This window comes from Nerophis ophidion, linkage group LG02 (assembly GCF_033978795.1).
Source record: "Nerophis ophidion isolate RoL-2023_Sa linkage group LG02, RoL_Noph_v1.0, whole genome shotgun sequence".
Classification (NCBI taxonomy): Eukaryota; Metazoa; Chordata; class Actinopteri; order Syngnathiformes; family Syngnathidae; genus Nerophis; species Nerophis ophidion.
Window position 1 is genome coordinate 74540875 of NC_084612.1, and position 72089 is coordinate 74612963.

Here is a 72089-nt window from a genome sequence, read left to right on the forward strand (position 1 = left end):
GTTTATTATATATCATCCAGATTTATCATCCCTCAACAAGCGCAGTGAAATCGTTTCAACATGCCGCCACAAACGGAAACACCTCCTAGGTAACACATGAGCCAATCACCACGCCCCTACGCCTGCTTGTACCCACCCACTCTGTGCTCTATATAAACCATTGTATGTGAATGCTTCCATTAAAATCTCCTGATGATTGAGGGAACCCCTCATGAAACAGATCTGTAGAGATGAAGTAGTCTTGTGATTTTTTTCCCACACCTACATATTGCGCTCTACCACGGTATCGAGCACTATTCTCTGGATAATCCAATCAAGACATATATATATATAAGTATATATATATATATATATATATATATATATATATATATATATATATGTATGTATATATATATATATTCATTTATTAAAGGTAAATTGAGCAAATTGGCTATTTATGGCCACGGGGAAGACCCAGGACACGTTGGGAACGCCTCGGGATCCCCCGGGAAGAGCTAGACAAGTGGCTGGGGAGAGGGAAGTCTGGGCTTCCCTGCTTAGGCTGCTGCCCCCTCGACCTGACCTCGGATAAGCGGAAGATGATGGATGGATGGGCTATTTCTGGCAATGTATTTAAGTGTGTATCAAACTGGTAGCCCTTCGCATTAATCAGTACCCAAGAAGTAGCTCTTGGTTTCAAAAAGGTTGGTGACCCCTGCGTTACAGCAATAAAACGTCTGTGTCATGGAGCAGCCACTAAGTGGCAGTAACATCCATAGGTAACACCCATGCTGCACCAAAGAAGAAGAAACCCCCGGAAATAGGCGCATCAAACGTTCCACTATTAGTTTACTCGACGCATGTGCGCTCCTTTAATTTTTTATAACTTTTGGTTTTATTTGAGAAATAAAGATGAATATAAAACCAGCTGCCTTCTAGCAAGCCGAAGGTGGGTCTTTATTTCCATATATGTGCGTGTAAACAGCATCGTAGTTTTAGCATTGTAAGTCAGTGTAGCTTAAATCTCTACAAACAATGTTTCCATATGAGTTGGGAAATTGTGTTAGATGTAAATATAAACAGAATACAATGATTTGCATATCCTTTTCAACCCATATTCAGTTGAATGCGCTACAAAGACAACATATTTGATGTTCAAACTCATAAACTTTTTTTTTTTGTGTGAATAATTACCGTAACTTACAATTTCATGGCTGCAACACGTGCCAAAGTAGTTGGGAAAGGGCATGTTCACCACTGTGTTACATCATTTTTTCTTTTAACAACACTCAATAAATGTTTGGGAACTGAGGAAACTAATAGTCGAAGCTTTGAAAGTGGAATTCTTTCCCATTCTTGTTTTATGTAGAGCTTCAGTCGTTCGACAGTCCGGGGTTGTATTTTACGCTTCATAATGCGCCACACATTTTCAATGGGAGACAGGTCTGGACTGCAGGCGTGCCAGGAAAGTACCCGTACTCTTTTACTACGAAGCCACGCTGTTGTAACACGTGGTTTGGCATTGTCTTGCTGAAATAAGAATAGAATAGAATAGAATGTACTTTATTGTCATTATATTTGCATATAACGAGATTAAAGACTCCAATTTAAGGTGCGGTAGTGGGAACAAATATGGGGTGAAATAAATGACATAAGAGGTAAAAAGGAAAAACTAACAATTGAAATAGACTACTATCCAAAAAAAATAAGCAATTCTGTACAATATACAAAACACTATAGAAGTACAAAATACAAATACTGTACAATATACAGAGCAAGACAGGAGTACTGAAGTAATAAATAACAATCAGTGACGGACGTATTGCACTCGAAGGGTAGTATTGCACAGTAGGGTATTAGGGCATTATATTGTATAGGGATAAGCAGGGGTGTCCATGATAACGTTGGATGACAACACATGTTGCTCCAAAACCTGTATGGACCATTCAGCATTAATGGTGCCTTCACAAATGTGTAAGTTACCCAAGCCTTGAGCACTAATGCACCCCCATACCATCACAGATGCTGGCTTTTGAACTTTGCGCCTATAACAATCCGAATGGTTATTTTCCTCTTTGTTCTGGAGGACACCACGTCCACAGATTCCAATTATAATCTGAAATGTGGACTCGTCAGACCACAGAACACTTTTCCACTTTGCATCAGTCCATTTTAGATGATCTCGGGCCCAGCGAAGCCGGCGGCGTTTCAGGGTGTTGTTGATAAATGGGGTTTGGCTTTGCATAGTAGAGTTTTAACTTGCACTTACAGATGTAGCGACCAACTGTGGTTACTGACAGTGGTTTTATGAAGTGTTCCTGAGCCCATGTGGTGATATCCTTTACACACAGATGTCGGGTTTTGATGCAGTACCGCCTGAGGGATCAAAGGTCCGTAATATCATCGCTTACGTGCAGTGATTTCTCCAGATTCTCTGAACCTTTTGATGATTTTACGGACCGTAGATGGTAAAATCCCTAAATTCCTTGCTATAGCTCGTTGAGAAATGTTCTAAAACTGTTCGACAATTTGCTTACAAAGTGGTGACCCTCGCCCCATCCTTGTTTGTGAATGACTTAGCATTTCACGGAAGCTGTTTTTATACCCAATCATGGCACCCACCTGTTCCCAATTAGCCTGCACACCTGTGGGATGTTCCCAATAAGTGTTTGATGAGCATTCCTCAACTTTATCAGTATTTATTGCCACCTTTCCCAACTTCTTTGTCACGTGTTACTGGCATCAAATTCTAAAGTTAATGATTGTTTGCCCAAAAAAATAAATGTTTATCAGTTTGAACATCAAATATGTTGTCTTTGTAGCATATTCAACTGAATATGGGTTGAAAATAATTTGCAAATCATTGTATTCTGTTTATATTTACATTTAACACAATTTCCCAACTCATATGGAAACAGGGTTTGTACTTTAAGTGAAGTTAGTCACGTGCTACAGTCGCTTTAACAGCTTCTATTGACTTTTTTGAGGTGATATGTGAGTGTGTTTGGAAGCAGTTGTGTGTTTAAAGGTTGTCCATCATGGCCCAGATAGATAACATTTCACAGTTGAGTATGTTTTTATTGCACAGTGTTGAAGATGCTGAGTGACTCCGAGGCTGCAGAGCTGCTCTCCTTCCTGGCCCCTGGCACACGGCCTGATGTCAAAGGTCACGCCAGCAGCTACCTGCTGGGACTGTCAGGAAACAGGTACCGGGAGGCGGGCCACGTCGCTGACACCAGTGCTCCCACTTGACCGCGTCTTGTGTTTATTTTCAGGGATGGCTGCCGTTTCCTGCGCTCTAAACCGGAACTCGTCGCTGCCGTTTTTGGTCTGACCTCCGACCCCTCGATCGCCATAGTGAAAGATTGCTACTACATCCTGATCAACCTGTCAGCGGATGAGACTCTGCACCAGGTGAAACCTTGTTGATTGAGCTGCTGTACGGCACCACTGCCATGCTCTTTTCAGTGATTTTCATAATGGCCAACCCACCGGAATTTTCCGGGAGACCCACGAATTTCAGTGCCTCTCCCGAAAATCTTCTGGGACAACCGTTCACCCGAATTTCTCCCGGTTTCCGGCCGGACAACAAGGCACGCCCCTTCCAGGTCCATGCGGACTGCTTTTTCTCCATATAAACAACGTGGCGGCCCATTCACGTTATAACATCTGCGGTTTTTGGGGAGTACACTACTGCACACACAACAAGAAGGAGATTATTATATATGTCTCCGTTATCCATAGGTTTATCTACAAACCCCGTTTCCATATGAGTTGGGAAATTGTGTTAGATGTAAATATAAATGGAATACATCCATCCATCCATCCATTTCTACCCGCTTATTCCCTTTCGGGGTCGCGGGGGGCGCTGGCGCCTATCTCAGCTACAATCGGGCGGAAGGCAGGGTACACCCTGGACAAGTCGCCACCTCATCGCAGGGCCAACACAGATAGACAGACAACATTCACACACTAGGGCCAATTTTAGTGTTGCCAATCAACCTATCCCCAGGTGCATGTCTTTGGAAGTGGGAGGAAGCCGGAGTACCCGGAGGGAACCCACGCATTCACGGGGAGAACATGCAAACTCCACACAGAAAGATCCCGAGCCTGGATTTGAACCCAGGACTGCAGGAACTTCGCATTGTGAGGCAGACGCACTAACCCCTCTGCCACCGTGAAGAATACAATGATTTGCAAATCCTTTTCATCCCATATTAAATTAAATGCACTACAAATACAAGATATTTGATGTTCAAACTCATAAACTTTATTTTTTTCGCAAAATAATTAACTTAGAATTTCATGGCTGCAACACGTGCCAAAGTAGTTGGGAAAGGGCATGTTCACCACTGTGTTACATCACCTTTTCTTTTAACAGCACTCAATAAACGTTTGGGAAGTGAGGAAACTAATTGTTGAAGCTTTGAAAGTGGAATTCTTTCCCATTCTTGTTTTATGTAGAGCTTCAGTCGTTCAACAGTCCGGAGTCTCCGCTGTTGTATTTTACGCTTCATAATGCGCCACACATTTTCCATGGCAGATTGGTCTGGACTGCAGGCGGGCTAGGAAAAACCCGCACTATTTTACTACGAAACCACGCTGTTGTAACACTTGGCTTGGCATTGTCTTGCTGAAATAAGCAGAGGCCTCCATGATAACGTTGCTTGGATGACAACATATGTTGCTCCAAAACCTGTATGGACCATTCAGCATTAATGGTGCCTTCACAGATGTGTAAGTTGCCCATGCCTTGGGCACTAATACACCCCCATACCATCACAGATGCTGGCTTATTTTCCTCTTTGTTCCGGATGACACCACATCCACAGTTTCCAAATATAAATTGAAATGTGGACTTGTCAGACCACAGAACACCTTTCCACTTTGCATCAGTCCATCTTAGATGAGCTCGGGCCCAGCGAAGCCAGCGGCGTTCCATTGTGTTGTTGATAAATGGGTTTTGCTTTGAATAGCAGAATTTTAACTTGCATTTACAGATGTAGCGACCAGCTGTAGTTACTGACAGTCGTTTTATGAAGTGTTCCTGAGCCCATGTGGTGATATCCTTTACACACTGATATCTGTTTTTGATGCAGTACAGCCTGAGGGATCAACAGTCCTTAATATCATCGCTTACGTGCAGTGATTTCTCCAGATTCCCTATTCCCTTTGATGATTTTACGGACCGTAGATGGTAAAATCCCTAAATTCCTTGCAATAGCTCGTTGAGAAATGTTGTTCTAAAACTGTTCGACAATTTGCTTACAAAGTGGTGACCCTCGCACCATCCTTGTTTGTGAATTACTTAGCATTTCATGGAAGCTGTTTTTATACCCAATCATGGCACCCACCTGTTCCCAATTAGCCTGCACACCTGTGGAATGTTCCAAATAAGTGTTTAATGAGCATTCCTCAACTTTATCAGTATTTATTGCCACCTTTCCCAACTTCTTTGTCACGTGTTGCTGGCATCAAATTCTAAAGTTAATGATTATTTGCAAAAAAAAAATGTTTATCAGTTTGAACATCAAATATGTTGTCTTTGTAGCATATTCAACTGAATATGGGTTGAAAAGGATTTGCAAATCATTGTATTCTGTTTATATTTACATCTAACACAATTTCCCAACTCATATGGAAACGGGGTTTGTACATCCCATAAAGTAGGCAGGCACGGAGCTATTTCTCAGCGTGTGTTTATTCCAGCCGGCACAATAATACACTGACACGCAACATCCGGATTCCCATCATGCATTGCTGTACATCCTGGATGAAATCCAATGCTTCCCATCCAACCTGATGGATCTTAGGAGGTGCTGCAAAGAGGAACGGGCAAAAGTGCCTAAAGATAGCTTGTGGCGTCGTAATCAAAAAGACTTGAGGCTGTAATTGCTGCCAAAGGTGCATCAACAAAATATCGAGCAAATGCTGTGAATACTTATGTACATGTCATGTTTTATCTGCAAAATTAAGAAAGGGAACCAGGTATTGCTCATCACCAGGCCAGCACCATCCCTACAGTGAAGCATGGTGGTGGCAGCATCATGCTGTGGGGATGCTTTTCAACAGCAGGAACTGGGAGACTAGTCAGGATAGAGGGAAATATAAATGCAGAAATGTACAGAGACTAGATGCCAAAGCTTGTGGCATCATATTCACTTGAAACTGTAATTTCTGCCAAATGTGCCTCAACAAAATACTGAGCAAAGGTCTCTGTGAATACTTATGTACATCCATCCATCCATCCATTTCTACCGCTTATTCCCTTTTGGGGTCGCGGGGGGCGCTGGCGCCTATCTCAGCTACATGTGATATTGATTTTTGATTTGCAAAATCTTTTCAAAAAAACCTTTCACATTGTAATGATGGGGTATAGCCTGTAGAATTTTGAGGACAAAAATGAATAGATAGATAGATAGTTAGATAGATAGATAGTACTTTATTGATTCCTTCAGGAGAGTTCCTTCAGGAAAATTAAAATTCCAGCAGCAGTGTACAGAGTTGAGATCAATTTAAATAAAAGTATAAAGTAAATAACGGGGGTTTAAATGGAAACAAAATAGAGAAATATTACAATAAGAATAAAAACTAAAAAGCAACGCAATGGAATGTATTCCATTTTGGATCAAAGCTGTTACATGACAAAATGAGGGAAAAGTGAAGCGCTGGGAACACTTTCCAGATACACAAAACATTTGGACATTGTAGATAAATGGTAAAATGAAAAAACAAAACGTAATTCTGGGAAATTTTTACGGAATTTGGAGAATAATTTAACGGATTTAATGGGGGCTAATTTTGCGCCAACCAAATCCTCCTAAACCAGGAGTCGGCAACCTAAAATGTTGAAAGAGCCATATTGGACCAAAAGTACAAAAACAAATCTGTCTGGAGCCGCAAAAAATTAAAAGCCATATTACATACAGATAGTGTGTCATGAGATATACATTTAATTAAGAGGACTTAAAGGAAACTAAATGAGCTCAAATATAGCTACAAATGAGGCATAATGATGCAATATGTACATACAGCTAGCCTAAATAGCATGTTAGCTTATAAGTAAAGCTAAGACCATAATAAAGTTTTTTTTTATTAAATGTGCTTTTCATGATGGTATCCTTACATCACACTCAAATTTATAAGCGCAGGCGTAAAGCTTTCCGCATGCCTTTGGTAAGCGCCAGAGTGAGAAGAGGTCTTAAATTAATTAGCGCCCCGGCGGCAATTCAAGGAAATACGGTATACATTTAAACAAACTACGGGGAGTTCAAGAACCCTCAAAATTAGTAGGACAAAACGGCGCTCGCCAAATACTTGAATCAGTGAAGCATGTTTAATACTAACAGTGTGCTTTATAACAATTAGGGAGGTTTGTGTCATGTTTGTCTTCCTACAGAAACTATAATAAAACAAAAAACATGATTTTTATATTTTTTTTCCCTCATCTTTTTTCATTTTTCATACATTTTTGAAAAAGCTCCAGAGAGCCACTAGGGTGGATCTAAAGAGCCGTGTGCAGCTTTAGAGCCGCGGGTTGCCGACCCCCGCCGTAAACCAAACCTATGCTGCTGAAGTGATATTGTATGGTAGGGGTGTAACGGTACACAAAAATTTTAGTTCGGTACGTACCTCGGTTTAGAGGTCACGGTTCGGTTCATTTTCGGTACAGTAAGAAATCAACAAAATATAAATTTTTTGGTTATTTATTTTCCCAATTTGTAAACAATGGCTTTATCCTTTGAACATTGGGAACACTATAATAATTCTGCCCACGTTAATCCACATTAAACTGCCTCAAGTTGTTGCTTTGATTAAATAAAATTAAAAAACCTTTATTCTACATATAAAAAGTTTAACATTAAACAGTTTCCATTGAAACTGTTTGTCAACTCATCATGCTTAATTTATTACAGCATTTGGGAAGCCTGTAGTTGACTTTTATTATGTAAATGTTGTATTTTTATCAACATGTAATAGCAGGGACCCTGCTATTCAAAACTAGGCTGCTACATTACTAATGATTCATGTAACTGTAGCTGAAAAATAGTGCAATTGCAATAGGAGAGACTATTCATCCCTAAACACAATGGAGTTCAATGAAATAACAGACAGACAGGGCTTTGCTGGCCCTAAAACACGCGCACGCACGCTCACACACACACACACACAGAAAAATGAGCTAACTTTACGCTAAAAGCTAATTAGCCTTCATCTCAAGCCTATACTGTGAGCGAGCTAAGCTGCAGTTTAATTTTCTAGAAGGTCAACTCATAGTGATGTTTGTAATAGTTGTGACTGGGAAGTGTTTAGTATAATTTGGGTAGAGTCCGCTCCTCCCCTGCTAGACGAATATCTCTGCTTGATTGACGCTGAAGCATTGACTACATCGTTCTGAAGTCTGAATACGCACTGCTGATTGGCTTTTTATGTAACCAATCAGATGGTTGTGTGGGCGGGACAATGAGGCAGAGACAGAGGCAGAAAGCAGAGCAGCTTGTGAAGACTTCTGCTTCCGAACTTGTTCGGTACGTCCGCGTGCCGAACCGAAACCCCCGTACCGAAACGGTTCGATACAAATACACGTACCTTTACACCCCTATTGTATGGTATTTTAATCCTATTTTTGTAATTCATTGTAACTGTGGTGACTCCCATTGTAAGACATTTTAAAATAGTTTTTACTGTTACCGCATCCAAGCATATTTTATCTCCACGTCTTATTTGTGTTTAATCATATTGAATTATAGCTCCTCTAAATTGGATCAAATCATGCTGCTACTTTATCGGAGTGAATCCCTCCTGTTTGAGTCCACAATGTCTTCTCTGCCCGTTCAGGTGCTCATGAAGGACGTCCGTGTTATCCCCGTGCTGCTGAAGAACTTCATGGATCCAGATTTCCCCTTTTCTGATCAGATCTGCACCTTCCTGTCCAACCTGACCCGCCACGATAAGACGTGCAAGACAGTGTTCAAGGTAGAGCCGAGCTGGAGGAGTCGGGAGAGTGGCCGTGCCAGCAACCCGAGGGTTCCTGGTTCGATCCCCACCTTCTACCAACTTCTTCACATCCGTTGTGTCCTTGAGCAAGACACTTCACCCTTGCTCCTGATGGGTGGTGGTTAGTGCCTCGCATGGCAGCTCCCTCCATCAGTGTGTGAATGGGTGTGTGAATGTGGAAGTAATGTCAAAGCGCTTTGAGTTCCTTGAAGGTAGAAAAGTGCTATACAAGTATAACCCATTTACCATTTCTAACAGTGAACACTATTCTTACACAATTGTTTAATGCATTTTATTTGATTTTTTTTAAACTAAAATGTAAAAAATATATAAGTTGCAATATTTTTACATCAAAATGTAGTCTAGTGCTGTTTTTATGGTTTAAAAAAGGCTGTTCAGTTGCCGGAATTTTACGGTAAAATTGACATTTATTTTTTTACTGTAAATTAAAAAAAATGCATTTTGACAGTAAAAGTTTGGCAGATGAGAAGGCAATTTTTTTTTGTTTTTATTTTTTTACCGCAAATCAACAACTGTAGATTAGTCGGTGTACTACTGTTAAAGCCAAAATGGCACCACAGTTTATTGTAGTAAAAAAAGAAAATTTTTTTTTTTCATTTAGAGAAAAATGCTTTAAAAACAACAGTAAAATTCTAAATCTAAACATGAAATCTATTACCGTATTTTTGGTGGAAGATTTAGCAAATTTGGTAAATAGATAACCCAAAAAATTATATTTTGTTGTTTTCTTACTGTACCGAAAATGAACCGAACCGTGACCTCTGAACCGAGGTACGTACCGAACCGAAATTGTGTACCGTTACACCCCTAATAAATACACAACGACGCTAACTAACCAAATTCATTATCCCGCACCTCCAGTTTTTTATGAAAGGTTGCCTGGTGTGTTCCAGCTGCTCCAGGAGGATGTTGGACTTGCTAAGCTGGTGGATGTCCTCTGCACTGAAGGCTACAACAAAAAGGCCAAGTTCCACTACTTGGCTGCTCTGCTGTCCAACCTCACCCAGCTGCCCGAGGCCAGACACTTCCTGATGGACAAAGACAGGTGATTGACAACATCAAGTCTTTGGGAGGTCTCGGATCGCTGCGGTTAGAGATCGACCGATAAGGTTTTTTCAGAGCAGATAACGATTATTAGATCGTATTATTTACAGTCTACACTGTAGATTGTCACATCAAAACTATGAATGAACACATGAGGAGTTTTGTACTTAACGGTTTCTTCAAAATAGCCACCCTTTGCTCTGATTACTGCTTTGCACACTCTTGGCATTCTCTCCATGAGCTTCAAGCACACCTGTGGCGTGCAAACCATTTCAGGTGACTACCTCTCAAAGCTCATGGAGAGAATGCCAAGAGTGTGCGAAAAAGTAATCAGAGCAAAGGGTGGCTATTTTGAAGAAACTAGAATATAAAACATGTTTTCAGTTAATTCACCCTATTGTGAAGTACATAACTCCTCATGTGTTCATTCATAGTTTTGATGCCTTTAGTGACAATCTACAATGTAAATAGTCATGGAAATAAAGAAAACATGTGTCTAAACCAGGGATCGGGAACCTTTTTGGCTGAGAGAGCCAAAAAGCCAAATATTTAAAAATGTATTTCCGTAAGAGCCATTAATAATAATATTTTTTTTACTCTGAACACAACTAATCACGTGCATTTTTTAAGTAAAACTAACATTTCTAGGGTATAATAAGTCTGTTATTCTTTGTAATAACATTGTTATTCTGAAGTTAACTGTGGAGGGGGTGTGGCCTGCGGGCCTGCAGCGAAGCGGGTGTGCGAGGACCGGCCTCGAAATCAGCGACAGGTGCGTAGTCGGCCCACTTGGGCCTTGTTATCTAATCACCTGTCGCTATGTTATAAGCAGCAGCAATGAGGAGAGACGGGTTTGGAGCTGGAGCCAGAGTGCGAGCGAGAACGAAAGAGAAAAAGACAATTGCTGGAAAGCAACTGAGAGACTTATTGAAAAATAAAACAATATTGTAACCCTGAAACAGGCTCTCAGGTCGGTGCTTGGTGGTCTGAAGAACCCCCAGGAGGGCAAGCCTCACACTAATCAATAATAAATAACTTTTTACCATTAACGCAACTTCTTGAACAGGTGCGGTAGAAAACAGATGGATGGATTAAAATGCACGAGAATGTTTTATATTTTGAACGTTACTTTTAACACTGTGATTACAAGCGGAATTATTCATTACTTAGCGTTTTAAGCAATGTCAGCTCAAATTAATCCGAGAGCCAGATGCAGTCATCAAAAGAGCCACATCTGGCTATAGAGCCATAGGTTCCCTACCCCTGGTCTAAACATTTGGTGTGTGGGTGTGTGTATATGAATATATGTATATATATACATTTAAAAATGTATATATATATGTTATATGTATATATATGCACATATGCATGTATATATATATATATATGTGTATATATATATATATACACATATAAATGTGTGTATATATATATATATATATATATATATGTATGTGTGTATATGTATATATATATATATATATATATGTATATGTATTTACATATACATACATGTGTATGTATATACATACATATATATGGGGCGGCATAGCTCGGTTGGTAGAGTGGCCGTGCCAGCAACTTGAGGGTTGCAGGTTCGATTCCCGCTTGTGCCATCCTAGTTTCTGCCGTTGTGTCCTTGGGCAAGACACTTTACCCACCTGCTCCCAGTGCCACCCACACTGGTGTAAATGTAACTTAGATATTGGGATTCACCATGTAAAGAGAAAAGCGCTATATAAATATAATTCACTTCATATGTATGTATATATATATATATATATGTATGTATGTGTGTGTATGTATATATGTATGTTTTTGAATTAACTGTGGTTATTTGTAACGATTCTTAATCGATTAAAAAAAATACAAAATAAAAAAAAAAAAATCAAATTATTTTTATTCTCTCCTGTCAAGCCACTCAAACAAATAAATGATATATTTGATGTAAATGATCATATCTGCTGTACAGATTTACTTTTGAAAAGAGAGGTGTTGGATATTTCTCCTGTCTTATTTGTATTTGACGTTATTAAATGTTTGGGTAACATTTTATTAAACAAAACCAGTTTTCTGTTAAGCAATTTAGAAATGTGTCAGAGTTGTTTATCTATTTTGCTGGAGGAATGTAGTTAATCATAGAACCGGCACACAATGTTATTAGGAAGTATTGCTTTTGAATCTAATCGAATCTTGTGGTGCCCAAAGATTCCCAGCCCTAATAAGAATGCTAGCGTCTTCTTCTTTACTTATATTTGCCAATATATATTTACAAAAAGTTTGTCATCTTCACGTCCGTCCATGCACGTCGCATTATTTGACTGAATCACGGAACACAAAACTCGCTGCGCTCCACGCTTTGAAGTGCTGCGGAAACAGGCGGGAAAGAAGGACAAAAGCTGGATTTCCCGGCAAAAAATAAATAAATTAAGTTTTGAAAGCTAAGCAAAGGAGATATAGCGTGTACAAGCGACCAAGGAGGAGAAAAGGCTGGTGCTTGAGCAATGGTTAAAAATGTCTACATTATGAATAATGATTTAAAAACAATGCTATGTGTGTATATATTGTATCTGCTGATGTATTTCTGTCGTGAGGCCGATAATCAGCCGCTCTCTAGTTACGTTTAACCTGCCCTCCCACAACATGACGTCTACAACACCTTTACACCACATCCCTGGTGTGTTGCAGGTGTGTCATCCAGCGGTTGTTGCCCTTCACACAGTTCCAGGAGTCAGTGGTGAGGAGGGGCGGAGTCATCGGCGTCCTGCGCAACTGCTGCTTTGACCACGGTAAAACACCCAATGCTCCTGTCTTTGCCTCTGGAGGAAATGATCGTTTTTTGTTCATAGACGTACTGTTTACTTTCGGTAGAGATAAAGTTATGTCGGGTTAATACTTGTCTAGCAGTGCTCATAGGGATTTTTTAAATCAAAATATGATCATTAAGAATTATTGGGACATGTTTGATTGATTGATTGATTGAAACTTTTATTAGTAGATTACACAGTTCAGTACATATTCCGTACAATTGACCACTAAATGGTAACACCCGAATAAGATTTTCAACTTGTTTAAGTCGGGGTCCACGTTAAGCAATTCATGGTACAAATATATACTATCAGCATAATACAGTCGTCACACAAGTTAATCATCATAGTATATACATTGAACTATTTACATTATTTACAATCCGGGGGGTGGGATGAGGAGCTTTGGTTGATATCAGTACTTCAGTCATCAACAACTGCATCAACAGAGAAATGTGGACATTGAAACAGTGTAGGTCTTACTTAGTAGGATATGTACAGCCAGCAGAGAACATAGTGAGTTCACATAGCATAAGAACAAGTATATACATTAGAAGTACATTTGATTATTTACATTAGGTTATTTACAATCCAGGGAGATGGGATGTGAATGGAGGAGGGTATTAGTAAAGGGTTGAAGTTGCCTGGAGGTGTTGTTTTAGAGCAGTTTTGAAGGACGATAGAGATGCACTTACTTTTACACCTGTTGGGAGTGCATTCCACATTGATGTGACATAGAAAGAGAATGAGTAAAGACCTTTGTTAGATGGGAATCTGGGTTTAACGTGGTTTGGGGAGCTCCCCCTGATGTTGTGGTTATGTCAGTTATTTACGTTACGGAAGTAGTTTGACATGTTTTTCGGTATCAGGTAGGTGTAGCTGATTTTATAGACCAGGCTCAGTGCAAGTTGTTTTACTCTGTCCTCCACCCTGAGCCAGCCCACTTTGGAGAAGTGGGTTGGAGTGAGGTGTGATCTAGGGTGGAGGTCTAAAAGTAACCGGACTAGCTTCTTCTGGGATGTTTGGAGTCTAGGGTTTTGGAGGTGCTGGGGTACCAGGAGTTGCAAGCGTAATCGAAAAAGAGTTGAATGAGAGTTCCCGCTAGAATCTTCAAGGTGCTTTTGTTGACCAGAGAGGAGATTCTGTAGAGGAATCTCGTTCTTTTGTTGACCTTTTTGATTACCTTGGTTGCCATTTTATCACAGGAAAGATTGGTCTCTAGAATGGAACCTAGGTAGGTGATCTCATCCTTCCTGGTGATAACAATGTCACCCACTTTTATAGTGAAGTCACTGACTTTCTTAAGGCTGATCTGGGACCCAAATAGGATGGATTCCGTTTGCCACTCTAAACAAGCGTGTGTGTGTGTGTGTGTGCGTGCGTGCGTGCGTGCGTGCGTGCGTGCGTGCGTGCGCGCGCTTGTGTGTGTGTTATGTACTTAACAAAAAAAGGTGATGTCACTGAAAACATGATTTAATATTGTAGTTTCTTCAAAATAGCCACTCTTTGCTCTGATTACTGCTTTGCACACTCTTAGCATTCTCTCCATGTTCTTCAAGCACACCTGTGAAGTGAAAAACCATTTCAGGTGACTACCTCTCGAAGTTCACAGAGGGAATGCCAAAAGTGTGCAAAGCAGTAATCAGAGCAAAGGGTGGCTATTTTGAAGAAACTAGAATTTAAAACATGTTTTCTGTTATTTCGCCTTTTTTTGTTAAGTACCGTATTTTCCGCACTATAAGGTGCACCTAAAAACCTCAAATTTTCTCAAAAGCTGACAGTGCGCCTTATATATGGACCAACATTGAGCCACAACAGATCTCGCAACTCCGTTAAGCAGCCACCGACTTAATTTTTCCCCGTAGAAGAAGTGCGCTTCTTCTTGTACGATAAGCAGCTGCCAACTTCATTTTCCCCCGTAGAAGAAGAAGCGCGCGGTGCATGCTGGGATATATGACTGCGGGAGGTGTGCCGTTTTTGTGTATTTATGTAAAGACACACTTACGACGCAGAGTTTAAATTCAAGGCGATGAGTCACACAGTAGAAGACGGGAATAGAGCAGCAGCGAAATAATTGAACATTAACAGCAGTGACACTGACTCGTTTAATGACGACTTCGACGAGACGGAGCCGGGCATGTTGGATGCCGTATTCGCCCAACTGTTTGATTCGAACACTGAAGAAGAAGAATTTGAGGGATTCATGGATGAGGAATAACTTAATAAAGTGAGCTTTACATCATTATTTTGTGTGTTATGTTGTGTGACATTATCGTTTGAGCAACGTTGATTTATTGATATATTATTTCTTTGCACTATTTCCAGTGTTACTAAATTGTGATTGCAGTAACGTTTGATTTACCGTAACAGTATCAGACTGTTTTTTACATGTTTATTGAATCAGGGAAAATAATAAAACAGCTGTTTATTCATTTTGGGAGTGAACCGAGTTGTCAGAACGTTGGTTTGTTATCTATTAATAAAGTTTGACTGACCTATCTGACTGTTTTGTTGGCATTGCCTTTAGCGCAGCTCCATCTAAAAGATGCATAACGTAACCCCAGCCTCTACTGTAGCATCTATTCTATGCGCCTTATAATGTGGGGCGCCTTATATATAAACAAAGTTTTAAAATTGGCCATTCGTTGAAGGTGCACCTTATAATCCAGTGCACCTTATAGTGCGGAAAATACGGTACATAACTCCACATGTGTTCATTCATAGTTTTGATGTGACAATCTACAATGTAAATAGTCATGAAAATAAAGAAAACCCATTGAATGAGAAGGTGTGTCCAAACCTTTGGCCTTTACTTTATATGTCATCCAAAAAAAATAGGGATTGACAAGTGTGTTTATAAGACTGGTCGCGTGCAACAAGTTGCTTACAAAATGCATTAAAAAGCATTAAATTAGATTTGCTGACACCTGCAGAAAGCCTGTGTCATTAATACGTGTGACCCCTATATCTTCTTTGTAACCTCCCAGCCAATCACGAGTGGTTGCTAAGCGACGCAGTGGACATCCTGCCCTTCCTGCTGCTGCCACTGGCTGGTCCAGAGGAGCTGAGCGAGGAAGAAAACGAGGGTGGGTGTTTTTTCCATGCGCTGTTGAGACTAGAACTTGACCATGACGACGACGTGCAGGTCTGCCGGTCGACCTCCAGTACCTCCCGGAGGACAAGAAGAGAGAAGAGGACGCCGACATCAGGAAGATGCTGCTGGAGACTCTGTTGCTGGTAGGAAGACGACACTGCATTTGATTGGTGAAACGGAGTCAAGCGTCACCAGTGACTGCATTTTGATTGGTGAAACGGAGTCAAGCGTCACCAGTGACTGCATTTTGATTGGTGAAACGGAGTCAAGCGTCACCAGTGACTGCATTTGATTGGTGAAACGGAGTCAAACGTCACCAATGACTGCATTTGATTGGCCGCTCATCTAAGTGCTGTCGTGTCACCTTGCAGCTGACGGCGACCAAGGCTGGCCGGCAGACTCTGAAAGACAGAAACGTCTATCCCATCATGAGGGAGTTCCACCGCTGGGAGACGGACGTCAAGGTCACGGCGGCCTGCGAAAAACTGGTCCAGGTAGGAAGAAGGCCCCACAGCGGGGACGTCAAACTGGTTTTCATTGAGGGCCACATGGCACAGAGGGTCGCTTGTAACAGTGAATAATGAATGGATGAATTTGCCTCTGGATTACACTATTCGTTTTTGTTTTCTACACCAAAATCTCCGGGTTGGGGAGGAGACCCTGCCCCAAGTGGAGGAGTTCAAGTACCGAGGAGTCTTGTTCAGGAGTGAGGGAAGAGTGGATGGTGAGACAGACAGGCGGATCGGTGCGGCGTTGTGGTGAAGAAGGAGCTGAGCCGGAAGGCAAAGCTCTCAATTTACTGGCAGATCTACGTTCCCATCCTCACCTATGGTCATTAGCTTTGGGCAGGGGTGTCCAAAGTGCGGCCCGGCGGCCATTTGCAGCCCACTGCTAATAGTTTACCGGCCCGCCACACATTCTGCAAAAATTGCAAAATTGATAGTATTGCAAAAATTAACAAAAAAATATTCCAAAAAAGTGGGATGAGGTAAAATCTAATGAGAAAAAGTAGCAATGTTGACACAAAGCTGCCATGCAGGCAATTTTTTTTCCCTTTTTGTCTTTATTTTCTTTTTTTTTACATTGCTAAAAAAAAAGGACAAAAAAATCAATGTTATAATGAATTATTACTTAAAAAATATCACTTTAAAATGTTTTATGTGGAAAAAATATTGCATATGTTGTGTGGTTGCTACACAAAAACATCAAAGTTTTGACAAAAGAGCATAAAACAAACAAAATAATAGTTCAAACTTAAAATCGACAATTTAAGTGTTAAAAGTTTAAAAAAAAACTAATAAAAATGCATCACTTAATGAATGGGGAACCTTTTGGATCTCAAATATATTTAGTAGGATTTTATTTAACTTTTCACTGTGATTACTCAAAAATATTAAATAATTAAAATCAATGGTGTCCTGCATTATTGATCTTTGAGGGCTTTAATTGCTAAATAAAGGAACTCTGCTGAAGGAATCAATAAAGTACTATCTATCTATCTAAATACTGCATATTTCAGTTTTACTATAAAAAACAAAGTTGTCTTTGACAGAAAAGGCATAAAACCTTATTTGTTTTACTTTATATCAACCTCAAGCATTAAATAAAAGATAATAATAATAATTTGACTTATTTTTAACATTTTAGTGACTGAAACCCTCTATACTCCTCAGGAGCCCTAAGGATAAAAAAAAATAAAAATCCATATATTTTTTTATGGTTTGAAAATGAAAAATATCAAAATGGTCCCCGCATGTTTACATTTTTCCGTGTGTGGCCCTCTGTGGAAAAAGTTTGGACACCCCTGGCTTTGGTTTATGACCGGAAGGACAAGATCACGGGTTCAAGCGGCCCAAATGAGTTTTGGTCTCTCCCTTAGAGATAGGGTGAGAAGCTCTGCCATCCGGGAGGAACTCAAAGTAAAGCCGCTGCTCCTCCACATGGAGAGGAGCCAGATGAGGTGGTTCGGGCATCTGGTCAGGATGCCACCCGAACGCCTCCCTAGGGAGGTGTTTAGGGAACGTCCAACCGGTAGGAGGCCACGGGGAAGACCCAGGACACGTTGGGAAGACTATGTCTCCCGGCTGGCCTGGGAACGCCTCGGGATCCCCCGGGAAGAGCTGGACAAAGTGGCTGGGGAGAGGGAAGTCTGGGTTTCCCTGCTTAGGCTGCTGCCCCCGCGACCCAACCTCGGATAAGCGGAAGAAGATGGATGGATGAAATTATTGTTTTCTACACCAAAATTCCATCTATTTATAATTCAACATCTTCTTATTCTCCAGATTTTGGTGCTCTACCTTCCACATTTTTCACCTGATTCAAACCCTTCCAACTTCAAACTGTTCAGCCTATTCGGGAATCGCTTATTTACCTCAGTGAACCTCAAAAGTGCTCCCTCGCCTGTCCTCCTCCTTGCAGGTGCTGATAGGTGACGAGCCCGAGGAGGGCATGGAGAACCTGATGGAGGTGGAGATTCCCGAGCACGTGCAGGAGAAGCTGAAGGAAGCTGATGCCAAGGAGCAGCAGGAGCTGGAGGGCGAGGAGGAGACCAAGACGTGAGGAGGAGAAGACGACACCCGGTTAGGACTGAAGCAGGACTACGGCTCATATTCACATCCACGACTGCGGCTTCACTCAGAGCACAGGTGGCAAACTCGGGGGCCACATGGAGGAAAATCTATTCCCAGGTGGGCCGGACAGGTAAAAATCATGGCATGATAACTAAAAAGCAAAGACGACCTCAGACTGTTTTCTTTGTTTCACTTTGGCCAAAAATAGAACAAGCATATTCTGAAAATAATCCTTTTGACAGAACAGTTCAAATTCTGAGGGGAAAAAAATGTGTGTGGTTTGAAAAACACAACGAACTTAGGACTTTGTCTCAGTGTATCTTCATAGCCGATAAACATGAAGTCACAGCCTATCCGGGATTGAACAAAATAAATAACAAACTTCTAGGTGTGAAATACCTCATTAGTTACACTCATTTTTCTCATTTTTGACAGTGGCAATGAGCATCCTTGCCAACCTTGGAACCTCCGATTTCGGGGAGGCAGGGGCGTGGTTGGGGGCGCGATTAAGAGGGGAAGAGTATATTTACAGCTAGAATTCACCAAGTCAAGTATTTCATATATATATGTATATATATATATATATATATATACACACATACATATATATACATACATATATAAATTTGAGAAATACTTGTATTTTAAATGTTCATTTATTTACACATATACACACAACACTCATCTATTAATTGTTGAGTTAAGGGTTGAATTGTCCATCCTTGTTCTATTCTCTGTCACTATTTTTCTAACCATGCTGAACACCCTCTCTGATGATGCATTGCTGTGTGGCACACACAAAAGTGCTTTCATCAAATGCACTATAGCCTGGAATCTTCCATCTCTCCCTAGCATGGCCCAAAACCATTCAATCTTTGCTTCCTGAGGAAGATCTTCACTGGCAAGCACTTGGTAGTCCACTACTTCTTCCCGGAGGCTATCCAGGTCCAATCGCAGCTGCGGCTTGGAACTTACAAGCGTATTTCTTCATCTTACTTGTCGTCGGCGTCGCCACGGCTGTATCTTCCTCGTTCTTCTGCTTCGTCTCCTTGTTGTGTGGGCAGTTGTGCACTACACTCTCTAAAAGCAGTAGATGTTATTGTAACATATGCATGTACAGTAGATGGCAGTATTGTCCTGTTTACGAGTGTCACAACATTGTTGTTTACGGCAGACGAACTGCTTTACGGTAGACGAAAACCTGACTGCTGTTGTTGTGTGTTGTTACCGCGCTGGGAGGACTTTAATGAAACTGCCTAACAATAAACCCACATAAGAAACCAAGAACTCGCCTATGATCATTCTACAGTTATAACGTCATTGGGCAGACACGCTGTTTATATTGTGGGAAAGCGGACGTGAAAACAGGCTGTCGACGCGTCACTCTGGTCCGCATGGAGCTGGAGGGGGCGTGGCCTTCTGCTCCGCCTGAATTTCGGGAGAAAATTTGTCCCGGGAGGTTTTTGGGAGAGGCGCTGAATTTCGGGAGTCTCCTGGAAAATCCGTGAGGGTTGGCAAAGTATGGCAATGAGGGTGTCAAAGAACTGCAGGTTTTGCGTTTTATTTGTACGAGGGGAGGAGCCAAAGTGACGCGTTACCATAGCAATATGCGCTTTACTGCGTGCCTTTTGCCTGGCCCTGGTATCAAGCGTTTGCTTGCCCAACAGAGTAGTTATTGCGACACCCAGTGGACACATTTGGATCAGCAGTTTTATTTCATTAAACAATTTCAGCTCAATTTTATATTTGACAAACTCATCTTGTGCGCCGCATAAAAGCTGTGGGACCACGGACTGAAGGTTTGACACCCCTGACTTAGACAGTTAGGCTCTGACAGGTTTTTATTTTATTTTTTTAGTTAATTAATCCAACACATGCATACACAATTACACCATAATAAAACAATTCCAAAACCAAACCCGGTTTCACAATAGCAATTTGTCGGCTTGATCACTGCAGGAAAGTCAGCCTCATGTAGTTCACGCTGTTCGACAGCAGATGGCACTAACGGTCAAACCATTCATTGTTCACGCCACATTTCCTGTTGTAAAGTCACAGTTCCTCATAGTTTCCTGGCTTAAAGAAATATCACAGAAGACTTTTCAGGAGTCTAACTTTTGTCTTTGTGTCACATGTGACCTCCTTTGGAAAGTGGCGCTTTGTTGACACCAACTTGTGTCAACACAACAACAATAAACGACGAACGACACCAAACGTGCCAAAAAAGTATTTAGTCAAGATATCTTAGTATTTAAAACATGGCCAAGTGTATTAATATAATCCGCTGCTACAAATCAATGCAATTTTATTTATTTAAAAAAAAATCGTTTTTGGATTAAAAATGTAAAACTGGAGAGGAGGGGCATAGGTTACGCGCAGCCAATCAATCGCTTCGGTTTCTTGTTTCACTTCCGTGTTTGGGTTCAGCTCCAATCAGACGCTTCGGTTTCCTGTTTCACTTCCGTGTTTGGGTTCTGCTCCAATCAGATGCTTCGGTTTCCTGTTTCACTTCCGTGTTTGGCTCCTTTCGCGCAGTACGTGCCAGACGTGCACGACTAAAAAACAACAACCTGTCATATATCCATCCATTAACTACCGCTTGCCCCTTTTGGGGATATTTTACAGTTTGAATCCAAAAATTTACGCAATATGTATTTTACGACTCTGTCAGCAATAAAAGCTTTAAATGTTTTATTGGCTTTGTTGCAGGGTCAGAGGCCATTAGAGCAGAGGTTTTCAACCTTTTTGACCACAGGGATCAATTTATGCACTACAGAGGGGCCTCGGGGCCCACTCAAATTAAAACATCAGACTAAGCTTTATTAGCAAAGTATGTTAAAGGCCTACTGAAATGAGATTTTCTTATTTAAACGGGGATAGCAGGTCCATTCTATGTGTCATACTTGATCATTTCGCGATATTGCCATATTTTTGCTGAAAGGATTTAGTAGACAACATCCACGATAAAGTTCGCAACATTTGGTCGCTAATAAAAAAAGCCTTCCCTGTACCGGAAGTAGCAGACGATGTGCGCGTGACGTCAAGGGTTGTGGAGCTTTTCACATCTGAACATTGTTTAGAATCATGGGCACCAGCAGCTAGAGCGATTCGGACCGAGAAAGCGACGATTTCCCCTTTAATTTGAGTGAGGATGAAATATTTCTGGATGAGGAAAGTTAGAGTGAAGGACTAGGGAAAAAAAAGGCAAGGGCAGTTGTAGCGATTCAGATGTTATTAGACACATTTACTAGGATAGTTCTGGAAAATCCCTTATCTGCTTATTGTGTTACTAGTGTTTTAATGAGATTATAAAGTCATACCTGAAAATCAGAGGGGTGTGGTGACCGCCAGTGTCTCTGAGGGAAGCCACGGGGGAGCCAAGAAAGTCGCAGCTGCCTCTTTGACAGCTGCAAGAAGAACGACACAAGCTCCGCTCATGTCTACGGTAAGAGCAGACTTATTACCACAATTTTCTCACCGAAACCGGCTTGTTGACATGTGGTAGAGAAACATGTTCGCTTGACCGCTCTGTTCCATATTAAAGCTTCACAAACAACAAAGAAATACAGGCTGTGTTTGTGTTGCTAAAGGCAGCTGCAATCCACCGCTTTCCACCAACATCTTTCTTCTTTGCAGTCTCCATTATTCATTAAACAAATTGCAAAAGATTCAGCAACACAGATGTCCAGAATACTGTGTAATTATGCGATTAAAACAGACTACTTTTAGCCGTGATCGGTGCTGGACGAACATATCCACTACCACCGGTGACGTCACGCGAACGCGTCATCATTTTAAAATTGCAATTTAGTAAACTAAAAAGGCCGTATTGGCATGTGTTGCAATGTTAATATTTCATCATTGATATATAAACTATCAGACTGCGTGGTCGCTAGCAGTGGCTTTCAGTAGGCCTTTAAACACACGAGGAATTTGATTTGGTGGAGTGCTCTCTTGTTCAAATATTAAAGATTAACTACAATTATAAACATGTACATTACTAGTGTGTGCAAGGCTAACAGTGAATGGAGCAAAATCAGATGATTGCTCATCTAACTTTGTTACATTTTAACAGGATACATCTTATCAAATAGTATGAAAGCATTTTTTTATCATAAAGATTGTCAAGCTCATTAAAAAAATTATCAAATATGCTGCAAAAGAAGACACTGTAAAACCAAACAAAAATACATGTAGATGGAAATAAATAAGACTAAATTAAACAGATTGTAACTAAATTCATAATAAATAATACTGTGAATGTTTTTTTTAACTGAACTGTCGATAAAAACTCTTAGCTCTGGACAGTGCAGCAGCTGGGATAGGCTCCTGCACCCCCACGACTCTGAGAGGGACAAGTGGTAGAAAATGGATGGGCTTCTGTTTATTTGATATTGTCCTTACTGCCACAAGTGGTGGAAAAGTGTATTACAACGGAGTACCGATGGGGTCATTAAAAGTCATAAAAATGACATTTACATACAATTACATATTGCTAAAATAGGTCAATGTTAACTAAATAATATATGTTTAAACCGTCAATAAAATTAAAGTGATATATATATGTATATACATATGTACATGTATATACATATATATGTTTATATATGTATATATACACATATATGTATATTTATATATATATACAAACACAGTATATATATGTATATATATAGATATGTATATGTATATATATATATATCCATCCATCCATTTTCTACCACTTATTCCCTTTTGGGTTTGCGGGGGGCGCTGGCGCCTATATCAGCTACAATCGGGCGGAAGGCGGTGTACACCCTGGACGAGTCGCCACCGCATTGCACACACACATATACATATATATATGTATATATATATATATATATCTCCATTCATCCTTCCATCCATCCATTTTCTACCGTTTGTTCCTTTTGGGGTCGCGGGGGGTGCTGGAACCAATCTCAGCTACATTGGGGCAGAAGGCGCCGTACACCCTGGACAAGGCTATAAATGTATATATATATATATATATATATATATATATATATATATATATATATATATATATATATATATATATATATAATAAATCCAAACAGACAAAAAGTGCTACCTAAATAACTTTAAATGTTTTTAACAAAGATATCAATTTAAGGGCTTTTGTACTCTTAATTATCCTCCAAGATTTGGATATTTGATTAACAATTGTAAACCGTTAAGCCAATTACAAAATGTAGGTCTTACTTTCAGGGTCAGGGAGGAAAGTTAACAACCTATCCCATCTCTGTAATGTATGGCCAGTGAGCGATGCTTGCGCGCATGCGCAGGACGTGAGGCAGGGCGGAAGTTACCGATTTTTTAAAGACGAACAACGACAAGCGACCGTCTCCGCTTTATTGATTTCATTCAAAGTACAAGCTTACACAACATGAATCTGCACCTTTGCCAACATTTATCTTGCTTCCGCCATTGTGTATTCAAAAGCTTCTTCAACCCAAACCGTTCACTACAAGGACGTAGTAAAAAAAAAACAGCATTACGCAATCTTTAAAGTTCACACCCAGACTTGACAGCTGCGTGCTTTGTTTGTCTGCGCTCTGATTGGCTAGGCCCACACGGAAGTATCCGCCCCCCGAGAGGACGCTTGCTGCGCTCTGATTGGCTGGGCCCCAAACAGAAGTCTCCGCCCCCCGAGAGGACTGCTGTACTTTTCCACTCCAGAGAGTCTCCCGCCTTCCCTTCTGTAAACAACCCAGGTTGGTCTCCGCCTGCTTTTAAAGGTTGTGACGTGCGACGACAACAACAAAAAACACCAAATACTCTCGATATGAATGTGAGAAGATACAATTTTAGCGTTTGTCTCATTAAACTGACTTAAACGCCTACTGAAATGAGATGTTCTTATTTAAACGGGGATAGCAGGTCCATTCTATGTGTCATACTTCATCATTTCGTGATATTGCCATATTTTTGCTAAAAGGATTTAGTGGAGAACATCGATGATAAAGTTCGCAACTTTTGGTCGCTAATAAAAAAAAGCCTTGCCTGTACCGGAAGTAGCAGACGATGACGTCACGTCCTCACATTGTTTATAATGGGAGCCTCAAGCAGCAAGAGCTATTTGGACTGAGAAAACGACAATTTCCCCATTAATTTAAGCGAGGATGAAAGATTTGTGGATGATGTTATTGATAGCGAAGGACTAGAAAAGAAAAAAAAAAATGTAAAAAAGAAAAAAAAGGTGATTGCATTGGGACGGATTCAGATGTTTTTAAACACATTTACTAGGATAATTCTGGGAAATCCCTTATCTTTCTATTGTGTTGCTAGTCTTTTAGTGAGATTAAATAGTACCTGATAGTCGGAGGGGTGTGTCTGTAGCGATGTAGTACTCCTTTGCGTTGTATTTTTCCCCAAAAGACGACACACAGTCATTCTTCCGACTCAAACATGGTTCATTCTGGTGAAAACAATCATAGTGAGTCTCCAATCAGCCTTCTTAACATTCATAAATCGTCACGTGGAAGACAACAGACTGATTAACACATTAACACACGACAAAATAATACACAGTACCTGGTTAAAACAATCATAGTGAGTCTCCAATCAGCCTTCTTAACATTCATAAATCTGTACAGAAATAAAACAAAACAAAACTTAACATAAATACTTCTCTTTTAGGCTTACAGCTAGCCTGCTAATGAGTTAGCTGAAAGCTAATTCAGAGAGCGCAACTTACCGTCACGTGGAAGACAACAGACTGACGACACACATGTGTCTCAGCCTGGAAGTCTGCTGTGACATGTGACGTTCAATGACCATAATAATGTAGGAAATGACAGTACTGAACTTAGAATAATAAAAATTGCGAAATAAAGAGTCACATTACATAATGTCTGAATGTAATAAATTAGATAAAATGACATTAAAATAAAATGACATTAAAACAAAAACAGTAGTAAGACCGTAAGCAATTGAGATCATAAATTACCTCTGTTACATGTCCACGGGTGTCTTGAGGCCAGTGTCTGAGGGAATTCGACGGCAGACACAAGGACGGTGCAAACTCCACAGATCTCCGGTAAGAGGCGACTTTTTACCACAATTTTCTCACCGAAACCTGCCGTTTGACAAGTAGTCGGGATCCATGTTCGCTTGACCGCTCTGATCCATAGTAAAGCTTCACCTCCGGGAATTTTAAACAAGGAATCACCGTGTGTTTGTGTGGCTAAAGGCTAAAGCTTCCCAACTCCATCTTTCTACTTTGACTTCTCCATTATTAATTGAACAAATTGCAAAAGATTCAGCAACACAGATGTCCAAATTACTGTGTAATTATGCCGTTAAAGCAGACGACTTTTAGCTGTGTGTGTGTGCAGCGCTCATACTTCCTAAAAACCCGTGACATCTTGCGTACACGTCATCATTACACAACGTTTTCAAGAGGAAACTCCCGGGAAATTTAAAATTGCAATTTAGTAAACTAAAGCGGCCATATTGGCATGTTTTGCAATGTTAATATTTCATCATTGATATATAAACTATCAGACTGCGTGGTCGCTAGTAGTGGCTTTCAGTAGGCCTTTAACTGCTAGTCTCTAGTGCAGGGCTATACAACTACATCATGAAGAAGTCTCTAGTGCAGGGCTATACAACTACATCATGAAGAAGTTTCTAGTGCAGGGCTATACAACTACATCATGAAGAAGTCTCTAGTGCAGTGCTATACAACTACATCATGAAGAAGTCTCTAGTGCAGGGCTATACAACTACATCATGAAGAAGGCTGCAGTTTCAAGAGCACCAAAGGCTCAGGGGGCCAGACATTGAAATGTGGATGTTTGGTCAGAAAGTGGCTGTGCAGGTTATATTCCTTTAAAACCGTGTTTACTTAGTAAAGTAAACACGCCGGCTTTCACACTGCACCGTCAATGAAGTCATTATTCTGCCCTGGATACTTGTTTGCAGCGTGTGCAGCTGGTCAGGTAGTTGACAGTATGAAGAAACAGAAGCTCCAGAAGTTCTGTTGAGAATGGATGTTCTTTATTTGGAATTATTTTCCTTCCCTGGGTTTATTTCTTTACATGTCTTCCTCCATTTAAGTTTGTCCATCCATCCATTTTCTACCGCTTGTCCCTTTTGGGGTGGCGGGGGGTGCTGGAGCCTATATAATTCACTTAGGTGCATTCGGGCGGAAGGCGGGGTACACCCTGGACAAGTCGCCACCTCATCGCAGCCATATATAATCTAAGGCTATATATATATATATATATATATATATATATATATATATATATATATATATATAGCCTTAGCCTTAGATTGGTCAGATGTAGTCTTAGACTTAGATTGATCAGATCTAGCCTGAGATTTTGATTGGTCAGATCTAGTCGTCGACTTAGATTAGTCAAATCTAAGTTTAGACTTAAATTGGTCAGATACAGTCTTCATCTTAGAGGAGATAGATCTAGTCTTTGACTTAGATTGTCAGATCTAGCCTGAGATTTTGATTGGTCAGATCTAGTAGTCGACTTAGATTAGTCAAATCTAAGTTTAGACTTAAATTGGTCAGATACAGTCTTCAACTTAGACGAGATAGATCTAGTCTTTGACTTAGATTGTCAGATCTAGCTTGAGATTTTGATTGGTCAGATCTAGTCGTCGATTTAGATTAGTCAAATCTAAGTTTAGACTTAAATTGGTCAGATACAGTCTTCATCTTAGAGGAGATAGATCTAGTCTTTGACTTAGATTGTCAGATTTAGCTTGAGATTTTGATTGGTCAGATCTAGTCGTCGACTTAGATTAGTCAAATCTAAGTTTAGACTTAAATTGGTCAGATACAGTCTTCAACTTAGAGGAGATAGATCTAGTCTTTGACTTAGATTGTCAGATCTAGCCTGAGATTTTGATTGGTCAGATCTAGTAGTCGACTTAAATTAGTCAAATCTAAGTTTAGACTTAAATTGGTCAGATACAGTCTTCAACTTAGAGGAGATAGATCTAGTCTTTGACTTAGATTGTCAGATCTAGCCTGAGATTTTGATTGGTCGGATCTAGTAGTCGACTTAGATTAGTCAAATCTAAGTTTAGACTTAAATTGGTCAGATACAGTCTTCATCTTAGAGGAGATAGATCTAGTCTTTGACTTAGATTGTCAGATCTAGCCTGAGATTTTGATTGGTCAGATCTAGTAGTCGACTTAGATTAGTCAAATCTAAGTTTAGACTTAAATTGGTCAGATACAGTCTTCAACTTAGACGAGATAGATCTAGTCTTTGACTTATATTGTCAGATCTAGCTTGAGATTTTGATTGGTCAGATCTAGTCGTCGATTTAGATTAGTCAAATCTAAGTTTAGACTTAAATTGGTCAGATACAGTCTTCAACTTAGAGGAGATAGATCTAGTCTTCGACTTAGATTGTCAGATTTAGCCTGAGATTTTGATTGGTCAGATCTAGTAGTCGACTTAGATTAGTCAAATCTAAGTTTAGACTTAAATTGGTCAGATACAGTCTTCAACTTAGATGAGATAGATCTAGTCTTTGACTTATATTGTCAGATCTAGCTTGAGATTTTGATTGGTCAGATCTAGTAGTCGACTTAGGTTAGTCAAATCTAAGTTTAGACTTAAATTGGTCAGATACAGTCTTCAACTTAGATGAGATAGATCTAGTCTTTGACTTAGATTGTCAGATCTAGCTTGAGATTTTGATTGGTCAGATCTAGTAGTCGACTTAGATTAGTCAAATCTAAGTTTAGACTTAAATTGGTCAGATGCAGTCTTCAACTTAGATGAGATAGATCTAGTCTTTGACTTAGATTGTCAGATCTAGTCTTAAATCTAGATGACCAAATCTAGTCGTAGACTGGTCAGATGTAGTCTTAGACGTATATTAATAAGATCTAGTGTTAAATTGGTCAGATCCAACCTTACATTTAGATTTGTCAGATCTAACCTTAGACTTAGATTGTTCACATCTAGCCTTAGACTTAGATTGTTAAGATCCAACCTTAGATTTAAAATTAGTCAAATCTAGTCTTAGACTTAGATTGATCACATCTAGTCTAGCGGCTGGTGCCAAAATCCCAAATAATTATACTCCCACACCAGGAGGGTGTGGCAGGGCAAGGATGGTTTCGGTCCTATCGTAGTTAGAAAAACAACTGTTGAGATGCAATTGAGCAATCCTACTGTCAATGTCAAGGGAAGTCCTTGAAGTGTAACTTCCCCTCGTTATCTTTGAAGTCTTGTGTGGACGAGAGGTGAAACGTCTGCTACGAAAAACCAAACAGTCCAGTTGCGATCGATTGAACGCCCTGAGAAAACATCTGAAACTACATTCCTCAAATGTTTCTCAGAGCCTTTTCATATACAAGCAGGCTTTGACCTTTTAAAAATGGCTGTCTAAAAGCTGGCTTCTGCAAAAAGCGTTTGTTTTTGGCTCAGAGGAAGTTGTAGCCGGGGAGTCGTTCAGCTCAGGTTTCCACCGCAAGTCAACCTAGAGTGTGTGTGTGTGTGTGTGTGTGTGTGTGTGTGTGTGTGTGTGTGTGTGTGTGTGTGTGTGTGTGTGTGTGTGTGTGTGTGTGTGTGTGTTCTTGTATTTCTACCCTTCTGGAGACACCAACAAGGAAAAGTAACTTCCATATGAGAAGGTGTGAACAAATCATGTTCCCAATACAGAAAACAATTGAATCTAATAGAGAATGTCTCATTTGCACCCTGGTGGTGAAATATGTCAAAATTAGGGTGGTCCCAAAAAGGGATTTTTCAAATTGAACGTGCGTCTCTTTTAAAAGTGCTCCACCTTTAGTCAACATATGAAATAACAAGTGTGTGTTGTTGAAATGCGCCCCTTTGGCCAAAATTAATACAAAAAAATAAAATAAATATGTATATAGATACAAACAGTAATATAAGTAAATAATGAAAATTAAAAAACAATTACAAAAACTAAAAAATACTCAAAGCTTACCTTTTTTATATTTGCATAGTATGCATGTATGTATTATTAATGTTGTAAATACACATCTTTATATATCTAGAAAGGCTGGTCCTAAAGAGGTAAGCATTTTTCTCAGGTCTTAAGAAGGCAACAAATACAAGAGTGTGTGTGCGTGTGTGTGTGTGTGGGGGGGGGGGGGGGGGGGGGGGTGGTCAGTGGCTGCCTTCCAAAAACTATTTTCAACCACCCTTAGGTCCAATAAGGACACTTGACACGTACAAGAAAAATATGTTTGACCATAGAAATATTTAAATATGTCAGGTTGCTTAAAGCTGATTTTAGTTAAAAATGTTGAAGGAAACTAATGAAAAGTCAAGTTTGAAAACATACGCCTTATTAGCGTATAAATTGAACATTTTGAATGTGAGCATATTTGTGAAGGTACACCAACATATATTAGTACATTTTATATTATACACTTTACAGTACAACTCAAGCAAGGGTATGGGTAAAACTAAAAAATAAATACATTACGGAGTAAAAGTATTTTTGTGTCAGCAAATGAACTTCAAAGGTGACACTAATATGTGACATGAACACATTAGTGTGATACATCAAAATTGTTGTTAGAATTTTAAAGATCATGGCTTACAGTTTTTGAAAAACCACAATTTTCTGAGATTTTCAATTTGAGGTTTTGATAAGCTGTAAGCCATAATCATCAGAAATAAATATCTAGAGCAGAGACCTTATTTTGCGGCCCCCACCTTAATATGAAAGTTTAATGTTAGTGCGGCCTGCAAGTTTTATATGAATGGCGCTTGACAGCGTTGTGTTATTTGGCTCCAAAATGGCTCTTTCGACGTTCTGGGTTGCCTACCCCTGCATTAGTGGAAAAGCGGCGAATGAGTGAAAGCGACAGAGACGTTGCCATGGAGACGAGGGTTTTCTTACGTGCCCGGCTGCTGTCACACCCCGACACCTGTCCGATAACCTGGACCAATTCAAACCTTTATTTGTTTTTTTTTATTGTTTAATTTGCATTGCCTCACACGATGAACACTACATATATTTCTATATGACGCCGGATAAGACTCCAGAAGCCCTCACTTTTTTGCGCTCGCTATCCTGATACTATTACCCACCGACCGCCATGTTGCTGTAGGGAGGAAAAGCGGAACGACATGTTACGAAAATAACATTATTCTCTGTGCGTGGGCTAAATACAAATATATTCCACAACCCCAAACATGTCTTTTTCAAAGCCTGCAGTGAAGAGAAAGGTTAGTGATGAGCAAAGACAATTCCAGGAAAAGTGGGAGATGCAATATTTCTCGTGTCGCATTTGCACAGAGAAAGTAGGAATACAATTTGAAATGTCAATATACAACTAGACATGCTGAGGAGTATGCAAAACATTTTTAAGAAATATTTTCTCACGGCCCAGCCTCACCCAGGCTCTGCTTCCAGTCCTCCCCAGGTGAATTAAGTTTGAGACCCTTGGTCAACAGCCATACAGGTCATACTGAGGGTGGCCGTATAAACAACTTCAACACTGTTACAAATATACGCCACACTGTGAACCCAGACCCAACAAGAATGACAAGCACATTTCGGCAGAACATCCACACCGTAACACAACATAAACACGACAGGACAAATATCCAGAACCCCTTGCAGCACTAACTCTAACCGGGATTCTACAACACACACCCCTGCTACCGCCAAACCCCGCCCTCCTCAACCCCCCCATCCCACAATCTCCCGAATTCCGAGGGCTCAAGTTTGGCAAGCATGGCTCCAAACTGCATTGTGGCCCTCAGTGAGAAGAAGTTTGACACCCCTGTACTACATAGTCAAGTCGGCATCCGGACATGTCAGGACTTTGCAAACACAACATTGGGAGCGTCTTACACGCTGGGTCTCGCACGACGTCTTTGAGTTTTCTTTAAAGTTTTAAAGCTTTTGACTACATATAACTATCCGCAGTAACAAATGGGCATTCTTTTTTTTTTGGGCATTAAAAATCACTGAAGTAGATGTGCAGATATCTACAGGAAGCTTGCATGTGCTGCCTGCGGACTTTGACCTGCAGTCAGCATGACTGACACACAAACACAAAGAGGCCCGTCTGGAGTGGGCGTGGCCAACCAGCCTATTGCACCTAACATCATCCACCCTCCATTCCCCGCCCATGCTGGCCTCTGATTGGTTCCCTTTGTTCGTCGATCATAACTCATTTGCATTTGGACGTCTCTTGCAAATCATTTTGTAGATGATTAAACATCTGTTGTGTGATTAGATACACTTTTATTGTGCTTCTGCGGTGCAGTTGACCCAGATTGCGCCGCTTCAATAATCCGTTTTATGACGTCATAAACTTCAGAACGAAACGCTACCTCTATATTGTCAAGCAAATGATCCATCCATCCATCCATCCATTTTCTACCGCTTATCCCTTTTGGGGTCTCATCGAGCAAATTCAAAAAAGGCAATCGACACGCATCACTATTTATCATACTTGCCAACCTTGAGACCTCCGATTTCGGGAGGTGGGGGGCGTGGTTGGGTAGGGGCGTGGTTAAGAGGGGAGGAGTATATTTCCAGCTAGAATTCACCAAGTTAAGTATTTCATATAAGGTGGTGACTTGTCCAGGGCGTACACCGCCCTTCGCCCGATTGTAGCTGAGATAGGCACCAGCGCCCCTAGAAAATGGATGGATGGAAGTATTTCATATACTGTATATATATATATATATATATATATATATATATATATATATATATATATATATATATATATATATATATATATATATACAGTATATGAAATACTAGGCGGCATAGCTCGGTTGGTAGAGTGGCCGTGCCAGCAACTTGAGGGTCGCAGGTTTGATTCCCGCTTCCGCCATCCTAGTCGCTGCCGTTGTGTCCTTGGGCAAGACACTTTACCCACCTGCTCCCAGTGCCACCCACACTGGTTTAAATGTAACTTAGATATTGGGTTTCACTATGTAAAGCGCTTTAAGTCACTCGAGAAAATCGCTATATAAATATAATTCACTTCACTTCCATCCATGGATGGATGGATGGATGGATATAAGAAATACTTGACTTTAAATACTCAACTTTCAGTGAATTCTAGCTATATATATTTTCTTTATGATATATATATATATATATATATATATATATATATATATATATATATATATATATATGTATATATATATACATATGTATATATATATATATATATATATATATATATATATAAAAGAAATACTTGAATTTCAGTGTTCACTTATTTACACATATACACACACATAACACTCATCTACTCATTGTTGAGTTAAGGGTTGAATTGTTCATCCTTGTTCTATTCTCTGTCACTATTTTTCTAACCATGCTGAACACCCTCTCTGATGATGCATTGCTGTGTGGCACACACAAAAGTGCTTTCATTAAAAATGCACTATAGTCTGGAATCTTCCATCTCTCCCCAGCATGGCCCAAAACCGGTCAATCTTTGCTTCCTGAGGAAGATCTTCAGTGCCAAGCACTTGGTAGTCCACTACTTCTTCCCGGAGGCTATCCAGATCCAATCGCAGCTGCGGCTTGGAACTTACAAGCGTATTTCTTCATCTTACTCGTCGTCGGCGTCGCCATGGCTGTATTGTCCTCGTTCTTCTGCTTCGTCTACATGTTTTGTTGGCAGTTGTGCACTACACTCTCTAAAAGATGTTATTGCCACATATGCATGTACAGTAGATGGCATATTGTCCTGTTTAAGAGTGTCACAACATTGCTGTTTACGGCTTTACGGTAGACGAAAAAGGGACTGCTGTTGTTGTGTGTTGTTACCGCGCTGGGAGGACGTTAATGAAACTGCCTAACAATAAACCCACGTAAGAAACCAAGAACTCGCCCTCGATCATTCTACAGTTATAAACAGACACGCTGTTTATATTGTGGGAAAGCGGACGTGAAAACAGGCTGTCGACACATCACTCAGGTCCGCATGGAGCTGGAGCGGTCGTGGCCTCCAGCTCCGCCTGAATTTCGTGAGATTTTCGGGAGAGGCGCTGAAATTCGGGAGTTTAACAGAAAATCCAGGAGGGTTGGCAAGTACGCCATTTATTTATGTACTTTTTTTTTTCTTACAGAATTTAATGTCAGGAGTCAATTTATGAAAGTAAAGCTTGCATATTAATTGGCTTACAATTATCAATCCAATCTTGGAGGATGATTACGAGTACAAAAGCCCTTAAATTGGTATCTTTGTTAAAAACAGGGGTCTCAAACTCAACTCACCTGGGGGCCACTGGATGCAGAGTCTAGGTGAGGCTGGGCCGCCATAAAATAATTCTTAAAAAAAACGTTGCATACTCCTTAGCATGTCTAGTTGTATATTGACATTTCAAATCCTACTTTCTCTGTGCAAATGTGACACGTCGGGTTGACCTCGTACTCAACAAAGAAATATTGCATCTCCCACTTTTCCTGGAATTGTCTTTGCTCATCACTAACCTTTTTCTTCACTGCAGGCTTTGAAAAAGACATGTTTGGGGTTGTGGAATATATTTGTATTAAGCCCATGCACGGAGAATATTGTTATTTCCACAATGTGTGTCGTTCCGCTTTTCCTCCCTACAGCAACACGGCGGTCGGCGGATAATAGTATCAGGATAGCGAGCGCAAAAAAGTGAGGGCTGCCGGAGTGTTATCCGACATCATATAGAAATATATGTAGTGTTCATCGTGTGAGGCAATGCAATTTAAACAATAAGTTAACATAACGGTTTGAATTGGTCCAGGTTATCGGGGACTGTTATTACTGACGGACAGGTGTCGCGGTGTGACAGCAGCCAGGCACGTAAGAAAACCCTCGTCTCCATGGCAACGTCTCTGTCGCTTTCACTCATTTGCCGCTTTTCCACTAATGCAGGGGTAGGCAACCCAGAACGTTTAAAGAGCCATTTTTGACCCAAATAACACAACGCTGTCAAGCGCCATTCATATAAAACTTGCGGGCCGCACTAACATTAAACTTTCATATTAAACTGGGGATACAAAATAAGGTCTCTGCTCTAGATATTTATTTCTGATGATTATGGCTTACAGCTTATGAAAACCTCAAATTGAAAATCTCAGAAAATTGGGGTTTTTCAAAACCTGTAAGCCATGATCTTTAAAATTCTCGTCTCCATGGCAACGTCTATGTCCATGAATTGATTTACGTGGACCCTGACTTAAACAAGTTAAAAAACTTATTCGGGTGTCACCATTTAGTGGTCATTTGTACGGAATATGTACTGAACTGTGCAATCTACTAATAAAAGTTTCAATCATTCAATCAAAGTCGCTTTCACTCATTTGCTGCTTTTCCACTAATGCAGGGGTAGGCAACCCAGAACGTTGAAAGAGATTGAACACTTCTGATTAAAAGTATAGTACAGAGTTTTGATTACTGCTCCGGTTTTGATTTTACGCGCCTTCAAAGAACCCCTGCGCAAAGTTACCTAAAAAATGTCATTTTTGCCTCTTTCAGCTGTAATTTGACCCCTTTAAAATGCTTCAAAGTGCAAGTTAAAGCTCTACTATACAGAGCGAAAGCCATTTATCAACAACATCCCGAAATGCCGATCTGTAATTTGACCCCCTTACCATGCTTTAAAACTTACCAAATTTTACACACACATCAGGACTGGCGAAAGTTGCCATCTAATAAAAAAACAAACCCTAAAAATCAAAATTGCGCTCTAGCGCCCCCTAGGAAAAAACCCAAACAAAACTGCATGTAACTTCTGTTAGAAATGTCGTACAGACATGAAATAAAAACCAATATGTTGGTCTGACTTAGACCAGGGCTTGAGTAGCGGCGGCAGCAGCCAAAGGCGGACCGGACCAACGCTGCTTGCAGCTTTAATTTATAATTGAATCACTTGTTTATTTTTCAACAACTTTTTAGTTATTTGTATATCTTTTTTTCCAAATAGTTCAAGAAAGACCACTACAAATGAGCAATATTTTGCACTGTTATACAATTTAATAAATCAGAAACTGATGACATAGTGCTGTATTTTACTTCTTTATCTCTTTTTTTCAACCAAAAATGCTTTGCTCTGATTAGTGGGTACTTGAATTAAAAACATGTTCACAGGGGGTACATCACTGAAAAAAGGTTGAGAACCACTGTACTACTATATCTATATTTGCTTTTGTTTTCTTTCCTTAACATGTTTTGCTGATGTCGTGGTTTGCTCAAGCTGATGTGTAGATTGTCGGTCACGTTGAAAGCAGCCTTGACTTTTGTGTGCATCGTAAATGTATGTTTGTTGTTCAATTTGAAACTAAATGCCGTATTTCTTTGAATTGCCGCAGATGACTGCGGCAATTATCACTTTTATGCAGATGACCACCAAATTTATATGCCGATTTAAAAAGGCCACGGCCCCCTGACACCCCTTCTTAACTGTCTGTGCCACGTCAAGGCTTGGTTAGCCCAGAATTTTTTAATAATGAATGAGGGAAAAACGGAAATTTTAGTTTTTGGTCCGGCCCTCACTGACTTGGGACCATTGCAAAATGGATATAAATGCATGAGAATGTTTTATGTTTTGCACGTTATTTTTAGCACTGTGATTACCAGCGAAAATATTCATAATTATCGCATTAAGCAATGTCAGTTAAGATTCATCTGAGAGACAGATGCAGTCTTCAAAAGAGCCACATCTGGCTCTAGAGCCATAGGTTCCCTACCCCTGCTATAAAGTAACATAAGCTTTGCTTGTTCAATATTCATTGCAAAACTGGTTTAGGTCCTATTAAAAGGTTAATTTGTTCAATTTGGCCCGCGGCTTTGTTCAGTTTTTAAATTTTGGCCCACTCTGTATTTCAGTGTGACACCCCTGGCATAAAGGGAAGAAAATTAAGAGCTATTCAGTAGGATTTAAGGTCCAAGCTTACATCACACTCAATTTTTTACTGCATGCCTTTGGTAAGTGCCGGAGTGAGAAGAGGTTTTAAAATAATTAGCGCAGGGGTAGGGAACCTGTGGCTCTTTTGATGACTGCATCTGACGTTGCTTAACACGATAAGTAATGAATAATTCCACAGTGTCAAAAATAATGTTCAAAATATAAAACATTCTCATGCATTTTTAATCCATCCATCCGTTTTCTACCGCACCAGTTCAAGAAGTTGCGTTAATGGTAAGAAGTTATTTATTTATTATTGGTTAGTGTGGGGCTTGCCCTCCTGGGGGTTCTTCAGACCACCAAGCACCGACATGAGAGCCTGTTTCAGGGTTACAATATTGTTTTATTTTTCAATAAGTCTCTCAGTTGCTTTCCAGCAATAGTATTTCCCGTCTCTCCTCCTGGCTGCTGCTTATAACAGTGCGACAGGTGATTAGATAACAAGGCCCAGGTGGGCCGTCTATGCACCTGTCGCTGCAGGCCCGCGGGCCACGCCCCCTCCACAGTTAGCTTCGGAATAACAATGTTATTACAAAGAATAAGAGACCTATTATACTCTAGAAATGTTGGTCTTACTTAAAAATGCACGTGTTTAGTTGTGTTCAGTGTTAAAAAAATATATTATATATATATCATTTGAAAGGTATGGTCAATTATCAGGATATAAAATTAATATAAGTAAAACCCATCTACTCTCATATAATTATAACCCACCAGGGGAAATTAGAAGTAGTTACCCTCTGAAATGGCAAACAGACTCTTTTAAATATCCGGGCATTAATTTGTCAAAAGATCTAACAAAATGATCAGAATACAATTATCTACCCATACATAAAAAAATAAAAGATGATATAGCAAGGTGGAACTTAATTCCTTTTTTTAGCCTTAGTTCTAGAATTGATTCCATTAAAATGAACGTACTGCCGAGACTGCTATACCTGTTCCAAACCCTTCCAATAGAGATTAACCAAAACCAATTCAATGAATGGGACAAAATGCTATCAAGGTTTATATGTCAAAGTAAAAGGCCAAGAGTTCGTCTCAAAACTTTACAACTGATCAAACAAAAAGGAGGATGGGGTTTACCTTGCCTTCGATATTATTATTTTGCAGCCCAGATGAGAGCAGTGATATGCTGGTGCAACCCGTCATATGTTGCTCAATGGAAAATTATTGAAGAAGAAATGGCCTCCATCCCCATACAAGCAATTCTGGCAGATAGCAATTTACAAGCCCACATAAATAATATTGATAATCCATGGGTGAAATGGACCCTTAAAGTGTGGAAAAAGATCATAAAGGAACACAAACTCAAGAGCGATATTGCAGTTCTTACGATACAGAGTTTGCACCTAATCAATTAGACTCAAGATTTAAGGACTGGATAACTAAGGGTATAACAGCTTTATGTAGTATAATGGAAAATAAAAAAATGCTTAGTTTTGAAACTATGAAAAGGACATATATATTAGAAAACCAAGATTTTCATCGATATCTGCAGTTGCGTCATTTTGTTTATATGAAGATGAAAAGCGTCACAAAGACGAATATATGTTGGATTGAATTGTTTACAAAAGCTTACAATTCAGAAATTATTGATAAAACTGTTTCATGCCTGTATAAGTGTTTGTTGAATATGAAATTATACTCAACCTCATATATTAAAACAAAATGGGAGAAGGAAGGAGGGATAACTACATCGGAGGAAGAATGGACAATAATATGGAAATATCAATGGACTTGTAGCAGCTCACCCAAGTGGAGGGAGTTTGGCTGGAAAAGTTTGATCAGATTTTTCATTACACCCTCTCAGAAGTCTCACTATGATAATTCCCCTGCCTGGTGGAGAAATTGTGGGAATTCAAACGCAAACCACTACCATGTTTTCTGGGACTGCTCTACCATAAAGGACTATTGGAAAGAGATACACCAAGCTTTACAGGATATTTTTAAACGAGAAATACCCCTTGAAAGTAAAACTTTGTTTTTTTGGACTTGCTCCTCAAGATTGGCTGAAGAAAGATAAATACTTCATGAATATCCTACTGGTGGCTTGTAAAAAGACCAGCACTAGGAAATGGACATCCCAGGAGAGCCCAACTTTGAAGCAATGGATGGAAACCACAATGGACATATATAAAATGGAGAAGATAACTGCCTTTATTAATTATAAATCGGAGAAATTTGACTTATACTGGGAAAACTGGGTCAATTATGTCACGCCCCATAAGCCTGACTTAAAACTTGGGAATTAGTGTACTGTTTAAAAAAAAAAAAAAAAGGTTACTCCCTATATGTGTATATATACATATAAGTATCTGTATATATTTTTTATTCTATTTCTGTTCATTATTATTATCAATGTATTATTTATTCTTTGCTGATTTAATTGATGTATGTGTAGATACTACCTTGTTTTTGTTTATCTCTGTTTCTTTTTCTTTTTTGGGGGGGGTGGGTGGCAAACAAAAATACTTTTGACATTTAGGACAGACAACGGTTATGTGAATATGATTTAGTAGATGAAAATGTCTGATGCTGGATGTCAATAAAAATAAAATGGAAAAATATATATATATATATGATATGGCTCTTACGGAAATATATTTCAAAATATTTGGCTTTTTGGCTCTCTCAGCCAAAAAGGTTCCCGACCCCTGAATTAGCGCATGCTTACTTTTACCGCATGCCTTTGGTAAGCGCAGGAGTGAGAAGAGATTTTAAACAAATTAGCGCCCCCTGCGGCAATTGAAGGAAATACGGTAAATAAAAAAACGGGCAGCCAAAATGAGGAAGCCGGATGCTGATTGGCCACTGGAGCCCACGCCCACCATCCTTTGTGCACCAGCAACAACAACATTGTGTTTATTTATACATTCCTGCCATTTATACACAAACGCACAAACAAATGAACACTTTCAATAAAAAAAAGTCGCCCCGTTCAAAGCACAATGTTCTGTCCTGTCGAGGACGGACTTCAAACCTTGTCTTCACATTCCAAGTCCTCGCTTCAAAAGGTGAAGAAGTCGCAGAACTCTGCAAAGTCTTTCTGCATGAAGTTGTGACTCTGCAGCAGGTCGTCCTCGGAGGGGAAATACTGCATGCTGTCGTCCTCCTGCGCCACCTGGCCCCCGCCGGTCCTCGGTGCGTCCTGGGGGCCGTCCAGCATGGCTCCCCTGGCGTTCTCCAGGGCGCCCAGGTACGAGTCCATGTCCGTGAGCTCAGAGTCCGTGTCCGAGCAGCTCCCGCTGTCGCTGCCCACCGAGTCTGAGCGCATGTGCATCATCTGGTACTTCTCGTGCATGAGGAACTGGTTGGTGTTCTGAGGGGCCCGCATGCCCCGGGCTCGCAGGCCCCTCCTCGGGGGATGCTGCTTGGTCCCTCTCAGCGGGGCCGCCGGCCGCCGTTGGAGCGCTCGCTTGCCGCGGTTGGCGGCGTTCCTGCGGGGGGCGTCTGCGGTGTCCGCCTGGAGCCTGCAGCCGCCCCTCCTGCACATCACCTGGGAGAGCATCTCGTCTTGGGATGATGATGATGATGAGGCCCACTTCACATTCTCCCCAGAGCCCACAAAGAGGGCTCTTTTTTTTTCACCTTTTCACTAACGTGGAGCTTTTTTTCTTGACCTCCGGCTTAGGCTGGTGCATAGCCTGCTTCTCCCCCCCCCGTCACGCCCTCTCGGGCCTCGCCTGTCTTCGCCTCCCTGACTCTTAAAATGGGCTCCTTGCAGCTTTGCCTGGTGATTAAAGTGACTTAAAGGGCTTTAGTGCCAAATATCTTATTTTAAGTCCGTTTCTCTAAGCCCTATTTTATTTTTAAAGCTATTTATCTTGAGTTTATTGTCGCGTAGCAACACATCTATGCTTTGGTGGTCACCAACTAGGACTCTCCTCCTCCTCCGCCTGGGAAGAGGTATAAAGGGCTGGAAGAAACCATTTGTAGGTTTTATGTGGGGGGTTGACGTTTCTCGTAACTCCGTCCCCTTTCCTTTATAAAATATTCTAACACCACTTCTTTTACATGTCGTCGTTAGGATATGTAGTAACACGCGTATACACGTTTTTTTTTTACGTATTTGCTAGATTTACGATCATGTCAAATGGTACGTCCCGCTTCTGGCAGCGGATGAAACCTGATCCGAAATCGTGTTAGTCCCGCCCCTCGGATGATTGACAGCAGCAGCACACACTTTACACACGCACGATAATATTGCACGTTTGGATTCTTTAGAACAGTGGTCCCCATCCACCGGGCCGTGGCCCGATTGGTACCCGGCCGCAGAAGAATTGTTTCATTCATTTTTATAAAAAAATAAAAATAAAAATATATATTTTTTTTATTAAATCAACATAAAAAACACAATATACACTTACAATTAGTGCACCAAACACAAAAACCTCCCTTTTTCATGACAAAAAAATAAATAAATAGTGGGAGAGTGGCCGTGCGCAACCCGAGGGTCCTTGGTTCAAATCCCACCTAGAACCAACCTCGTCACGTCCGTTGTGTCCTGAGCAAGACACTTCACCCTTGCTCCTGATGGGTGCTGGTTGGCGCCTTGCATGGCAGCTCCCTCCATCAGTGTGTGAATGTGTGTGTGAATGGGTAAATGTGGAAGTAGTGTCAAAGCGCTTTGAGTACCTTGAAGGTAGAAAAGCGCTATACAAGTACAACACATTTAAATAAATTAATTTAAAAAAATAAAGGATTCCTCCTCGGGCCGAGGGACAAATTATTAAGCGTTGACCGGTCCGTGGATATAAAAAGGTTGGGGACCACTGCTTTAGAATGGTCAGGGGTCACCAACGCAGTGCCCGCGGGCACCAGGTCGCCCGTAAGGACCAGATGAGTCGCCCGTTTTAAAAATAGCTCAAATAGCAGCACTTACCAGTGAACTGCCTCTATTTTTTTTTTTTTTTAATTTATTTACTAGCAAGCTGGTCTCGCTTTGCTCGACATTTTTAATTCTAAGAGAGACAAAACTCAAATAGAATTTGAAAATCCAAGAAGATATTTTAAAGACTTGGTCGTCACTTGTTTAAATACATTCATTTATTTTTGTACTTTGCTTCTTATAATTTTCAGGAAGACAATTTTAGATAAAAAATGCAACCTTAAAAATGATTTTAGGATTTTTAAACACATATACCTTTTTACCTTTTAAATTCCTTCCTCTTCTTTCCTGACAATTTAAATCAATGTTCAAGTATTTTTTATTTTATTGTAAAGAATAATAAATACATTTTAATGTAATTCTTCATTTTAGCTTCTGTTTTTTCGACGGAGAATATTTGTGAAATATTTCTTCAAAATTATTATGATTAAAATTCAAAAAAATTATTCTGGAAAATCTAGATAATCTGCAGAATCAATTTTAAATCTTATTTCAAAGTCTTTTTATTTATTTTTTATTTTTTTGTGTTCTGGAAAATCTAGAAGAAATAATGATTGGTCTTTGTTAGAAATATAGCTTGGTCCAATTTTGTTAAATATTTTAACAAAGTGCAGATTGGATTTTAACCCATTTAAAACATGTCATCAAAATTCAAAAATTAATCTTAATCAGGAAAAATTACTAATGATGTTTCATGAATTATTTTTTTAATTTTTTCAAAAAGATTCGAATTAGCTGGTTTTTCTCTTCATTTTTTCGGTTGAATTTTGAATTTTAAAAAGTCGAAATTGAAGCTAAAATAGGTTTCAATATTAAATTTTCATTTTTTTCGTTTTTTCATCATATATTCTCTAAAAAAAACATTCCGTAAAAGGAAAAAAAATGTACGACGGAATGACAGACAGAAATACCCATTTTTTATATATATAGATTTATTTATTAAAGGTAAATTGAGCAAATTGGCTATTTCTGGCAATGTATTTAAGTGTGTATCAAACTGGTAGCCCTTGGCATTAATCAGTATCCCTGATTTAAATGGAAAAACTCGCTATTTATTCAGTTGTACTGTTTCATAGCGATAGTTTATGTAATATCACACCTGAAACGGAATACGAGTGCATTGTTGAAATGATTACCTCAGTCAACGTCATTAAATATTACTTCTGCTTCATTTGTTTACATTTGAAATATGAATACGTCACACGCGTATATGTGTCACAAAAGTGACTTCTTCTCTTTTTATGACCGTCCTCAGGTAGCGACTTACACAAGATATATGTGTAGCTTTCGCCATCTAGTGGTGGGATATTTAATTGTTATTATGCCTCTAACTGTAAAGCAGGGGTGTCCAAACTTTTTCCACAGAGGGCCGCACACGGAAAAATTGAAGCATGCGGGGCCATTTTGATATTTTTCATTTTCAAACCATAACAAAATATATATATATATATATTTATCCTTAGGGCTCCTGGGGAGCATAGAGGGGATCTGTCACTAAAATGTTAAAAATAAGTCAAATTATTTTTTATTTAATGTTTACAGTAAATCTCTATATCAACTTGAGGTTGATATAAAGCAAAGCAAATAAGGTTTTATGCCTTTTCTGTCAAAGACAACTTTTTTTTTATAGTAAAACTGAAATATGCAGTATTCAGATAGATAGTACTTTATTGATTCCTTCAGGAGAGTTCCTTTATTTAGCAATTAAAGCCCTCAAAGATCAATAATGCAGGACACCATTGATTTTAATTATTTAATATTTTTGAGTAATCACAGTGAAAAGTTAAATAAAATCCTACTAAATATATTTGAGATCCGAAAGGTTCCCCACTCGTAAAGCGATGCATTTTTATTTTATTTATTTTACTTTTAACACTTAAATTTCAAGATCAACTTCTGATATATCTGTCAATTTTAAGTTTGAACTATTATTTTGTTTGTTTTATGCTCTTTTGTCAAAACTTTGATGTTCTTATACGGCAACCACACAACATATGCAATATTTTTTCCACATAAAACATTTTAGTGACATTTTTAAAGAAATCATTTATTACAACATATATTGTTTTGTCCTTCTTTTTTTTTGCGCAATGGAAAAAAAAAAGAAAATAAAGGCAAAAGGAAAAGAAAAACTGCCCGCATGGCAGCTTTGTGTCAACATTGCAATTTTTTTCTAATTTCTCAGTTTTTTTAAATGCCATCCATCCATTTTCTACCGCTTATTCCCTTTCGGGGTCGCGGGGGGCGCTGGCGCCTATCTCAGCTACAATCGGGCGGAAGGCGGGGTACACCCTGGACAAGTCGCCACCTCATCGCAGGGCCAACACAGATAGACAGACAACATTCACACTCACATTCACACACTAGGGCCAATTTAGTGTTGCCAATCAACCTATCCCCAGGTGCATGTCTTTGGAAGTGGGAGGAAGCCGGAGTACCCGGAGGGAACCCACGCATTCACGGGGAGAACATGCAAACTCCACACAGAAAGATCCCGAGCCTGGATTTGAACCCAGGACTGCAGGACCTTCGTATTGTGAGGCAGACGCACTAACCCCTTTTTAAATGTTTTTTATTTATTTTTGCAATACTATTAATTTTGCAATTTTTGTAGAATGTGTGGCGGGCCGGTAAACGATTAGCTGCGGGCCGCAAATGGCCCCCAAGCCGCACTTTGGACACCTCTGCAAAACTAATTTATTTGGTAAAAACTTTTAAAGTGATTAATTTAGCCCTATTTCTCATTATAATTTTTTTTAATCATATTTTTTATTATTTGGAGCAGCATGGTGTAGTGGGTAGAGCGGCCGTGCCAGAAACCTGAGAGTTGCAGGTTCCCTCCCCGCCTCTTGACATCCAAATCGCTGCCGTTGTGTCCTTGGGCAGGACACTTCACCTTTGCCCCCAGTGCCGCTCACACTGGTGAATGATAGGTGGTGCATGGTCGGAGAGGCCGTAAGAACAAACTGGCAGCCTCGCTTCCGCCAGTCTGTGGCACCTGTGGCTACAGATGTAGCTTACCACCACCAGTTGTGAATGAATGATGGGTTCCCACTTCTCTGTGAGCGCTTTGAATATTTACACCTTCTACCATCCTAGTCACGTCCGTTGTGTCCTTGAGCAAAACACTTCACCCTTGCTCCTGACGGGCTGTGGTTAGGGCCTTGCATGGCAGCTCCTGCCATCAGTGTGTGTGTGTGTGTGTGTGTGAATGTGGAAATAACGTCAAAGCACTTTGAGTTCCTTAAAAAAGGGTAGAAAAGTGCTATACAAGTAGAACCCATTTACCATTAATCTGAGAAAAGCGCTATATAAAATCTAATCCATTATCATTATTTATTATATTTAATACTCTATCTGTATCTGCTTTTGTTTTCTTAACTTGATGTTGAAAGTAGTAGAGTAACAGTCTAAGACAATGGTGTCCAAAGTGTGGCCCGGGGGCCATTTGCGGCCCGCAGCTAATTTTTTACCGGCCCGCAGCACATCATTCTAAAAATAATATAATATATATATATTTTTTTTTTAAACATTAAAAAGTGCAATAAAAAAGCAACTTGGTGAAATGCAATGAGAAAAGGTTGCGTTGTTGACTCTAATAACACCATTTTTAAAATAATTTCTGAAAAAATAATAATTAATCAAAATCAATGTTGCTATTAATTATTGATTGATTTAAGGACAAAAATGACATGAATACCACAAACATAAAAAATATGAAAATTAGAAAAAATATTTCCATACTAATTATGTACTGATACAAATTATCCTATCGATTGTAATTATACTAAATCAATTACAATATATTATCTGAAGGTAATATAGAGATTTAAGTGTTGAATGAAAAAAATAAAAAAAGCATGACCTTTTTATGAGTGGACACTTTTAGATCCCCCAGGATTTTAGTGGAATTTAATAACTGTCTTTGCTAAAAAAAAAAATTCTAATCAATTTTGCTATGATTTATTGACATATTTAGGAATCCAATAACGTCACATTGAATATTTCACTTTGAAAATCTTTTTTTTGTAAAAATATTGTATATTTTGTATTTTGCCTTAAAAAATAGGCTTTCGAAAAAAAGCTCGTAAAAAGTAAAACAAATAATTAAGTAGAATTAGTGATTCAAGGGTTTTATGAAAAAAAAAATACATGACTTATTTTGAACCTTGTTTAAGTATGAAACCCTTCTGGGTCCTTAGAACCTAACTTGAGGGAGCCCCAACAATTAGAAAAAAAAAAAGAAGTGTATATTGTATTGGTTTTGAAAATGAAAAAATATCAACTTGGTGTGCTTTGATTTTTCAGTGTGTGGCCCTCAGTGGAAAAAGTTTGGACACCCCTGGTCTAAGGGAAACAACAAATTATATTTGCCTAAATTTAGAACAACTTTAAAATCAATGTGTGTGTGTGTGTGTGTTTTGTTTTTGTTTATATAGTATTGTCACACTTGCCAACCCTCCTGGATTTTCCGGGAGACTCACGAAATTCAGCACCTCTCCCGAAAACCTCCCGGGACAAATTTTCTCCCAAAAATCTCCCGAAATTCAGGCGGCGCTGGAGGCCACGCCCCCTCCAGCTCCATGCAGACTTGAGTGAGGACAGCCTGTTTTCACGTCCGCTTTCCCAACATATTAACAGCGTGTCTGTAGAACTGTAGAATGATCGAGGGCGAGTTCTTGATTTCTTATGTGGGTTTATTGTTAGGCAGTTTCATTAACGTCCTCCCAGCGCGGTAACAACACACAACAACAGCAGTCACGTTTTCGTCTACCGTAAAGCAGTTTGTCTGCTGTAAACAGCAATGTTGTGACACTTTTAAACAGGACAATACTGCCATCTACTGTACATGCATATGGTTAGAAAAATAGTGACAGAGAATAAAATAAGGATGGACAATTCAACCCTTAACTCAACAATGAGTAGATGAGTATGAACAAAGCGATTGGCTGATTTAGCTGTCAAACTCATCTTTAAGGACATTCCCTTTCCGGTTTATGAAACGTTCATTGTTTCGGCTTTGGTTTTTGTATTTTCTGTAATTGCAAAATATTTGTATTATATTATTTATGTTGAATGTGGAATGAGCGAGAGGGGTTGGGATATTATAAACATCTGCTTCATCCAACACCTTTTCAAGCCTTGCATTAATGTATCTGCCAAAATGTTTGAAAAAATAAAATAAAATAAAAAAAAGTGCCTTGACTTTTGTGGGAATTCGAAATGTATGTTTGTTGTTCAATAGAAAAAAAATAAAAAATAAATGTGTCCACATCCGGTCTTGACTTCCTCATTCGGGCCTGCGGGCATGAACAAAACAATTGGCTGATTTAGCTGTCAATCTCATCTATTGGGACATTCCCTTCCCGGATTATGAAACGTTCATTGTTTCGGCTTTTGTTTAAGTATTTTCTGTAATTGCAAAATATTTGTATTATATTATTTATGTTAAATGTGGAATGAGCGAGAGGGGTGGGGATATTATAAACATCTGCTTCATCCAACACCTTTTCAAGCCTTGCATTATTGTATCTGCCAAAATGTTTGGAAAAAAATAAAATAAAAAAGTTTCTTGACTTTTGTGTGAATTCTAAATGTATGTTTGTTGTTCAATGAAAAAATAATAAAAAATAAATAAATATTTGTGTCCACATCCGGTCTTAACTTCCTCTGCGGGCATGAACAAAACGATTGGCTGATTTAGCTGTCAATCTCATCTATTGGGACATTACCTTTCCGGTTTATGAAACGTTAATGGTTTGGGCTTTTGTTTAAGTATTTTCTGTAATTGCAAAATATTTGTGTTTTAATTCGTTTCTTTAAAGTCTTTTGCACTTCCAGTCCACCATACAAACCATTGCTTTAGAGAAGAGAATGTTAAGAAAACAATTGTCAAAGTGGGTGTGCTAATAAAGTGTGGCGGTTCAAAGTGTCAGCTGCTTGGTGTGACGTCACATTCAATGGCGGCTGACGTCCCACGGAAAGACTCTTTACGCCTTTTAAATGCTGCTTTTTAACACTTGACAGATTATATTCCGTGTCTGGATCTGATCATGGAAGCCGTGTTGTTCGCGGAGGAGCAATCAGAGAGACAAGTGTGTGTTGTCGGCTCGGAGTTGGTGGAAAACTACACGGTGAGCTGATCGTCTTCCGCTTGTTGTTATGTTATTTTATTATGTTGTTATGTTATTTTATTATGTTGTTATGTTGTTAAGCGAGCTCGGAGCTGCTGTTGGTGATGACGTTTACATGGCAAATATTATTGTTCGTGGCGTCAAACATCTCGTTATGGCTACATCGGGGTTTGGATCACACGAACCGGTCAGGGATACACAAACCGACTAGCAAGCTGTCATGGTTTAAAACGGGTCGGGAACCTTTTTGGCTGAGAGCCATGAAAGCCAAATATTTCAAAATGTATTTCCGTGAGAGCCATATCATATTATTTAACACTGAATACAACTAAATGCGTGCATTTTTAAGTAACACCAACATTTTAGAGTATAATAAGTCTCTTATTCTTTTTAATAACATTGTTATTCTGAAGCTAACCAATAATAAATAAAATATCATGTCTGTTGATCATGTTTTTGTTTGGCCGTGTGCTGTTTGTCCTTTAGACTCTTTAAGTTCCTGTTTTTTTCCACTCCCTTGTCTGGTTTCCTTGGTTACTCATTTAGTCCACCTGTCTCGGGTGGACAAAATGCCCGCTCACCTGCTTCCCGAGCATTAATCAGAAGCAGTATTTAAGCTCGTCTTTGCCAGTCAGTCACCCTGTGCTGACTTGTTTCATGCCTTGCCATAGTTTCATGCTTCATGCCCTGCCAAGTAAGTTTTGTTTGATTTATCTTCATAGTCAGTTTATGCGTTAGCTTTGTTTTTTTAGCCCAAGTTGTGCCTCTGCTGTGAGCAATTTTTGTTTGTATATTTTTTTAGTTAAAATTAAATCATGTTTTTACCTAAATGCCATGTCCCGAGTAGTCCGTCTGCTTTCCTGGGAGAACGACCCCGCAGCAAGCTGCAACCCCCCCCCATCGTGACATAAAATACTTCTTACCATTAATGCGACTTCTTGAACAGGTGCGGTAGAAAAACGGATGGATGGATATAAATGCATGAGAATGTTTTATATTTTGCACGTTATTTTTAGCACCGTGATTACCAGCGAAATTATTCATAATTATCGCGTTAAGCAATGTCAGCTAAGATTTGTCTGAGAGCCAGATGCAGTCATCAAAAGAGCTACATCTGGCTCTAGAGCCATAGGTTCCCTACCCCTGGTTTAGAACCAAAAATAACCGAAGTAACACTGCAGATACAAACCCTGTTTCCATATGAGTTGGGAAATTGTGTTAGATGTAAATATAAACAGAATACAATGATTTGCAAATCCTTTTCAACCCATATTCAGTTAAATGCACTACAAAGACAACATATTTGATGTTCAAACTCATAAACTTTATTTTTTTTTGCAAGTGATAATTAACTTGGAATTTCATGGCTGCAACACATGCCAAAGTAATTGGGAAAGGGCATGTTCACCACTGTGTTACATCACCTTTTCTTTAAACAACACTCAATAAACGTTTGGGAACTGAGGAAACTAATTGTTGAAGCTTAGAAAGTGGAATTCTTTCCCATTCTTGTTTTATGTAGAGCAGGGGTCACCAACCTTTTTAAAACAAAGAGCTACTTCTTGGGTACTGATTAATGCGAAGGGCTACCAGTTTGATACACACTTAAATAAAGTGCCAGAAATAGCCAATTTGCTCAATTTACCTTTAATAAATAAATCTATATATATATATATAAAAAAATGGGTATTTTTGTCTGTCATTCCGTCATACTTTTTTTCCTTTTACCGAAGGTTTTTTGTAGAGAATGAATGATGAAAAAAATACTTAATCGAACAGTTTAAAAGAGGAGAAAACACACACCCCAAATGTTTTTGAAACTGTTTATCTTCAATTTCGACTCTTTAAAATTCAAAATTCAACCGAAAAAAATGAATAGAAAAACTAGCTGATTTGAATCTTTTCGAAAAAAATTAAAAATGAATTTATGGAACATCATTCGTAATTTTTCCTGATTAAGATTAATTTTAAAATTTTGATGACATGTTTTAAATAGGTTAAAATCCAATCTACACTTTGTTAGAATATATAACAAAATTGGACCAAACTATATTTCTAACCAGACAAATCATTATTTCTTCTAGATTTTCCAGAACAAAAATTTAAAAATAAATTCAAAAGACTTTGAAATAAGATTTAAATTTGATTCTAAAGATTTTGTAGATTTGCCAGAATAATTTTTTTTAATTTTAATCATAAGTTTGAAGAAATATTTCACAAATATTCTTTGTCGAAAAAACGGAAGCTAAAATGAAGAATTAAATGAAAATGTATTTATTATTTTTTACAATAAAAAAAATACTTGAACATTGATTTAAATTGTCAGGAAAGAAGAGGAAGGAATTTAAAAGGTTAAAAGGTATATGTGTTTGAAAATCATAAAATCATTTTTAAGGTTGTATTTTTTTTCTAAAATTGTCTTTCTGAAAGTTATAAGAAGCAAAGTAAAAAAAAAAAAATGAATTTATCTAAACAAGTGAAGACCAAGTCTTTAAAATATTTTCTTGGATTTTCAAATTCTATTTGAGTTTTGTCTCTCTTAGAATTAAAAATGTCCAGCAAAGCGAGACCAGCTTGCTAGTAAATAAATACAATTTAAAAAATAGAGGCAGCTCACTGGTAAGTGCTGCTGTTTGAGCTATTTTTAGAACAGGCCAGCGGGCGACTCATCTGGTCCTCACGGGCGACTTGGTGACCCCTGATTTAGACTATCAGTCGACACAGTATTGCCTCACAGTGCCACACACTAAAACTATGCAATTTCATCCGCTTTCTACTGCTTGTCCCTTTCGGGGTCACGGGGGGCGCTGGAACCTATCTCAGCTGCATTCGGGTGGAAGGCGGTGTATATACCCTGGACAAGTCACCACCTCATCACAGGGCCAACACAGATGGACAGACAACATTCACACACTTGGGACCATTTAGTGTTGCCAATCAATTTAGTCTTGAACTGAATAAATAACCAATAAAAATGTACAATGTTTATAATGTAATCATAATATGTAATAATAAGTCAAGTAACCATTTAAAAGGTTATAAACTTTTATTTTTCTTTACTGTGGAATTGCTTACCATTGTACTGCATCTTTGTTATTCCAAATAAATAAACAAACGCAAACATTTCACAAACTCATTTCTCTAAACCAGGGGTGTCTCTTCAGCGCCGCCCTAGTGGCTCTCTGGAGCTTTGTCAAAAATATCTGAAAAATAGAAATGATGAGGGGATAAAAACATATTTTTTTTGTTTTAATTTGGTTTCTGTGGGAGGACAAGCATGACACAAACATCTGACACAAACAATGTTTATATCAAACATGCTTCACTGATTCGAGTATTTGTCGAGCGCCATTTTGTCCTACTAATTCTGGCGGTCCTTGAACTCACCGTAGTTTGTTTAAATGTATTACTTTCTCCGACTCTCTAAGACGTGTTTTATGCCACTTCTTTTTCTGTCTCATTTTGTCCACCAAACTGATAACCTTGTGCACGAATGCACAAAGGTGAGTTTTGTTGATGTTATTGACTTGTGTGGAGTGCTAATCAGACATATTTGGTCACTGCATGGCTGCAAGCTAATCGATGCTAACATGCTATTTAGGCTGGCTGTATGTACATATTGCATCATCATGCCTCATTTGTAGCTATATTTGAGCTCATTTAGTTTCCTTTAAGTCCTCTTAATTCAATTTATATCTCATGACACACTATCTGTATGTAATATGGCTTTTAGTTTTTTGCGGCTCCAGACAGATTTGTTCCAATTTGGTCCAATATTGCTCTTTCAACATTTTGGGTTGCCGACCCCTGCTCTAAACAATATCATAACTTTAATAAATATTGAACATGTTAATGTGCATTTTTCCCTCCCAGTTGGTAAAACCAGGTCGGGCGTTGTATTTATGTTTGTTGCCATCACGGCATTCTTGCTCCTTGATGGGCTCATATTGCCCATCTGATTTGAAGCTGAACTATTCCTACATTTGGCCTTATGATTACATTTTTTTACACCTAATTTGTTCCACTTTGCGGAATCTCCCTCTGGCGAATTGCGAGGCCTCCACCCGTGCTTCCTGTGTGTGTGTGTGTGTGTGTGTGTGTGTGTGTGTGTGTGTGTGTGTGTGTGTGTGTGTGTTTGTGTGTAAAACTCGCGATCTTGCTCTCTGCCCACGGAAGAGTTAGTGCTGCAAAGGGGGTCTGGGTATTTGTTCTGTTGTGTTTATGTTGTGTTACGGTGCGGATGTTCTCCTGAAATGTGTTTGTTATTCTCGTTTGGTGTGGGTTCAAAGTGTGGTGCATATTTGTAACAGTGTTTAAGTTGTTTATACGACCACCCTCAGTGTGACCTGTATGGCTGTTGAACAAGTAAGCATTGCATTCACTTGTGTGCGTGTGTGTGTGTGTAAAAGCCACATATATTATGCGACTGGGTTGGCACGCTATTTCTATGCAGGAAAAGTGGATGTGACGACAGGTTGTAGAGGACGCTAAAGGCAGTGCCCAATATTGTCGTCCGGGTGGAAATCGGGATAAATTCGCAAGAATGGTTGCCCTGGGAGATTTTCGAGAGGAGCACTGAAATTTGGGAGTCCCGGAAAATCAGGAGGGTTGGCAAGTATGAGTATTAACAGTGAATGCGGTGTTACAGCGGCACCGCTGCTGTACAACACCGGCGGGCCAGCTCTAATGTTAATTTCATATTGCCTCAAGGGCCAAATTAAATTACACGGCGGGCCAAATTTGGCCCGCGGGCCAGAGTTTGACACCCATGTGTTAGAGCCACTATGGACTGGACTTTCACAATATTATGTTAGACCCACTCGATGTCCATTGCACTGGTCTCCCCTAGAGGGGGGTGTTTACCCCCATTTGCGGTCCTCTCCAAGGTTTCTCATAGTCATTCTCATCGACGTCTCACTGGGTTGTGAGTTTTTCCTTGCCCTTATGTGGGCGCTGATCCGCGGATGTTGTTGTGGCTTGTGCGGCCCGTTGAGACACTTGGGATTTAGGGCTATATAAATAAACAGTGGTTGATTGATTGATTGATTGATTGAACCCTCCACCAACTTGAGGCCATCCGTATTTGCTGTTTCAGGTCTACGTCATCGAGGTGACGGATGGAAACCACAGATGGACTGTGAAGCATCGCTACAGTGACTTTCATGACCTCCATGAGAAGGTAAACATGTTAGCATCACACTTCACTCAAGCCGGGGTCATTTATTACCTGCAGTCTGGTCATTTATTACCTGCAGTCTGGTCATTTATTACCTGCAGTCTGGTCACAAAAAAATTTAATTTAAAACATTTGTATGCACGTACAACACTTAAGACCTTCAGTACCGTATTTTCCGCACTGGATTATAAGGCACACCTTCAAGGAATGGCCTATTTTAAAACTTTGTTCGTATATAAGGCGCACCGCACTATAAGGCGCATAGAATAGATGCTACAGTAGAGGCTGGGGTTACGTTATGCATCCTTTAGATCAGGGGTGTCAAACTCAAATACAAAGTGGGCCAAAATTTAAAACTGAACAAAGCCGCGGGCCGAAGTTGAACAAATTAATCTTTTAATAGGGACCAAAAAAAAGGTTTTCATTGAATATTGAACAAGCAAGGCTTATATAACTTTATAGTGACATGCAAAATTGAGTTTAAAATAATAATAATAACTAAAAAATATCAATGGCATATCAAATCAAATTTAAATAAAAATTGAACGCCTCTTTTGTATTAGCAGCCTTCTCAGGTAAATATTAACATTAACTTTTTCCAGAGGCTAATACATTTGAAAATAAAATAATGAATAAATCGACCATTCAGGCCTTATTACTGCTCAGTTAATGTCGGGGCTCAGGTGGGCGGGGTTAGGGAGAGGGGGGTATATTGTAGCGGTCCGGAATAGTTAGTCCTGCAAAGGGTTCTGGGTATTTGTTCTGTTGTGTTACGGTGCGGGTGTTCTCCCGAAACGTGTTGGTCATTCTTGTTTGGTGTGGGTTCACAGTGTGGCGCATATTTGTAACAGTGTTAAAGTTGTTTATACGGCCACCTTCAGTGTGACCTGTATGGCTGTTGACCAAGTATGCCTTGCATTTACTTACATTTGTGTAGAAGCCACACAGGTTGTAGGGGACGCTAAAGGCAGTCCCTTTAAGGCACACCCCCAATATTGTTGTCCAGGTGGAATTCAGGAGAATGGTTGCACCGGGAGTTTTTTGGGAGGGGCACTAAAATTCAAGAATCTCCCGGGAAATCGGTGAATGCGGTGTTACAGCGGCACCGCTGTACAACACCGGCGGGCCAGCTCTAATGTTAATTTGATATTGCCTCAAGGGCCAAATGAAATTACACGGCGGGCCAGATTTGGCCCGCGGGCCAGAGTTTGATACCTAAGCTTTAGAGCAGGGGTAGGGAACCTGTGGCTCTTTTGATGACTGCATCTGGCTCTCGGATAAATCTGAGCTGACATTGCTTAACACGATAAGTAATGAATAATTCCACTTGTAATCACAGTGTTAAAAATAACGTTCAAAATATAAAACATTCTCATGCTTTTTTATGTTCAAGAAGTTGCATTTATGGTAAGAATTAATTAATTTATTATTGGTTAGTGTGGGGCTTGCCCTCCTGGGGGTTCTTCAGACCACCGAGAGCCTGTTTTAGGGTTACAATATTGTTTTATTTTATTTTTCTCTCAGTTGCTTTCCAGCAATTGTTTTTTTCTCTTTCGTCCTCACTCGCGCTCTGGCTCCAGCCCCAACCCTGTCTTTCTTCCTGGCTGCCTTATATTAGAGCGACAGGTGATTAGATAACAAGGCCCAGGTGGGCAATCTACGCACCTGTCGCTGATTTTGAGGCCGGTCCTGGCAACATCCTGCTTTGCTGCAGGCCACACCTCCTCCACAGTTAGCTTCAGAATAACAATGTTATTACAAAGAATAAGAGACCTATTATGCTCTGGAAATGTTGGTCTTACTTAAATGTGCACGAGTTTAGTTGTGTTCAGTGTTAAAAAAAAAATTATATGGCTCTTAGGGAAATACGTTTTAAAATATTCGGCTTCTTGGCTCCCTCAGCCAAAAAGGTTCCGACCCCTACTTTAGAGGGAGCTGCGCTAAAGGGAATGTCAACAAAACAGTCAGATAGGTCAGTCAAACTTTATTAATAGATTACAAAGCAGTGTTCTCTGACAACTCCGTTCACTCCCAAAATGAATAAACCGCTGTTTTATTATTTCCCCCGAGGTAAAGTCATAGATGTGGTATTTTGTTTATCTTTTAACAACAGCAAGGTATAACATGTAGTGCAACATTTACAGGACTGTCTCAGAAAATTTGAATATTGTGATAAAGTCCTTTTATTTTCTGTAATGCAAAAAAAAAAACATGAAAATGTCATACATTCTGGATTGATTACACATCAACTGAAATATTGCAAGCCTTTTGTTGTTTTAATTTTGCTGATTATGGCATACAGCTTAAAGGCCTACTGAAAGCCACTACTAGCGACCACGCAGTCTGATAGTTTATATATCAATGATGAAATATTAACATTGCAACACATGCCAATACGGCCGCTTTAGTTTACTAAATTGCAATTTTAAATTTCCCGCGAGGTATCCTGTTGAAATCGTCGCGGAATGATGACGTTATTGGTTGGAGGAGACATGTTCTCCCAGCACCATTCACGGCTAAAAGTAGTCTGTTTTTAATCGCATGATTACACAGTATTTTGGACATCCATGTTGCTGAATCTATTGCAATTTGTCCAATTAATAATGTAGACGTCAAAGAAGAATGCTGTTGGTGGAAAGCGATGGATTGCAGCTGCCTTTAGCAACCGAAACGCAGCCGGTGTTTCTTTGTTTGTTGTGAAGCTTTTGCAAACATGTTTCTCTACCACATGTCACCCAGCAAGTTTTTGGATGAGAAAATTGTGATATTAAGTCGGTTCTTACCGGAGGCTTGAGCGGCGTTAGCGTCCTCCTGCAGCAGCTGTCAAAAAGGCAGCTGTGATCTTTGCTCCTAGCATAGCTCGGTTGGTAGAGTGGCCGTGCCAGCAACTTGAGGGTTGCAGGTTCAATTCCCGCTTCCGCCATCCTAGTCACTGCCGTTGTGTCCTTGAGCAAGACACTTTACCCACCTGCTCCCAGTGCCACCCACACTGGTTTAAATGTAACGTAGATATTTGGTTTCACTATGTAAAGCGCTTTGAGTCACTAGAGAAAAGCGCTATATAAATATAATTCACTTCACTTCACTCCTCCATTGGCTTCTCTTAGAGACACTGGCGGGCACCGCAGCCCTCCGACTTTCAGGTATGACTTTATAATCTCACTAAAACACTAGTAACATAATAAGCAGATAAGGGATTTTCCAGAATTATCCTAGTAAATATGTCTAATACCATCTGAATCGCTCCCAAAACCGTTGCCTTTTTTTTTTCTTTTTCTCTAGTGCTTCACTCTAACTTTCCTCATCCACGAATCTTACATCCTCGCTCAAATTAATGGGGAAATTGTCGCTTTCTCGGTCTGAATCGCTCTTTTTGCTGGTGGCCATGATTGTAAACAATGTTCAGATGTGAGGAGCTCCACAACCCGTGACGTCACGCGCACATCGTCTGCTACTTCCGGTACAGGCAAGGCTTTTTTATTAGCGACCAAAAGTAGGGAACTTTATCCTCGATGTTCTCTACTGAATCCTTTCAGCAAAAATATGGCAATATTGCGAAATGATCAAGTATGACACATAGAATGGACCTGCTATCCCCGTTTAAATAAGAACATCTCATTTCAGTAGGCCTTTAAGAAAACTCAAGTATCCGGTCTCAAAATATTAGAATATCATGAAAAAGTATACTAGCAGGCTTTTTAACTAATCACTCGAATAGTCTAATTAACTGGAAACACCTGGCTCTAGCTCGGAGCTGCTGTTGACGAGGACGTTTATTCACGGCGTAAATGATCTCGTTATCGCCACATCGGTGCTTGGATCACATAGGCTGACCATACTGTGAAATCCCAAAAAGAGGACACATATATGCCTGCCAAGGCCGGGACTAGGTGAAAATTTGCCAATGATCCTTGAACTTGCTTTATAAATAATATAATTATTTAAATAAAGCATTTGTTTGAAAGTAGCATATACACATATAAGAGGAACATAAAGGCATTGTATCAATTACAGAAAAGAGCTATATGGATTATTCATAAAGTAGATGACTTAGAACACACTAACATTTTATTTATTAACTCTGGACCAGGGGTGCCCATTATGTCGATCGCGAGCTACCAGTCGACCGCGGGGGGTGTATCAGTCGATCTCCAGCCAGGCTTTTAAAAAAAATAGACCTAAAAATTAGTGATCATCAATCTTCACCAAGACGTCGCTTAAATGACATTCACGGTACCGGAGGGTCTTGTGAGATGACGCTGGCTGCTGCAAGATCATTATTATGAAAATATGACCGAGAGGAAGGCGAGAAACATTTTTTATTTCAACAGACTCTCGCGCCGTACCTTCCGTCAAAACTCTAAAGGCCGACTGCACATTTCCTATCTTCACAATAAAAGCCCTGCTTCATGCTGCCTGCGCTAACTAAATACAGAGTCTCGGAAAACTGGCGTGCACAAGCGATCCCTCAGAAAGCTGGCGTGCACATCACTTGTGCACGCCAGCTTTCCGAGACTCTTATTTAGTTAGCGCAGGCAGCATGAAGCAGGGCTTTTATTGTGAAGATAGGAAATGTGCAGTCGGCCTTTAGAGTTTTGACGGAAGGGACGGCGCGAGAGTCTGTTGAAATAAAAAGTGTTTCTCGCCTTCCTCTCTGTCTTTTTTTCATAATAATGAACTGGCAGCAGCCAGTGTCATCTCACAAGACCCTCGGGTGCCGTGAATGTCAATCAAGCAAGCTACGGATTTTGCCGCCAATGTTTTTCTTGTAAAGTGTATGGAAGCTGGATGAATTAGATGCCAAAAACCAACCACTTTCATGTGGTATTGTACAGAAAGGACAACTTTTTTTCTCCTCCATTTGAAAATGTGGGCGTTATCATCATTACTGTCTGATTCCAATCAATGCAAGTCATCAGAATCAGGTAATACACCAACTTATATTCTTGTCTTCGTGAAAGAAAGACATCTATATGTGTTACACATGCTTGTATTATCACTAAACACATTTAACTTGTTTACAAAAATGTCTCTTTCATAAATAAATAAATATAAATGATATATATAAATGAGGTAGATCCCCTCGAGTTGGTCAATTGAAAAGTAGCTCGCCTGCAGAAAAAGTGTGGGCACCCCTGCTCTGGACTATTGAAACTACAGGAGCTAGTAAAGCTACAGACATTGTGTGTCATGTTTAAGGCTAGAAGTAAAACATTACGAGCAAATTTACAAAAAATGTTTGTCATCACTTCTGAGAATACAGAGCATAGAAGAAAAGGTCATTTCAAACAACAATATTCAAGGACAACTTTAAAACAAATGTGTACATAAAGGGTGGGGGTAAAATTGTGGAATTCTCTTTACAACGAGATAAAAAACTGTAAAAATATATTCCAATTGAAAAAAAAATATAAAGATAGAACAATAAGATCATATGGACAGCCATACGTCTTTACATTTTGTTTTTTATTTATTATTTTACTTATTTTTTGTCTGGTTTTGTATCTGCTCTGTATCATTCCGTGAGGTGTATATTATATTATTACTATTATTTTCTTGGTTTGGTTTATACTTTGTGAAGTTTTGCACTTGTTGTGTTTTTTGTTTTCGATTGTTTCATTACATTTGGATATATGTGTCGGCTTCAATGATATTCATGAAGTAAGATCATGTATTATGTCAAAGGGGGCAGGAAATTATAAGATTTTCTTCATTCTGCTCCTTCTCAGGAATTGTGTGAATTTAAATTGTATAATTGTGATATCAATCAATCAATCAATGTTTACTTATATAGCCCTAAATCACTAGTGTCTCAAAGGGCTGCACAAACCACTACGACATCCTCGGTAGGCCCACATAAGGGCAATGAAAACTCACACCCAGTGGGATGTCGGTGACAATGATGACTATGAGAACCTTGGAGAGGAGGAAAGCAATGGATGTCGAGCGGGTCTAACATGATACTGTGAAAGTTCAACATGATACTGTGAAAGTTCAATCCATAATGGATTCAATACAGTCGCGAGAGTCCAGTGCAAAGCGGATCCAACACAGCAGCGAGAGTCCCGTTCACAGCGGAGCCAGCAGGAAACCATCCCAAGCGGAGGCGGATCAGTAGCGCAGAGATGTCCCCAGCCGATACACAGGCGACCAGTACATGGCCACCGGATCGGACCGGAACCCCTCCACAAGGGAGAGTGGGACACAGAAGAAAAAGAAAAGAAACGGCAGATCAACTGGTCTAAAAAGGGTGTCTATTTAAAGGCTAGAGTATACAAATGAGTTTTAAGGTGAGACTTAAATGCTTCTACTGAGGTGGCATTATTTATCGTTCTAAATGCACATCAATGAATGAGATAATTAAAAATGAATGAATGAATGAAATGAAGGCTAAGGCAAATATGGAGATATATATGGTGTATCGTGACATGGCCTAAAAATATCGAGATATTAAAAAAAGTCCATTTCGCCCAACCCGAGTAGCAATATATAACATAACATATGATATTAGCCACAAGCTAGCTTCTGCATCTAGGTGCCCTTTAATGCCTGAATAGACAAGAGATGGAACTTGAGCTATTAGGATTCTGATTGTGTCTTCCGTCCAGTTGACAGCCGAGAACAATGTAGACCGGCGGCTGCTGCCCCCAAAGAAGATATTGGGAAAGAACTCCAAGAGTCTTGTGGAGCGTCGGCAGAAAGATCTGGAGCTCTACTTGCAGACGCTGCTCCAGCAGTTCCCACAAGCCACGCCAACCGCCCTGGCCACATTTTTGCACTTTCACCTTTACGTAAGTACATTGCAGCTCTCGAGTTCAACGCGCCACATGTAATAATGTGGCCAGAAATGGTACTACAGTCACGGTCAAAATTCTGTAGCCTCCTTGACTGAGGTTGCCAGATACGTAGCCAGGGGCATCACTAGACCTAATACTGTACTGGGGCACACCTGGGGCACAAATAATTCATTTGAGCGTGCAAAGCGCGCAAGCAAAATCATTATTAGCACTTATTTATCATAAAAAATACATAAATAGTGCTTTAAACTATGAAATCATATCAGATGATGTTGTATGGATCTTTGTAATTAACTCCCCCTAATGCATTTGACCTACTTGTGCACTTTTTTACTCCAGACTTCTAAACTGCTACTGGTAAAAGCAAAAAGGAAGAGCAATGAATCTTTTTGAAAAATATATCGCAGTAATCATCTGCAAATTTAACATCTACAAAAGTAAAATAAAAACTAAAGCACCCCTACATCTCTGGGTTCTTTTATATTATTTAATTTCCATTTATGGCAATGTGGCCAATCCTATTTCAGATACACAAAACTATAAAATATACACACAACAATGAAGCCACAGTAGTAGAATAAATGAACAACTGTTGTGTGTCTGTTCAGGGAATCATTTTCTGAGAAGTAAAATGTAACGTCTTCTTTTCATTTTTGCAAAATCACTCTGGACAGACATGGAAATATTACAGTAACTGTTATACAGTTGACCAGTGGTTCCCAACTGCTGGCTCCTGGCATAAAAGTGGATTGTGTGTCATTTTCAGTGAGTCACAGTCAGATGTGTGCATGGAAAAAAAAAAAAAAATCAAATTGTGGCAACAAAACCAGATATTTTTAGCCATTTTTCTAGTGACTATTAGTGGGTATTTTAGCAAAAGGCAAACCGACTAACAAGTTGGAGGAGGACTCCGGACAGACATGGAAATATATATCTATTTTTAAATCTAAATGGGGCAACAAAACCCGATATTTTCAGCCGTCTTTCTGAAAACAAATACAGAAATGTTACTATTTTTTCTGGAAACAAAATTAGATGCTTTAGCTGTAGCCATTTTTCTGCTGACAAAACAAGATTATTTTAGTCAAAGTCACACCGATTAACAAGACAAGTCTACTGTGCTATTTTTCTGTGAAATAAACTTGAATGATTTAAAAATTTGTCTCACAACTTGATGATATGGAAACATGTTTTTCTTCCTGAAGATAAAACCATTTGAGAAGCACTCAACTCACACATGCTGACTCCAAATCATCATTGATGCAGAAGCAGCAGACAATAACCAACATTATGTTTCATGTTCATTGGAAATTCCCCCGACAGCTCGTACAGCAAATGAATAAGTTTGTATTGATACAAGGAATAATGTTAGCTAACTTAGCATCAACTTAAGACAATGATGTTGCCTAGCTAGCTAGGACTTCACTTACATTTCTCATTCCTGCTGCTTCTTCTCTGCTGCGGGTGAATAACTTTCTTAAATCCATCTAGGAGTTACAGTTTGAGTCAAATCAAAATCAAAATAATGTAATTAACAAATTGTTGTTGGCTAACGTTACCTACCTCACGCAGTGATTCGCAGCCTCTCTCTCTGTCTCTCTCTCTTTCTCTCTCGATCCACACGTGAATAAATTACCATATTAAGTAGCCATGTGCTCATTGTTTCGTGGAGTGAATACAGTAGCAATCAATCACCATACTAAGTAATATGTGCGCTGTTGTCTATGTTATGTAGACTTAAAACTCTAAAGTGTTTTTTTTTTCATTGGTGAAATTTTTACTGGGGCACTGCAGATCAACAGTGGGGCACGTGCCCCAGTGAAATATGTCTGGCGACGCCCCTGGACGTAGCCAATCCAACTGGGGCTGCTCCAAGGAACTTCAAACTTCCACTGCCTCTTACTAGGGCTTGAGGTGCTGGAACCATAATAGCTGAATAGACAAGCGTTTTGTCGATAACAAATCTCTAACCAACACATTTTACACGGAAATGAGGCTATTTTCAGGTAGAAGTATGTCATGCCCGTGTACAATATCACAACAAATGGCAATCATATGGTTATTGTCAGTAATATCAGGAAACAGAGACTAAAACCAACTACAACCAAGGCTAGCAATGGTTATACCGGTGAAAATAAGTAAATAAGCAGCCTAATGTACGCCCAAAACTAAAGTGGAGACATTTTACTAAGTATGCTTGTAGGCCAGTGTTTTTCAACCACTAGTGTGCCGTGGAAGATTATGCAAACTTCACCTAATTGGTTCAAAAATATATTTTTTGCCAATCAATAGTTATTATCTGCGAATAATGTGCCGTCGTGTAAAACTCAGCAGGGTAACCACGTAGTACTCCACGTCAGTAGGTGGCAGCTGGTAGTTTTTTTTTTTTAAATTTATTAAATCAACACAAAAACACACAAGATACACTTTCCATCAGTGCATCAACCGCTCAAAGAAAACCCCTCCCACCCCCATTCACACCCATCCACACCCACTCATACAAAACAGGGTTGTTTCTTTCTGCTACCAAAATTCTGGTTCCCACAACATATATAACACAGTCTGCAAGGGACACAGTCCCTGAAACACACATGATTGTGTGTGTCGCCGGTCCACTAACACTATCATTAATTACTATTTTTTATGTAATTGTTTTATATGATTTTACTTTCTTTTTTATCCAAGAGAATGCCATTGTTTTCCTTTTTTTTAAAATCTCATTTTATTTTATTAAAAAAAATAACCGTATCTTCATCAGACCAGGTTGTTAATGAAATTAGACTTGTCTAAAAGGTTTTTAAAACCAGGTCCAGTCCAGACAATGTCCAAGTCGGGCTCAGCAACACACACCCTCATCCATGTACAACAACAAAAATTAGGGAAACAACAGATTGCATATAAGTTATAAACAAAATTGCATTTTCATAAACAGCATTTGTGTATAGTCCTTATTATGTCAAAGTCAGACTCAACACACACCTTCATTTTGTACACTCAAAAATAGGGAACACAACAACAGATAGCATGTATGTTGCTGTTGTTGCATATCTATAAACATTATTACATTTTCATAATAAGCCTTTAAGGATTTCCCATCTTTTTTCATGTTTTTTGGCATCGTTATCGTTGTCAATCATGTATCTTTCTAAAGTTAAAAAATACTGAATAAATGTTTTAAAGAAAGTAATACTAAGTGAATATCTATTTTTGGCCTTAAAGATAAACCAGCTGGTAGTTAATTGCTTTGCAAAAGTTGGAATGTGTCGGGTGAGACGAGGATGGTTTGTCGTGATCCCAATATGCAGACCACAGCGGGAGGCAGGGTGCAGGTAAAAGGTATGTAATGCTTGAACCATAAATGAACGAAAGGAAAAGGCGATGGCTATGCAAAACGAAAGTAAAACTACAAAGTAAACAGGGGCGGCATAGCTCGGTTGGTAGGTTCGATTCCCGCTTCCGCCATCCGAGTCACTGCCGTTGTGTCCTTGGGCAAGACACTTTACCCACCTGCTCCCAGTGCCACCCACACTGGTTTAAATGTAACTTAGATATTGGGTTTCACTATGTAAAGCGCTTTGAGTCACTAGAGAAAAGTGCTATATGAATATAATTAAAATTAAATCAAAAGAATGCTGGACAACAGGAAAAACTTACGGCGTCCACAAAATACATCCCTACATGACATGACAATCAACAATGTCCACACAAAGCATACTTGCCATCCTTGAGACCTCTGAATTCGGGAGATGGGCAGCGTTTGGTGGTAGTGGGGGTGTATATTGTAGGGTCCCGGAATAGTTAGTGCCGCAAGGTATTCTGGGTATTTGTTCTGTTGTGTTACGGTGCAGATGTTCTCCCGAAATGTGTTTGTCATTCTTGTTGGGTGTGGGTTCACAGTGTGGCGCATATTTGTAACGGTGTTAAAGTTGTTTATACGGCCACCCTCAGTGTGACCTGTATGGCTGTTGCACAGTTGTCATAATCAGCCCATTTTGAATGTTCCATACAACATTTATTTTGTTACTACACAATTAAAATGTCATTGGTACAGTTAAGTACAGGCATCGAATCCCAGCTGCTGGGAACTAGTTGAAATGTGGAAGACTAATACAGTCTTTGGTATCTTGTGTTTATTTCCCAGATTGACTCCGTGTGCCTTGTAGCAGTGTTTATATATGTGACGTTCATTTATCTCATGACCCCATCAGTACAACAGTGGGCCATTGTTGGTGAAGAACCATCCTCATGTGATCTAAGTCAACATGTGAACATCTCTCACATCCTAAGTCTGAAACTGTGATCACCACAACAACTGTAAAAAAATAGACTAACTCAATAAATAAGCTTCAGGACTTTAGGTTGCAGGGTTTTCTTCATAGTTATTGCAAACAAAACCTCACCCATCTGGTTTTTTTTTGTGTCTTTCAGGAGATTAACGGCATCACGGCGGCGCTGGCTGTGGAGTTGTTTCATAAAGGTTTCTATTCCTCTTGTCTCAGGTTTCCGCAACTGTGTGAATAATTCATGAAGCTTTCTTTAGCAGAGTGCTTGCCTTTTTGCACTTGGGTTTTAGTTCAGGCTGTTCTGACTGCAGCAGGTTTAAGTAGCAACGGAGAAATGAGAGGGCAGATTTCTAAAGAATGTGTTTGTGGTAGTTAAAACAATAGAAGCAAACTCGAACCAGGATGATCTGATTTATCCATTTTGTTCTTATTGTTCTAATCAGCATGTATTTGGTTTCACTGGCAAGACTACTTGATTGCCTTTTTAACATCATGGCAGAGGGTCTACAGGTGAAAAATACCCTTTTTGTTAATTTTAGCTTTTTTAACTCCTGTGTTAGCCAGTGTTCATTTTGTTGACTAAAATGTTTCTGTTAGTTATCATCAATGGTGTTAATTTTGACAGTTTTTTATTTAGTTTTAGTTTTTTGCTTTAGTCATATTCTAGTGATTTAAATTGACTTAATTTAACTTTACATTTTAGTTGACTAAAATTACAGTTCATTTGGTCAACCAAAATATAAAGCATACAGCAGAAACTGTGGTGGTTTGGCTCCATCTAGTGGGGCGCCAAAGAATCACTCAATTATATACTCAAACAAAGTGGCCAAAAATATAAATTACGATTCAGAATCTATACTTTTTTTTTTATTTATATCGGGTGCCAGTTCCATGATTAAGTACATTCCTCCATAAAATGGATAACTGCTCTGATAAATTTCTATATTACTTAAAATAAAACTGTTTTAGTTTAATAACATACTTCCAAAACATTTAATAACGTCAAATTACAAATAAGGCAAATATCCCAACTGCGGGCCGGTTCTAATACTAATTAAATATCATCCCGAGGGCCTTTGATAATTCTTTCGCAGGCCGGATCTGGCATCCAGGCTTTGACTTTGACGGATTGTAAAAAAAATCGATGTTTGATTTTTATTTAAAAAAAAAAAAAGAATCATTACAAATAAGAATCACAGCTACCGTATTTCATTGAATTGCTGCCGGGGCGCTAATTAATTTAAAACCTCTTCTCACTCCAGCATGCAGTAAATTTAGGCCTATAAATTTTAGTGTGATGTAAGGATACCATCATTAAAAGCACATTTAATTAAAAAAAAACAGTATTATGGTCTTACCTTTACTTACAAATGAAGTCCATGTGCAGCTCCTTCTGATCAAAAGCATCGATAACTTGTTTATAGAAGTCTTCCTTATCTTTCTTCAGTTTTAAAAGTCTCTCTGTCTCGATGGAGATCTTCCTTTATTACCTTCTGCTTCGATTGAAAGTCCAGTTTAGAAAAGTGTTTTATTTTAGATATGTAATCCTCCATGTTAAAAGTGCAAGCGAGAGGAAAAATTAAACGATCGCCTCTCACTCTTGCTGCTTGTTGTCACTTCTTCTGCAGCCGAGTAGTCACAAGAAGGCTTACTAGCGCCCTCTACCACCAGGAGGAGGGAGTCATTTAATGACTCATATTTGACACATGCAGCTACGGTATATTAATAAAACATAGCTGCTTACTGTTCTTTTTAGCATATTCAAAAGCTTGGACCTTAAATCCTACTGAATAGCTCTTAATCTTCTTCCCTTTATGCGATTTCAAATGATTGAAATCAGCCTCTTCCATTTTGAAAATGATGACAGGTGAAGTGTCACTCGTGACGTGACAAGTTTGACCGGGGGAAATTCTAGACATGCGCTAATAAAAATAATATTTTGCGAAACAAGTTTGATCCGGCGTTAATGATAAGCATGCGCTAATTATTTTGCGAAACGAGTTTGACCCGGCAGTAATTCTAGTCAGGTGCATACTATATGTCCGGCGGCAATTCAAGGAAATACGGTAATCCTAAATATAAAACACAATCCTTTTTTTGTGGCCGAGATTCAAATGTTCTGGCTGTGGGTCTATGTGACGTAGGTGAGCAGTTGCTGCAGGCGGGCGAGGTGTTTTCCCTGCGTCCTCTGCAGCTTCACGCCGTCTCCCAGCAGCTCCGTCTGGCCAAACCCACATGCTGCAACGGGGATGCCAAGACCGACCTGGGACACATCCTGGACTTCACCTGCAGGCTGCGCTACCTCAAGGTCCCGCCTCCCAGCGCTGTTCTTCAATGCCAATCCTAAACTTCACTCCTGCATTCTCACAGTTTTCTCTCTGTTGATCAGATCTCCGGGACCGCAGGTCCAGTAGGAACCAGTAACATCCTGGAGAGCAGTCTTCCTTTTGACCTCTCTTTTTTCAAATCACTGCTGCAGATCGAGGTAAACGACTTCAAGTTTGTTTGTGTTAGAGTTGTACTGTACACCGGTACTAATAAAGTCCCGCAATACTAATTAATATTGCCTTTGAAAAGTACCAGGAAGAATGGCAAAAACCACGACAATTCTGCTGGTTAATAAAGAGGGCGGTGAAGCTCAATATGGAGGTATTTGGGCTTCAAAACTAACAATAAAGATGGCGCTTTAAACAAGGAGAAGCTTGAAAACACGTCTCACAAAATGTGGCGATTAGTACGACCACCTTTGCTTCAAACTTAGGTAATAATAAATTATAAATGGGTTGTACTTGTATAGCGCTTTTCTACCTTCAAGGTACTCAAAGTGCTTTGACACTACTTCCACATTTACCCATTCACACACACATTCACACACTGGTGGAGGGAGCTGCCATGCAAGGCGATAACCAGCACCCATCAGGAGCAAGGGTGAAGTGTCTTGCTCAGGACTCAACGGACGTGACGAGGTTGGTACTAGGTGGGGATTGAACCAGGGAACCTCGGGTTTGAGCACGGCCACTCTTCCACCGCCACGCCGTCCCTAAACATTTAAATAATAAACATTTAAATAATAAGCAAGGAAAGAGTGACAGGTGATAATATAGTTGTTACGCCTGTCCTGCTGTTTGGTTCCGGTGCAGACTATAGTCGAGGAGCACAGGGGAGACGTCCTCTTCAGGGTCTGTTTTTGTCGGGGATAACACCCTTCACTTTACCCAGAAATTGGTCTCCTAAGCTTCGCTTTCGGGTCAGAATGACGAGGCTGCCGATTTGTGACATTCTGGTTGCTTCATTATTAGTTTTGGACAACAAAAATGGAACCGTTCATCACTCTACTGCGCAGTGGACACGCTCCCTCTCTCTCTCTCTCTCTCTTTACTCGCCCACTCACTCACTGCGGTCACTCAGCCAACACATTGCCCTTCTCACAAACATACATACACTACTCTCTTGGATTGATGCCAAATATTAGCGGAGTTAAAACCACCCAATTAGCGTCAACTAATGAAAGGGAAATCACTGAATTTTGTAACGAATTGCTTTAATTTGTGTGTTATCTTTTAACAAATGTGTGTTACCTGCTACATGGCTTATCTTTTACATTTATCCATAGTTTTGTTTTCAGTACTTACTAATAATTGTATTTTTATCAAAGCACAGACCAGGAGTGGCAACCATGAATAATGAATAATTGGTTTTCTATACCTAAATTAATGTATTTATTCTTCTTCTTCTCCAGATTTTGGTACGCTCTACTTTCCACATTTTTCATCCTATTCAAACTGTTCCAACTTCAAACTGTTCAGCCTATTCGGGAATTGTGGGCTTTCCCTTGACTAATTCCAAAAATTCCCAGATTTCCCAGAATTCCAGGTTTTCAGAGATATTTTTCCTATTTAAAATGAATCGTCCCTTTTTCAACCTTTCACCATTTCCACATTTTTCAACCGATTCATACCATTCCCCTTTCAATACTTAGAAAATATTTTTCAATATTTTCTCATTTTAAATTTTTTTCCAGAATTCCTGGTTTTCCAAAGCCCTATTTCCACCCTTTTTTCTGGCGACTACTCCTTCCACATTTGTCAACCGTTCCACCGTCAAATCATCTAACCTTTTTTAGTGCGATGAATCCTTACACAATTTTTAATCCATTTCAACCGTTCCACAAAAAAACAGGTTGGTTTAAGACCTTAAAAAATTCCCGGTTTTCCCTACATTTTTTAATGCCATTTTTCAATTAAAAAACTGTTACTACTTCAACATTTCTTGACCGATTTAAACAATTCCAACACCAACCAACTCAGCTCGTTCAGGACATTCATGCTCCTATTAATTAAAAATCCTGCTTTTCCCAAAATTTCCAGGAAGTTCCCATTGAAATGAATAGGACATTTTTCCAAGTTGCACAATTCCCACATTTTTCAACCTGTTCGAACCATTCGGACATCACTTTCCCAAGTTCCAAACCAAATTCCCTTTTTTCTGGAAATTCAAACTCTTCAACATTCAAACCATTTCAACCTTCAAACTATTCTTACATTCATACTACATTGTGTCAGCATTGGAGCATTCACACTTCAGGAATTCCTACAGAAATTGCCTCATCAAGTTTAATATAATGTCAATAAATCTTTGTATTATATTCTAATCTAATACTTTATTATGGCAGACTACATGTAGCGTATTTTTCGGAGTATAAGTCGCCCCGGAGTATACGTCACACCTGCCGAAAATGCATAATAAAGAAGGAAAAAATCACATATAAGCCGCACTGGCGTATAAGTCGCATTTTTGGGGGAAATTTATTTAAAATCCAACACCAAGAATAGACATTTGAAAGGCAATTTAAAATAAATAAGGAATAGTGAACAACAGGAAGTGAAGTGAAGTGAATTATATTTATATAGCGCTTTTCTCTAGTGACTCAAAGCGCTTTACATTGTGAAACCCAATATCTAAGTTACATTTAAAGCAGTGTGGGTGGCACTGGGAGCAGGTGGGTAAAGTGTCTTGCCCAAGGACACAACGGCAGTGACTAGGACGGCGGAGGCGGGAATCGAACCTGCAACCCTCAAGTTGCTGGCACGGCCGCTCTACCAACCGAGCTAAGTCATCCCTATTTGCAAAATTCAACATATTTCATTCAAAATCATTTAAATCAAGGGGACATTTAATTTTGTTTTATATATTTATATTTAGTTTTGCGTTTTGTAATCCAACCACAACTTAGATTACTTGGAAGAAAAAAGGTACTATCTGGCAACAGATCCAGGCATATTTAAGAGGTAGAAGTCAAAAACTCTTACAAAATACAAATAAAAAGTTGCTAAATATATCTCAGTCAAGGTTTGTTTTTTACCTTACTGTACACCTTCCCTTCCTCCTCTAAAAATTACTATGATATCGAAAAAGTAAACTTCAATTTCAACACATCAGTGACAATGACGGAGGTTTTGCTTTTTTCGGTGAAAAAAAACAACAAAATGACAGTGAGTGAATGTTTAGGGGCTGCAAACAGGATCTTGAATTGCACTGAAGTGAACTTTACTGTGAAATGACGTGCTTTGGAAGCAGTAATACCATCCATCCATTTTCTACCGCTTGTCCTGTTTGGGGTCGCGGGGGGTTGAATAATTTTACGTAATATGAGGCTGAATAAGTGTACGTTATGTGAGGCATAAATAACCAACTGAGAAGGTGCCTGCTATGTTAACCTAACATATTATGGTAAGAGTCATTCAAATAACTATAACATATAGAACATGCTATAACTTTACCAAACAATCTGTCACTCCTAATCCATAAATCCCATGAAATCTTCTTCCTCGATGTCGCTTCTAAACAACTCTGCCAACTCCAAAGGTATGCGCCGCTTCCTGTCCTTTTCTGCTGCATATTTCACTACGTCCAGCTTGTAATTTGCAGTACATGATTTCCTTTTCGGTGCCATTTTTGTTCAGCCCTTCTCAGTTTTTATAAGTTACCGCCAACGATGAAATGATCCATTTTGATAGCTACGGCAGTAGCATATAGCAGTTAGCATTCCATTACCCACAATGCACTTCTGCCATGACCCTCCCCCGCCGAATTCTTATTGGTTGACGTGTGTGTGACAATTGCTGACATTTTCTTCGTCTCTTCCGCGAATGAGATAAATAATATTATTTGATATTTTACGGTAATGTGTTAATAATTTCACACACAAGTCGCTCCGGAGTATATGTCGCTATGAAAAAATTGCGACTTATAGTCCAAAAAATACACTAATAAGGAAAATTTTAAATTGTTCTGTGAGTGAAACAAGAAAAGCCCGATGTATTCATCCATCCATCCATCTACGGCTTGTCCCTTAATGCCCTTTAATTTATATTGAAACCTTGTAAAATTGTTATTTGAGTGCGTTAGGAAACATAAAGGTACAAGCGGCAGAAAAAAGGATGGATGGATGCATACTTGCCAACCCTCCCAGATTTTCCGGGAGACTCACGAAATTCAGCGCCTCTCCCGAAAATCTCCCGAAATTCAGGCGGAGCTGGAGGCCATGCGGACCTGAGTGAGGACAGCCTGTTTTCACGTCCACTTTCCCACAATATAAACAGCGTGTCTGCCTAATGACGTTATAAATGTAGAGTGATCGAGGGCGAGTTCTTGGTTCCTTACGTGGGTTTATTGTTAGGCAGTTTCATTAACGTCCTCCCAGCGCGGTAACAACACACAACAACAGCAGTCCCGTTTTCGTCTACCGTAAAGCAGTTTGTCTTCCGTAAACAGCAATGTTGTGACACTCTTAAACAGGACAATACTGCCATCCACTGTACATGCATGTGTGACAATTACATCTACGGCTTTTAGAAAGTGCAGTGCACAACTGCGCACACAACAAGGAGACGAAGATGAAAGATTCCAGGCTCTAGTGCATTTGATGAAAGCACTTTTGTGCGTGCCACACAGCAATGCATCATCAGAAAGGGTGTTCAGCATGGTTAGAAAAATAGTGACAGAGAATAGAACAAGGATGGACAATTCAACCCTTAACTCAACAATGAGTAAATGAGTGTTGTGTGTGTATATCTGTAAATAAATGAACACTGAAATTCATGTATTTCTTTTATTTATATAGCTAGAATTCACTGAAAGTCAGGTTTTTCTTATATATATATATGAAATACTTGACTTGGTGAATTCGAGGCTGTAAATATACTCCTCCCCTCTTAACCACGCCCCCAACCACGCCACCCCGCCCTCCCGAAATCGGAGGTCTCAAGGTTGGCAAGTATGGATGGATGTTTATTGTATTGTAGGATTTTCTGTTAAATTAAAGCCAATATCGACATTTTTTTCACTAGTTCCCTTTATTTGGAAAAGTATGAAAAGCATCGATATACATTTTGGTACCGGTACCAAATTATTGGTATTTGGTAGAGATGTGCGGATAAGCAATTATATCACCCGCAACCGCATCACCAAAGTCGTCATCCACCCGCCGTCCACCCGAACCAACATTTTATCAGACCCGTACCCGCCCGCCACCCGCCCGCTAAAATACATCAGTGGTCGGCCGCCTTTACCACTCACAGAGCTATTTAAACCTTTTTCACAGAGTAATGAAGACAATTGGAGCCGCTAACGTTCTCGCGACTATCCAATAGCGTTCATCCTGATGACAAGAATATGGGCGTGCTCTGAAGCCATTGCCTTAGACACCTTCAACAACATGTCCGTACCAATTGTTAGTCCGGCAACATGTTGTGTGCAGCTTCCGCAATCACACGTACAAGATTGAAAGGCATACTAGGGTGATACAGAGTACACTGACGGTTGTGATATAAAAAACTTCAACACTTACTAATATGCGCCACGCTGTGAAGCCACACCAAACAAGATTGACAAACACATTTTGGGAGAACATCCTCACAGTAACACAACATAAACGCAACACAACAAATACCCAGAATCCTTTGTATCCGTGATACTTCCTGAATATATTTTACACCCCAGCGCCCCCAACCCCGCCTACCTTACCGACGCGGGGGTGGGGGGGGGGGGGGTGTGGGGGGGGGAGGTGTGTATAAAATAGTCAGGAAGTGACATGAATACAAAAGATTCTGGGTATTTGTTGTGTTGCGTTTATGTTGTGTTACTGTGAGGATGTTCTCCCGAAATGTGTTTGTCGTTCTTAATTGGTGTGGCTTCACAGCGTGGCGCATATTACTAAGAGTGTTAAAATGGTTTATATCACAACCATCAGTGTACTCTGTGTCACCCAGTATGCCTTGCAGTCGTGTGCGTGTTGCTGCGGAAGCCACACACAGCACGATGCTGGACTGACAAGCAGATCGTACATGTTGTAGAAGGCAACAAAGCCAAAGGCTTCATAGCACGCC

General features: G+C 39.6%; 3 protein-coding genes and 1 long non-coding RNA gene across 11 annotated transcripts in view; 2 read left to right on the plus strand and 2 right to left on the minus strand.

Annotated features, from left to right (window-relative positions):
* Positions 1-766: 766 nt before the first annotated feature.
* hgh1 (HGH1 homolog (S. cerevisiae)) lies at positions 767-18913 on the plus strand. Its single transcript, XM_061890859.1, has 10 exons — positions 767-931; positions 3071-3188; positions 3258-3396; positions 8821-8958; positions 9894-10045; positions 12733-12833; positions 15839-15937; positions 15997-16088; positions 16317-16439; positions 18364-18913. The coding sequence occupies exons 2-10, from the start codon at positions 3079-3081 to the stop codon at positions 18502-18504; spliced, it is 1095 nt and encodes a 364-aa protein (XP_061746843.1). The 5' UTR covers positions 767-931; positions 3071-3078; the 3' UTR covers positions 18505-18913.
* On the minus strand, positions 14501-28988 carry LOC133545365 (uncharacterized). Of its 4 annotated transcripts, XR_009804804.1 has the most exons (6): positions 28691-28987; positions 25486-25614; positions 24849-25289; positions 21836-21922; positions 18317-19595; positions 14501-16085 (listed from the first exon to the last, which is right to left on the minus strand). It is a non-coding gene; the product is annotated as an uncharacterized LOC133545365 (long non-coding RNA). The 4 variants fall into 4 exon arrangements; XR_009804802.1 differs by having other exon boundaries at positions 24849-25614; positions 28691-28988; XR_009804803.1 differs by having other exon boundaries at positions 18317-18474; positions 24849-25614; positions 28691-28981.
* Positions 28989-39209: 10221 nt separating this feature from the next.
* On the minus strand, positions 39210-40317 carry wu:fb55g09 (uncharacterized). The gene has a single exon (XM_061890879.1). The coding sequence runs from the start codon at positions 39930-39932 to the stop codon at positions 39432-39434; it is 501 nt and encodes a 166-aa protein (XP_061746863.1). The 5' UTR covers positions 39933-40317; the 3' UTR covers positions 39210-39431.
* A 6723-nt stretch (positions 40318-47040) lies between these two features.
* The window catches only part of nisch (nischarin), a 71064-nt gene continuing 46015 nt past the window's right edge, over positions 47041-72089 (plus strand). Inside the window, exons 1-6 of one of the 5 annotated variants that reach the window (XM_061890921.1) lie at positions 47041-47446; positions 52542-52625; positions 59231-59413; positions 63848-63896; positions 65847-66010; positions 66092-66187. In XM_061890921.1, coding sequence (XP_061746905.1) covers positions 47366-47446; positions 52542-52625; positions 59231-59413; positions 63848-63896; positions 65847-66010; positions 66092-66187 — 657 coding nt within the window. In that variant the 5' untranslated portion in view covers positions 47041-47365. The remainder of the gene's footprint in view (positions 47447-52541; positions 52626-59230; positions 59414-63847; positions 63897-65846; positions 66011-66091; positions 66188-72089) is intronic. The other 4 variants (XR_009804818.1, XR_009804817.1, XM_061890901.1 and 1 more) reach the window with 4 other exon arrangements.

Excerpts from the sequence above, each read along its gene's own strand:
- hgh1 (XM_061890859.1), top strand. The coding sequence starts at position 3,079 with ATGCTGAGTGACTCCGAGGCTGCAGAGCTGCTCTCCTTCCTGGCCCCT. Across the intron at positions 8,959-9,893 it reads CGTGCAAGACAGTGTTCAAG|CTGCTCCAGGAGGATGTTGG; the intron begins GTAGAGCCGAGC and ends GGTGTGTTCCAG. Across the intron at positions 15,938-15,996 it reads GAGCGAGGAAGAAAACGAGG|GTCTGCCGGTCGACCTCCAG; the intron begins GTGGGTGTTTTT and ends GACGACGTGCAG.
- wu:fb55g09 (XM_061890879.1), bottom strand. The coding sequence starts at position 39,932 with ATGCTCTCCCAGGTGATGTGCAGGAGGGGCGGCTGCAGGCTCCAGGCG.